This window comes from Cornus florida, unplaced genomic scaffold (genome assembly GCF_030987335.1).
Source record: "Cornus florida cultivar Cherokee Brave unplaced genomic scaffold, ASM3098733v1 CherokeeBrave_3.0.0_Hap2_Chr10, whole genome shotgun sequence".
Classification (NCBI taxonomy): Eukaryota; Viridiplantae; Streptophyta; class Magnoliopsida; order Cornales; family Cornaceae; genus Cornus; species Cornus florida.
The window spans coordinates 86,202,541-86,271,426 of record NW_026775580.1 but is presented as its reverse complement, the minus strand read 5'-3'; the positions used below and the strand labels follow the sequence as shown (position 1 = coordinate 86,271,426).

At 34.6% G+C, this 68,886-nt stretch overlaps 5 protein-coding genes across 6 annotated transcripts; 4 read left to right on the top strand and 1 right to left on the bottom strand.

Moving 5' to 3' along the window:
* The first annotated feature begins 8,314 nt into the window (after nucleotides 1-8,314).
* On the top strand, nucleotides 8,315-16,251 carry LOC132279693 (eukaryotic translation initiation factor-like). Its single transcript, XM_059781721.1, has 9 exons — nucleotides 8,315-8,756; nucleotides 10,244-10,315; nucleotides 10,986-11,081; nucleotides 11,394-11,585; nucleotides 12,904-13,001; nucleotides 13,762-13,849; nucleotides 13,953-14,303; nucleotides 14,439-14,681; nucleotides 14,770-16,251. Exons 1-9 carry the CDS (start codon nucleotides 8,604-8,606, stop codon nucleotides 15,820-15,822), a joined length of 2,346 nt encoding a protein of 781 aa, XP_059637704.1. The 5' UTR covers nucleotides 8,315-8,603; the 3' UTR covers nucleotides 15,823-16,251.
* Nucleotides 16,252-16,970: 719 nt separating this feature from the next.
* LOC132279690 (heat shock 70 kDa protein) lies at nucleotides 16,971-19,499 on the bottom strand. Its single transcript, XM_059781716.1, has one exon. The coding sequence runs from the start codon at nucleotides 19,227-19,229 to the stop codon at nucleotides 17,274-17,276; it is 1,956 nt and encodes a 651-aa protein (XP_059637699.1). The 5' UTR covers nucleotides 19,230-19,499; the 3' UTR covers nucleotides 16,971-17,273.
* A 2,119-nt stretch (nucleotides 19,500-21,618) lies between these two features.
* LOC132279691 (translation initiation factor IF3-4, chloroplastic-like) lies at nucleotides 21,619-29,749 on the top strand. 2 transcript variants are annotated; one of them, XM_059781719.1, is made up of 10 exons: nucleotides 21,619-22,046; nucleotides 22,184-22,223; nucleotides 22,330-22,389; nucleotides 25,450-25,502; nucleotides 26,233-26,288; nucleotides 26,392-26,425; nucleotides 27,986-28,058; nucleotides 28,166-28,258; nucleotides 29,350-29,524; nucleotides 29,712-29,749. In XM_059781719.1, exons 1-9 carry the CDS (start codon nucleotides 21,745-21,747, stop codon nucleotides 29,491-29,493), a joined length of 855 nt encoding a protein of 284 aa, XP_059637702.1. In that variant the 5' UTR covers nucleotides 21,619-21,744; the 3' UTR covers nucleotides 29,494-29,524; nucleotides 29,712-29,749. The 2 variants fall into 2 exon arrangements, with proteins under 2 accessions (XP_059637702.1, XP_059637700.1); XM_059781717.1 differs by having other exon boundaries at nucleotides 29,350-29,749.
* Nucleotides 29,750-31,869: 2,120 nt separating this feature from the next.
* Nucleotides 31,870-37,511, top strand: LOC132279689 (cellulose synthase A catalytic subunit 7 [UDP-forming]). The gene is made up of 13 exons (XM_059781715.1): nucleotides 31,870-32,058; nucleotides 32,182-32,377; nucleotides 32,633-32,832; nucleotides 32,990-33,089; nucleotides 33,178-33,298; nucleotides 33,588-33,854; nucleotides 33,974-34,319; nucleotides 34,413-34,676; nucleotides 34,909-35,121; nucleotides 35,274-35,487; nucleotides 35,594-35,790; nucleotides 36,089-36,442; nucleotides 36,776-37,511. The coding sequence occupies exons 1-13, from the start codon at nucleotides 31,984-31,986 to the stop codon at nucleotides 37,355-37,357; spliced, it is 3,129 nt and encodes a 1,042-aa protein (XP_059637698.1). The 5' UTR covers nucleotides 31,870-31,983; the 3' UTR covers nucleotides 37,358-37,511.
* Nucleotides 37,512-48,145: 10,634 nt separating this feature from the next.
* On the top strand, nucleotides 48,146-49,734 carry LOC132278814 (spermidine hydroxycinnamoyl transferase-like). Its single transcript, XM_059780713.1, has one exon. The coding sequence runs from the start codon at nucleotides 48,205-48,207 to the stop codon at nucleotides 49,546-49,548; it is 1,344 nt and encodes a 447-aa protein (XP_059636696.1). The 5' UTR covers nucleotides 48,146-48,204; the 3' UTR covers nucleotides 49,549-49,734.
* The last annotated feature ends 19,152 nt before the right edge of the window (nucleotides 49,735-68,886 follow it).

Here is a 68,886-nt window from a genome sequence, read left to right as displayed (position 1 = left end):
TGCAGGAGTTGCATGGAGATGAGGCTGCAAAAATGCAGCTCAAGTAAGGTGTATATGCAGTGTGTGCTGATTTGTTCCTTGTTTTTTTGAAGCAGTTTTGACTTCTTTTTTTTGTTACGCTGTGGTGTTGCTACTATGCAGATATCTATCTTATGCTTCTTTGCTGTTTTGAACTAAAATGAATCATGTTCTGTGTTTGGACCAGGTAAGCCCGTCTCCTGCTTTGATCAAGGCTGAGGTGCCATGGTCAGCTCGAAGAGGAAATCTCTCTGAGAATGAACACATCTTGAAGACAGTAAAAGGGTAATATCTTTTGAGCTGCATCATTCAATATTGGATGTGTGGTAATTCATTTCTTGAATTTGGTGATTTTACTTGCTGGAACCATCTTTCTCCCTGTACAATATTAGTCCTACCACCACACACAGACACACAAAATAAGAATATATAGACATATATATTATATAAAGAACTGATATAGTTGAATCTCTGCTTATGAATGTTTGATGGGGTTCAAACAAATTCTTGGAAAAGTTGATTGATGTTAAAAATGGAAGTGCCACAAGTTTTAAGGAATGATGCTAGCAATTCATTTCATGGTATGGAGTTCAAGCATTGCTGTGTTCACTTTTGGTTGTGGATATGCACTTTGGGGCAGACAAAAATCAAAAGAAAGATATCAATTTTGGGATGGAGGACCAGATTATATTTAAATTTATATATGCTGGAGGATGTTATTTATCACTTCCGCCCTAGAAATTCATTTATTTTGTCTATCGATGTCAAACACTGTGGATATTTGACGGAGAACAATATTTTTTTTAGCTGGATTCTCTCGACCCTCAGCTGGTGAGATCCTCTGGAACGGTCATGATATAACTGAATCAGGGGTTTTCCACCAGTACAAGCTTCAACTCAACTGGCTCTCCCTCAAGGATGTGATCAATGACCAAAGACAAGTTCACGGTCCTCGACAATGTTCAGTAGTTTGAAGTTCTTGAAGGCAAGCAAGGGAGGTCTCTGCCTGCACTAGAGCTTATGGGGCTTGGAATATTGGCGAAAGATAAAGCAAGAATGCTCTCAATGGGCCAACGGAAAAGGGTGCAACTTGCAAGGTTGCTGGCAATTAATCGGCTAATTTGGTTGTTAGACGAGCCTTCAGTTGCATTGGATACTGAAGGGGTTTAGTTGCTGGAGTATATTATTGCAGAGCACCAAAAGAAAGGAGGGGTTGTGATTGTGGCCACACGCACACATCTGCCAATTGAGATTGAGGATGAAATGTATTTGAGATTGCCACCAAGGTTTCCACGAAGGATGACTTTCGTAGACATGCTTGATCGAGCTGGTTAGAGAATTGAATTGGTAATTTTATTAATCCTGTAAGAATTGGGACTAAACGCTTTCTGGAAGGTGGAAAAGTTTGGCAAAAAACAAAAGCTTTGAAAGAACTGCAATCTTCAACATGGTGGCAGTTGCTTTGCTTGAGAGTTGAAAGAAATTGTAGTTTCATTGTCCATTGTATTTCAGAACAGCATATATGTATTATTTGTTGGTGATTTCATGTAATGTTTTGCTGGATTCTAAAATCCTGACAATTTTGGATTTGAACTACCGAAATTCCCTTTGTTTAGGGTAAAGTATGACAAAAACTAGATTTGATTAGAAAAATATCAGTTTTGGAATGTTCACTTTTCTTAAGTAAGTGGGAATGTTGACATTTTTTTAAAGTTCCATTCCAGGTTGTAGAAATTCATTTAGGTTCACATCAATTTTTTCAACAATGATTTTAGAGTTGGATAAGGGCCAGAACATAATTTGATTGCATTTTGAAACTGCAGCAAAATCAATTGTGTCCTAGTAATTAAAACATTGTTCAGTATAGCTGTATTGGTGAATGGCATTGTGGTATTGGAATGAAAAAAGCGATACTTATTAGCTTTAGCTACTAGTGTAGAGTTAGTGTTGGCTAATTGCCTCTGTCTCATATTTAGTGTCTCATTTTTTCTTTTAATCAGGTTTTTGTTTACATCTGTGTTTGGAAGTTGAATGGCTTTGATGGTGAATGAACTTTGAGAATTTCCAAACCCAAAATTGGTTGGGAATAGGGGATTAAATGACTCAAATATCCTCAATCTTTTCCCAATATGACAAGTCATGCCCGTTCTTTTGTTAACCTAAATGACCATAATACCCTTTACACTAGGCTACCCAAACCAACCAATCTGTAGAAGTAAAAAGGGCAGACAAGGAAAAGAAAAGAAAAGAAAAGCAGGGCATATAAATAGATTGGAGCACTTGGTAACCATTGTATCAAGTCCGGCACTGTTGTAGGAGATGCAATGCTATGGTGTTATGCAAGAAAAGATTGTGATCGAAAGAATGGAACATGTTGTAGGAAACTTGGGACTGTCCACGAGAATTGAAAATTAGGTTATCAACTTTGACTAAATAGTCCAGTTGAAAATTTTTTATTTCAGCAAAGTCAAGCTGAGTAGGGGGCTTCAAGTAGTTGATTCCAACAGGACTTCGCTGAAACATTGGACCGGTCTTGAATGCTTGCTGGTCTTTGTTCCACCCTTTGGTCCATCTGGTTTGGGTTGCTCCACTTGGACGATGGCTTGGATCCCACCCATTATTTCTTCTGGTCCACGTGGGACTTCCTCATTGATGGTACTTTTGCTGACTTGTCTTGTTCCTCATTTATATATGGGTGTTTAATTACAAACAGCTAACAGTCTGTGAGTGGATTCTTTCTTTTATTTTATTTTAATTTTTTTTATTTTTAACTTGGTGGCAATGGTTAATGGGGTTAGGAAGTTAGAGGTTAAAGGGGGAGGCAATATACGTTTACCGTTGGACTAATATCTGAATATATTGACATATAAAACAAACAAAGAGAGGAAAAAAAGAAAAAACAAGAAAAGGAAAGTAATGCTTTATATATATATACACACACACTATATATATGTAAACATCATCAAGTGAGAACTGAAAAAATTGATGAAACCCTGAAAAGAGCTGTTTTGTCCATAAAAAAATAATTTTAACATTTCATTAAAAAGTAGGAAACTGGTAATTAATGAATTCATTAATTATAACTCTTAAAATCAATACCAACAAGTAGACATTTCGCTACTTGGCATTCCTCTTGCAAGATTGGCCTGATTTTCTATCATGATGATTTGTTCTCTCACACTCTAATTCTTACTCTCACTTTGACTTAAATTTTTTTTTGGCTGTGTGACTTAAGAGGCTCTAGTGTTCATTCTGTGGTACTGGTTTGGGGCTTTGTCGTCCGCTATTTCTCTTATGGGTTGTTGTCAGCCTTGTCTTCTGATGGGTTTGAGTTTAAGTTGCTTGGTGGGTTCTATGGGCTGTTGTAATACTGGGTTTGGTTATTTTTTAGCTCCTTTTTATGCCCTAATTGGCCCTTTGTTTTTGTTGGCCTTGGGTCTTAGCTTTTGGGTTATCTTCTAGGGCCTTTTCTGTTTCCCAATGTTCTATTTACGCAAAAAACCAAAGAAAAGAAAAGTACTGTGACTAATACAACTATGGGGCACACCTGTGTGGGAATTTTATCATGTTGGTTTTTCTAAAAATAAAAAATAAAAAATAAAAAATTAGTAAATTGGATTAGATTGAACTTCAATGTTAGGCAACTTAAATTGATTAATCCAAACTAAAATTAATCAAAGCGGTTTGGGACAGGGACGGACCCAGGAAATTATGTCAGGGCGTCCTTTTAATAACAACTTTTTTTTTTTTTTTAATAATTAAGCAACAAAATAAATACATTCAAAAATTGCATATTATAACAGATTGTGCGCCTGTGTTGTTGTGCATTGTAATAAATAAATAAAAATTAAATATTCAGAAATTGCATCTGCATTGCTATTGTAAAAAATAAATCAAAGCGAGTACTTGTACAAAAGAACTTAATCTTGCAAGTTGAAACACTGAACACTCCCAAACTCCCAGTATCAGTTGCATTTTTCAGGTGATTAAATGAGCATAAGTTAAACATCCCAGCAACCAAAGTGTTCAATTCTTTAGATCAATTTGAATCAAAGATATTTGAAAAGAAAATAAACCGACCTTATCAAATCCCTAATCCAAAAAAAAAAAAAAAAAAAAAAACAATAATAAATAAATAATATCTAAGAGGAAAATGAAACCACATAGAACACAACAGATATTCGATTCTTCATTGTATATATTTCTTTGTTGTTGTATTAACAATTAAAACACAGAGGGGTGCATGGTATATATTTTGGGAACATATAGTGGGGACTGGGGGGATATTTGTGAAACTTCAGGGGAGGGCATGGCATATATTTTTTAAAAAGTTTAAGATATAAATAAATAAAACACAGAGGGGGCGTCCCGCAAGTCCGTTTGGGATGATAGAATTATGAATTTGTTAGACTATCTTCTTGGTATGATCGAGTCGAATTGGAAGAGGGTTTTAATTTCTCATCTTGGACAAAACTAAATTTTGATATGTGATAGGACCTTGTGCTAAGGACTCAATGAGCTCATTCTCTCTCTCTCTCTCTCTCTCTCTCTGTTAAGAACTTGAGAGATGCTAAAAGCTTAAACAAAACTGTATTTTATTTTATTTTTTTTTTCATGTCAGATGAGTGTATTATATTGGACTGCGTCGGACCTCACACATCTTATGACACCATTGGTGGCAAAGATTTCTTGAGCTAAATTTTAGACACTAAGGCTTCGTTTGGATACGGAGGAGAGAAAAGAAAAGAAAGGATTAGAAGAGAAAAGAAAAAAAAGAAAGAATAGTTATAATGTTTGGATAGATAGGAGATAAAAGAAAGGAAAATATAATATTTTTGTTTGGATAAAAATGAGGAGAAAAAAGAAAAGAAAGAATAATAATGAAATTACTATATTACCCTTTTATATATTTTGATAAATAATCATTCATAACTTGATAGCATATTAGTATTTTTTTCTCTCCCAGTTTTATTGGAAACTAAAATTAATAATAACAAGATAACTTGATAGCATATTGTTTTTTTTTTTTTAAGTAACTTAATAATATACATATAACTTGATAGCATACTTCGAAAATAGATACGTATGTAAGATTTTTATACCACATTTTCTCATCTCTTCATAAACTTTAGGGTTTTTTTTTTATTTTTTTTGATAATTAAAATAATACTAAATAATTAATACCAACTAAAAGTAAATCAATGTCTACACGTAAGATATGCAATACATTGATGTACCTTACCATCCCCTAAGTGCTATAGTCAGATTTTTTTGATGCTATAACATGATCTTTATCTAGCAACGTCATCAACAAAACTATTACTTAGTCTTGTTAGAGCACTCAAGATTTTAGATACTGAACAAAAAATGATTTGATCTTAGATGCATAGATAGATATGAAAGATTGGGTTTTATTTTTCTATCCAATTCTATAATTTTCTGGCAACAAGATGAAGCATAAGAAAAATCACCAGACACCAATTCTATGAAATTCACTGGTTGAATAAAAAAGCAGAGCAAATACACTGAATTGAAAGCATCGAAATCATTGATATGTTTGCATAGCATATATATATATATATATATATATATATATATATATATATGGAGAGAGAGAGAGGGAGGTAGTACAGAGATTGGAGAGTGGATAGGAGCCTGAAGAGGAGAGAGAAAATTGGAATTTCTTCTTGACTTGAGCAAAGTGCAGTAAACGAAATAGGGCAGCTGAAGGGACTTGGAGGGTTAATTCCGTCTTTGTCATCCTTTCCCCCTCAAATCTTCTCAACTTTGAGAGGATTTGTTTTTATTTGGAGGGATAGCCTATCCCTCCAAATTCTTCCCAATCATTTCTTTTCTTCTCAACTCCTTCCACCCAAACACACTAAAATCTATTCTTACTTCTCTCCAATTCTCCCAATCTAAACGAGGCCTAAATTCTTTGAGGCTTGTTGCATATTGGCATTGTAACTTGTTACACATGTTTTATATTGCATCCTCAATATAACGTTGACAAAAGGTAGATAAATTTAGTAACCGAGAACCACAAATTACAAATAAAACCCTATAGTATTATTAATGTTTAAAACCTATTAGGGTGCACCTTTTTATAATAGTGAGGATTCTTAAAAAAAACTCAAATTAACACTATTTCTAAAAATCACATAAGATAAGATCAAGAGTCAACCATGAATCTTCAAGAATTAATCATAAAAAATTGTGTAAATCTCCACATTTGACTTTCTTTCCCTCCAAACAAGATCCTTTTCCATGTTACGTTGATTGATTTTTTGTTTGTCTCTGTTGCAGTGATTCCAGAATCCAGGGTATAAAGCAATGAGTTATTGCATCCAATGAATTACTCTATCCGGTCGAAAGGTGTTAAAAGTGAATCACACCACATAACTGACACGTGTGCGTCACTTAAGATGGTATAGTACTATAGTACAAGAGCACAGAAGTTACATTGGAGCCCGTGTGGGGTCCAGTTCCGGCAACCGGTAAAGTAGGGCAAACAGAAAAAGAAAGAAAAAGGCCCATTGTTATGCTCGGAAACGTTGTTGTTTTTGGAAAGAAGAGCTTTATAAGGAAAATAACAAATATTATAGAGAAATATATCTGCTTGTCGAATGTCAATCTTGTCCCTAGATGCTTGTGACCTTGGTGGCAATAATTCATTTAATTAATACATTGTCGCTTTTATAAATAAATCTTTCTATATATTTCCTTTTAAGTTTTTAAAAAAATTCAACTTGATAACGTATATTCAAAATTTAAATGATTATTTAATTATTTTTAAACGATGTATTAATTATATGACAATACTCTTATTTTTAAAAGATGTATTAATTATATGACAATACTCACCGGTGAGTAAGTTAGTCTTACCCCAATCACAAATGCACAAATAATTTTTTATTAAAATATTAAGAAAGTAATAAATAAGGAAATCAGATAGAGAGAGTGGCTGAATTTATTCCCAAAAAAAAAGTTATTATCTTTATTTATTATTTTCTTGATCTTATAGTTATAGATTATTTGTATATTTGTGATTGGACCATGTCAGTACCAAAAAAGTGATAAATAAGGATATTAAGGAGGAAATTAATTTCTCCACACAATTAAAATTTTGAACCACAAACCCAACAATTAGTGAGTAATGTCAAGATCTTGTCATCCTATTCTCAAAAGTTAAATTATTTGGTATAATGTTGCCTCCTATTCAAATAGGCTTAAGATCAACCCACATGTATCTTATGTAGGACAAGACCTTTGCGACATTTTGAAGTCGGGACGGACTCATCCATATCTGATGTGAGAAAAAAACTCTTTGTGACATTTTGTGATTGAGTCACCTTACCTATTCGTCCATCATAACAATGAGATGACTTGGTCACGATGCGAACCCCAACACTTCTCATTTGTATTTGGTGTGAGATAAAAGTATTATGACATTCTCTTTCACTCAAATTTGTAACAGGCTTGTTATTGTCTGACCACTCTAATGGCAAGAGGACTTAATGAATTAGGTTGGCTATGATACTACTACTTGTAACATGCTAATCACTTGTCCTTAACTTAAAATCTTAATTTATTTTTTTATTATTTATTTTTTTATGGTGTTGCCTGCTCACTCTCATTTCTCTATCGATAAGAAGACCCCTGTGACACCTTAGGCATTAATTCATTAGCTATTTTTTTTGTTCTTATTTTTAAATAGTAGTTAATTTTCAAAATTATATAGGGATATACAGAATGGAAAAGCTATTTTCCGAATGGAGTATTATTACTTTTACATGAATACCCATTCTTTATTTTTACAAATCCCATGAAAAAGACTAAAATCCACTCTCTAAACCTAATTTTTTTTATGTCTAAATCCTACCCCTAAAACCTAGGTTTTGGGTATACCTTTGGGGAAAATTATTGAAAAGGACGATGTGTTTTTAGTCAAGGAGCAAGGAGCAAACATGCAAACTTTCCAACTTCATTACCAAAAAAAAACCTCTTTTTAAAAAAAATAAAATTTCATTACCAAAAAATTTCACCAAGAGTAAAAAATTGGAGGGTCAAAAAAGAAAAGAAAAGAAAGTAAGGGCACCCCAAAAATATATATATATATATATATATAAGATGAAAAGAAGAAACTAATGTTTGGGGCAACCCAAACCAAAATAAATACGGAGTAAATAATTACGCAACTGATATTTTAAGGATTTGGCTTCAACATCGACCAACTTATGACAGTGATGTAGTTTAAAAGCAGTGCTAAAACTGAAATAGTACTCCTATTAACAGTGAAAAATCTACGCTCACCACCAAAAAGGGTTTTTCTCTTCTTTAGCCACGCAAACTCTCTCTTCCCTACTTTGTTTGCTCTTCGGAAAGAGAGAGAGCTCCAAAAACTCTTCTTTCTGCTCCACCTCCTATCTTTGGCCCCCTCCCCATTACTCTCTCTCTCCGAATACTTTCTCTCTCCCTATACGCCGAATCCATCAGATTCAGCGTGTTGGAATCGCTATTTTTCTTCTGCATCTTCTTTTGATTTTACTGCGGCGATTGACTCTCGAGACCGAAGAGATTGCGGTATGCAGGCTGATCAGACGGTGTTGAGCTTGAGACCTGGTGGTGGCAATCGAGGAAGCAGACCACTTGCCTCTCGCTTCGACTCTTCTTCCCCATCCTCTGATCTTCCGGTTCTTCGTCCTCATGGCGGTGCTCCTCTTTCTCTCTCTATCAAGGTCTGTGCTTTCTCTCTCAACCCATGGATCTAGGGTTTTCAATACTTCTTGCAAAGTTTTCGGATTTTTTTTTAAAGCTTTTAATCGGTTCTTGATTTTAAGTGTGTGTGTGTGTTTTTTTTTTTTTTTTTTTCTGAATTTAGTTTCATCTAATTCTCGTATATCCTTTTATGGTTACACCAGGCGTTGTGTGTACATATAAGTAAATATATGTATGTATGTAATTTTTATTTTTATTTTTTTATTTTTATTTATTATTTTTTTTGCTTAGCTAATTTTGTTGATATGCTTTAGATTTTAGTATAACTGTTGGATTTTTAGTTATGTTCTAAATTTTAAGTTAAAATTATTTTGCTGAGAGGTTTTGTTTCGCTCTTTGAATATAATTGAGCACAAGCATGGTCAAATAATCTATGGATTGATATTACATGTTTTTGTCCTATCAATGGATCTTATCTTATGTTGATGGGCTTTATCTAGGTTAAATGTCAAGTTGAGGTGTTCTTTCTTCTATAGTTTTAGAATTTTCCCCCCTATCATATATGAGTTGGAGGATGGATAAAGAACGCAACTTCTTTGTGGAACAACTATTTTTGTCCTAATAAATCACAGTATTAAGTGTCCAATATTTTTCTCTAAAATAGTTAGGAGCAGATTGAGAGTTTCTGAAATTAATGTCCTAATTCCTGGCTGGGCACTTAAGATGTGGACACAAAGTAATTTGTAGGGTTTTAGGTGGGCATGAGTGAGTTTCAATTGCTCATAAAAAAATCTACCACACACGGAAACTCCATCAGATTTTCTTATGAAAGAATGGGATTTCATGCATGTGATAGGACGTAAGGAAATTGAGTTCCAACTTCCTCAGGGAACTCTTCAGATACTGGGACATGGGGATCAAGTCACCAATCTGTATAACCAATAGTTGTGCTTTTCCTTTATTGGTAGCATGTGATTGGGTGCATGACCTCTTGGACTTCGGATGTAAATTTGATCGGGGAGAGTGTGATAATTTCACTTTTCCATTGTCAGATTTCCTGGGGTTTTCAAACTCAGCAAGGGTCAATTGGCATTCTTGTCGTGTTTATTATCCTTAAAATTTCTGACAGGCAAGAAGATTAGTCTGCATAAATATTCGCAATATCTTATTTCTCCTGTTTCAGTTAAAGTCTTCGGTTGGACGCTTGTTAATTGGTTAGGGATACCAGTCCACCAAGTTTTTGAGGCTTATCTGTTGACTCTGGCATGGCATCTGAAGTAGTACGAAGTCGTGTTTTTGCTTACATGTAGGAGTTGTGGAACAATTATATGTAACCTCTTGCATGCTGTGCAACTTCACGTTGCGGTACCATACCGCTTATAATTTATAGCAATTTTATTCGCTATTAATTTTCCTAATTGAAAATCTATGTCAGTAATGAATCGTTTATATGATAGACCAATGAGTTGTCAGAGTTCTCTGAATCTTTCTTGTTTTGTTGTTGCAGACTGGAGATTCCCGATTTGAGGGCCGTGAACGTGTTCGGTACGCCCGAGATTTGCTGTTACAACTTCGGGAGGTAACTTTTTCAGTATATGTACTAGTTTGGTGATATTGTTGCCTTGGTGGATACATCATAATTAGCTCTTAAATGCTTTTGTCGCTATAGTTTTTTGTTTTTTTTTGGTTTTTGTTTTTTTAATAGTTTTTACTAGGTCACCGCATGCAAATTTATATTCTATACTTCGAGAGTGGACCATGTTTTTGTTTGTCAATTAATCTATTTCCCTTGTATTACTACAATCTGTCATGTCCCTGCGATTTCTTATATATTACTCTTGTTGGGGAATGCATATCATTCCTCTTCTTCTTCCTTTTTTTTATTTTTTCTCCTCCTCTATCTCCTCTCTTCCTTTTTCTGGATATTCTTTTTTCTTGTCATTCTTAATAACACATGTTCAGCCTTCTCTTGATCCCTTTTTCTCAGTTTTTGAGGGCAAGAATAAGCAGGTTTGTTTAGTTTTATATTTTTCATATCGAGTAATTACTTCCTTTCATGAAATTTTATTTCTCATAGATTTATTACACGAATTGTGTATATGTCATTACTTTAGTGGATAATATCATTTATATCTTTTTTATTACTATGATTGTTCTTATGGGTCATATGTGGCAAATAACTTATCCTTTATCTGCATTGTTATTCACACCTTACCTAGTGTCTGATAATGCTGCTTATTATTTTTTAGGCTGTTAACATCCCTGAAGATATTCTGAAAATCAAACAAGAAGTTGAAGTTGAATTTTTTGGTGAGGATCAAAATTGGGGACGTGGAGAAAGCAATGTGAGTTCTTGCTGTACTCTTATACTGCTCAAGTTTTTTATTTTATCTACATGATAAATTTGGTGCAAGCTTGGTATTTGATTTATTTACATCTCTTGTGCTAGCGTTAATTCTTTCTTAGTGGTTAATCGAAGTTTGTGAACAGCTGTAGTGGCTGAAAGTATTTTTTGATGCATCATTTTAATAATTAGCTTTCCATTTTCAGCGAGTTGCTCATATCCATTACTCAATAGAGCAGTTCTTTAATTAATGGTGACTAACACCTGTATTAGTTTACTGGCTCACTTTGGGTGACAATATTCCTTTATGTAGCTGCAAAATCAATCTCCAAATCGTTATTCTGAGCCAAACAATCGTGACTGGCGTGGTCGATCTGCACAATTTCCTAGCTCTGGAGGGGAGAGGTCCTGGTTTGAGTCTAAGCAGCAGGACGCAAATCAATATATTCGCCAAGACCAACTCAATTCGCAGTTTGCAAGGGCACATATCTCTCCTAATCAAGGGGTACACTTTATAATTCTCAAGTTAATTTAGGGGAGTTCTATTCCCCCCCCCCCCCCTCCCCCCAAAAAAAAAAAACAATATTTTCTCCTTAAGAAGTATTAATTTTCCTGCTTCCTGAAATTGCAATTAGCATTGAGGTTGTATTAGTGAGTGGATTTCATTGATTTTCAAGGCCCAAAAATTGATGAAGTTTGGTTTCATGTTCTCATTTGATGTTTTGTTTACTCAATAATTGCTAACATACCTTATTATCCTTTTTTAATGGTTGCTGCTTTAATTAAATGACTTGACCAATATGCTCTATAGGAAATGGTTAAATGCTTTATGAGGCTCAGCTGGATCTCATTTGGGCTTATTTAATTGAGGATCTTTTCTCTCTGAATTTTAATCTAAGCATGTTTGGGATCTAAATCTTGCTTCTTCCTAGAAGTCTGATGAATATTACATTTATATTTTCTTGTTAGATTTGCATTTCAGTTTTGTGATAAATCCTAATTTGGACATAAATAAAGTCATTTTATTTTAGGGCACTAAAGCCAGAATGGTATCGTTTTTTTTTTTTTTTTTTTTCTCTCTCCCTTGAGTTGTCTACCTCTTGGGTTTTAGTAAGATACAGAAATCATGTTCGCCAAATGAGCTGAACCATGTTTTTTAAGGTCTGATTAGTTGTACCAAATGATTGTCAAATCGTGTAATACATATTTTTTATTTGTAGATATAAGATATATTCAGAGAAATAGATGCACAACAGCCACTGTCCACAACAAACTGAAATATTAAAAAAATGTTGTTCTTTTTTGACAGTTCACTCTTAGTTGTCCCGTGACAAAATGTTTTCAAAATATATGCATGACCATTCAAAGTGTGTGCAAGTGCGACAGAGGATCCATATAATTTAATTTTTACTTGTACATCAAGGATACTTTGCTTGCTTCCCATTGCTTAATAGAGTACAGAAATGGTTACGTGTTTTGTGGAAAGAGAACGGAAATAACCTTAATATAATTGTTGACATTTAGAAGGGGTTGTAGATGAGGTAAAATGAGAGGAAGGAATGAATTCCACCAGATGTCCAAGGGGAAAGAGTGGGAGAGAGATGAATACCTGTATCCGTTGAATTCTCATGCAGGAGTTGCATGGAGATGTGACTGCAAAAATGCAGCTTTAGTAAGGTGTATATGCAGTGTGTGCTGATTTGTTCCTTGTTTTTTTGAAGCAGTTTTGACTTTTTTTGTTACGCTGTGGTGTTGCTACTATGCAGATATATGCTTCTTTGCTGTTTTGAACTAAAATGAATCATGTTCTGTGTTTGGACCAGGTAAGCCCGTCTCCTGCTTTAATCAAGGCTGAGGTGCCATGGTCAGCTCGAAGAGGAAATCTCTCTGAGAATGAACGCGTCTTGAAGACAGTAAAAGGGTAATTTCTTTTGAGCTGCACCATTCAATATTGGATGTCTGGTAATTCATTTCTTATATGATGGGTAGTTAACAATATTGTCGATCTTCAATATTAAGCCTAGGCATTACTCTAATGCCAAAATAGTTAGAAGATATTCTTGAATTAGGTGATTTTACTTGCTGGAACCATCTTTCTTCCTGTACAATATTAGTCCTACCACCACACAGACACACAAAATAAGAATATATATACATATATATTATATAAAGAACTGATATAGTTGAAATATCTGCTTATGAATGTTTGATGGGGTTCAAACAAAGTCTTGGAAAAGATGATTGATGTTAAAAATGGAAGTGCCACAAGTTTTAAGGAATGATGCTAACAATTCATTTCATAGTATGGAGTTAAAGCATTCTGTGTTTACTTTTGGTTGTGGATATGCACTTTGGGGCAGACAAAAATCGAAAGAAATCTATCAATTTTGGGATGGAGTACCAGATTATATTTAAATTTATATATGCTGTAGGATGTTATTTATCGCTTTGCCCTAGAAATTCGTTTATTTTGTTTGGATATTTGACGGAGAACAATATTTATTTTAGCTCATGAAACTTATAGTAGCGTGCACAGTTGTAAATAATGATGTCAGTTGATAACAGTTTGTGGTTGTATCTTAAAGCATAGAACAACCCCAACCTGTGGCACACATTCTACCGTGTTGTAGATAATGTGTAGTTGTGCGTTGAAACATGCTAACTGTTATTGCGCTGTGTAGGATACTGAACAAGCTGACTCCAGAGAAGTTCGATCTTCTCAAGGGTAAATTGATTGACTCAGGGATCACAACAGCTGACATTTTAAAGGTCTCTCTCTCTTTCTCTCTCTCATGCTTCTTCTTGGATTTTTTCGCAATTTATTGTAACTTTAAAAGCTGATGTAGTTTCTAACTTTCTGCTTGCGGTGCAGGGAGTTATCTCCTTAATATTTGATAAGGCTGTGCTAGAACCCACATTTTGTCCCATGTATGCTCTCTTGTGTTATGATCTCAATGTGAAGCTTCCGCCATTCCCATCTGATGAACCGGGTGGAAAAGAAATCACGTTTAAGCGAATCCTCCTGGATAATTGCCAGGAGGCTTTTGAGGGTGCTGACAACCTGAAGGCAGAACTAAGGGAGATGACTGCCCCTGAGCAAGTGTTGGAACGTAGAGATAAAGAAAGAATGGTCAAGCTTCGCACTCTTGGAAACATCCGTCTAATTGGAGAGCTTTTGAAGCAGAAGATGGTGCCCGAAAAGATTGTTCATCACATTGTTCAGGTTCTTGATTGATTTCCCTCTCTGGTCCGTTTCTCTTAAATTGGTTGAATCTCTCTCGGCTTGGATTACAGATATAGTGAAGTGTTGTGGATTTTGTCATGGAATTTGTCTTACCATGATGTGTTCTGCAAACAGGTGCTTTTGGGGCATGACAGTAAGACTTGTCCTGAGGAGGAAAATGTTGAGGCAATTTGTCAGTTCTTCAATACTATTGGCAAGCAGCTTGATGAGAACCAAAAGTCACGGCGTATGAATGATATGTATTTCAACCGATTGAAGGAATTGTCAACGAACCCCCAGCTAGCTCCACGATTAAGGTTCATGATTCGTGATGTTCTCGATCGACGTGTTAATAAGTGGGTTCCCAGGCGTGAAGAGGTAATTTTTTATGCCTCGTTGATTGCCATTATTAGATTGCGTGTTTGATTAAAATTTATGATGTCTTGTTCCTCCCATGACTTTACAGGTGAAAGCCAAAACCATTACTGAAATCCATTCAGAGGCGGAAAAGAATCTGGGATTGCGTCCAGGTGCTACTGCAAGCATTAGAAATAGTCGTGGCAGTGTTTCTGGGGCTCAAGGGAATATCAGTCCTGGTGGCTTCCCCATCAACCGGCCTGGCTCTGGGGGCATGATGCCTGGAATGCCGGGAACCAGGAGGATGCCTGGGATGCCTGGAATCAATAATGACAATTGGGAGGTTCCGAGCTCACGGTCAATGCCAAGGGGGGATGGATTAAGTATGCAGCCTACTGGACATGTTCAGCCCCCATTGATTGGCAAGCCACCATCATTGCACTCTAGAATTCTACCTCAGGGTAGTGGTGGTCTGGTAAGTGGCACAACTAGTGCCCTATTGCAAGGGAGTGGTGCCCCTCCTGCACGCCAGCCCAACTTTGGTTTTGGTATGGATCATGCACCTGAAAACCGTACTCCTGCTAGAGCTGTTCCCAATGCAGCTGTGCTCTCAGTTGCTGAGAAACCACAGGCTCCTGCTGCTAGTTTGAGTCTGGATGAACTCAAGAGAAAAACAATCTCTCTACTTGAGGAATATTTTGGTGTCAGAATATTGGATGAAGCATTAGTGTGTATTGAGGAGTTGAAGTCCCCACTTTATCACGCTGAGGTTGTAAAGGAAGCCATTTCCCTTGCATTGGAGAAAAGCCCGCCGTGTGTTGAACCAGTTGCAAAACTTCTGGAGTATTTGTTTGCCAAGAAGGTTTTTACTGATAAGGACCTAGGTACTGGATGTCAGCTGTATGGCTCAATTTTGGATGATATTGGCATAGATATACCAAAAGCACCAAGTAATTTTGGCGAGGTTATTGGGAATCTAGTTTTGATTAGAGGATTGGACTTCAAGGTGGTGAAAGAAGTACTGAAGAAGGTGGAGGATGACAGGTTTCAGAAAGCTATATTCGATGCTGCAATCAGTACTGTTAGTTCCGGGCCATCGGGACAAAGGGTGTTGGAGTTGCAAGCACATGATATTGGGGCCTGCCAGAGCTTATTACTCTAGCAAGCCTACTCTGTCCTTGTATGAGTATTTTCAATGTCTGTAGCCTCATAATAGAACATTTTCTACTCATTTTCTCCTTCCATCGTTATGTCACTTCAATTCACAACTGTTGGAGCCGAGCAACTGTATTACAAATATGTGATAAAGTTGAAGCTGCGAAGAACAGGTAAATTTTAGAGAGCCGTATACTTACTGAAGTCATAGGAAGGTGTTTATTTCAGGGAAAAACATAAAAATGACGCCATGAATTTTGTCTTGAGTGTGGCTAATCATGTGCCAAAGTTACTCTAGATGAACTATCCTTTTATGGGATTCAGTTGTTTGTATTTTGATTAGTTATTTTTTTATTTTTTATTTTTGTGACTTGAGTAATTTAAAATTTTTCAAAATGGACGAGTATAAATGCATCTCCCTGTATTGCCTTGGTTAGAGAGGGTGAACTTGTGTGTGTGTGTATGCGTGCGCTTTTTTTTTTTTTTTTTTTTTATTCCTTTTCGTTTATTGCATGTTGATGATTTTCAGTTTGTGTTGCATGATGTTCTAATGGTGCCCTAGTTTGGAAAATGGCCTAGATTCTCTTGGTGGAAGTTTTTAATGCTTGAAAATCTTTTCCAGATTCAGTTGATTAAAATAAATAAATCTTTGGTAGATTTCTCACTTGTTGACTGAGTGAAGCAAATGCGGTAACTATATGTGTTGCTAGGTGCTTTTGATCATTCGTAGCTGTTGGTTATAATACCATGAAGACGGCTTGCAGTACTACTGGTTGATTAATTGAATTGTTGAAAAGGTAAATAGTGAAGTCCTGCACAATAAGAATTTGCAATTAAGAATAAAAACACTATTTATCAAATATTTTTCTTCATATATAATAAACTAGAATCTTCTCATGAAATAGTTTTTCCATCCCTACAAGTGATGGAAATAGTTTTTCCATCTCCTACTTTATTACTATCAATTTTGAATACCTATGTAAAGCCAAAGCGTCCTTTTTACGTTTTGGTTGCTTTTACCTCAAATTTTTATATGTCCGTGTACTTCTTATATTACTCTCCAATATTATCATCACATGTCGAGGGAGAAGGGAAAAATAAAATAAAATAAAATAAAAAAGAACAAGAAACAAGTCTGAATTTGATGTTTGCATAGATCAAGAAGAAAGGTGGAACCATCTCACCTCAAATCACCTTATTGGAATTTAGAGTGATAATTGATAAATTACCCGAACATCACATACAACTGCAAATAAATTTGTATCTAAAAACAACTTTATTCAGAACACCCTTTAACTTGATTACATTGTTCAGATACATTACTTAGAAACTGACTCCACAACTTGACTTAAAACCCAACAGACCCCTCGCCCTATAAACAAAACCTACCCAACAAACAGCCAAAACAGAGACCCTTACTACTTTACTTCTAAAACCCTTCTTCATTCTTCAACTCATTTAATCAACCTCTTCAATCTTTGGCCCAGCACCACTGCCAGACCCACCAAAACCACCACCGGGCATCTCAGCGCCACCCATCGGCACCTCGCCGCCACCGCCCTGATACATCTTAGCAATAATTGGATTGCACAACCCCTCCAACTCCTTCTGCTTGTCCTCCAACTCATCAACCTCAGCCAGCTGATTCTTCTCCAGCCACTCTATGGCCTCCTCCACCGCCTTCTCGATCTTCTGCTTCTCACTCGCATCCAATTTGGAAGCGAACTTCTCATCTTTCACAGTATTCCTCATGTTATATGCATAATTCTCTAGCGAGTTCTTTGCGTCCACCTTCTTCTTCACCTCCTCATCCTCTGCTTTGTACCTCTCAGCATCATTCACCATCTTCTCAATTTCTTCTTTGCTCAACCTTCCCTTATCATTGGTGATAGTAATTTTGTTCTTCACACCAGCAGTCTTGTCCTCTGCTGATACATTCAATATGCCATTGGCATCGATGTCAAAGCACACATTGATTTGTGGAACACCTCTCGGCGCAGGAGGAATTCCTGCGAGCTCGAATTTCCCGAGAAGATTGTTATCTTTGGTTCGAGCTCTTTCTCCTTCATAGACCTGAATGAGCACACCAGGCTGATTATCAGAGTAGGTAGAAAAGATCTGCTCTTTCTTGGTTGGAATTGTTGTGTTCCTCGGAATCAATGTAGTCATGACACCACCAGCTGTTTCGAGCCCGAGACTGAGAGGCGTGACATCGAGCAGCAACAGGTCCTGCACCTTCTGGTCCCCTTCACCAGTCAGAATCGCCGCCTGAACCGCCGCACCGTAAGCAACAGCCTCGTCGGGGTTAATACTCTTGCAGAGCTCCTTCCCGTTGAAGAAGTCCTGCAATAGTTGCTGAACTTTGGGAATTCTAGTCGACCCACCAACAAGAACCACTTCATGAACCTGACTCTTGTCAATCTTGGAATCACGAAGACACTTCTCCACAGGCTCCATACATTTCCTGAACAAATCCATATTCAATTCCTCAAACCTCGCCCTTGTAATGGTGGCATAGAAATCGATTCCTTCATACAAAGAATCAATTTCTATGGTTGTTTGAGTGGTCGATGACAGAGTCCTCTTCGCCCTCTCGCAAGCCGTCCTCAGCCTCCTCAAAGCCCTGGCATTGCCACTAATGTCCTTCTTGTGCTTCCTCCTGAACTCTGAAACAAAGTGATTCACGAGCCGATTGTCGAAATCTTCACCGCCCAAATGCGTATCACCAGCAGTGGCCTTAACTTCAAAAATCCCTTCTTCAATAGTCAAAAGGGACACATCAAATGTGCCACCTCCAAGGTCGAAAATGAGCACGTTTTGCTCACCCTTTCGCGCCGCCTTCTTGTCCAACCCGTACGCGATCGCCGCCGCGGTGGGTTCGTTGATGATCCTCATCACATTCAGCCCCGCAATCGCTCCGGCGTCCTTCGTCGCCTGCCTCTGCGAATCATTGAAATACGCCGGCACAGTGACCACCGCATTCTTCACCGTATGACCCAAAAACGCTTCAGCAATTTCCTTCATTTTGATCAACACCATGGACGAGATCTCTTCGGCCGAGAACTTTTTCTCTTCGCCTTTGTAGTTCACCACAATCATTGGCTTGTCTCCGGGACCCGGTATGACCTTGAATGGCCAGAGCTTCATGTCGCTCTGGACAGTGGGATCGGAGAAGCGACGACCGATGAGTCGCTTGGCGTCGAACACTGTGTTTGAAGGGTTCATAGCTACTTGGTTCTTGGCTGCGTCGCCGATGAGCCGCTCTGTGTCAGTGAAGGCAACGTAGGACGGAGTGGTCCGGTTGCCCTGGTCGTTGGCGATAATCTCCACACGGTCGTTTTGCCATACGCCGACGCAGCTGTAAGTTGTGCCCAAATCAATTCCGATGGCCTTGCCTTCCGTTTTAGCAGCCATTGATGAAGCTTGAAATCACAGACAAAAACCAACTGGGTTCTCAAAATCTAATTGAAGTATAGAGAAAGAATGGATTCAAAGAGAGCTTTTGATTGAGTGCTTATGCTTTGAATGCTTATGATATGCAAATCTGAGATGGGTTTGAATTGGATTGTGGTGGTATAAATAGGTTATTTGGGGATGAATTGAGAAGGTTCGAGAGTGGCATAGGAATATGTAGAAGAGGCGTGTTATGTAAGAGCATGCTAGAGAGTTCTGGAGATCTTTGCTGGGGATTTTAGTTAGTTACGAAAGAACCCCTCCATTGTGTGAAGTGGAATTTGAGGGTATTTTAGGGATACGGGTTATGTTTTTGTAGTGTCACAGGCCACCGTGTCTTGTTATTATTAGTCGGTGTCGACGAATAAAGATCGGAGGGTAGAGAGGGTGCCGAGTTGTCAAGTCTAGTGACGAATGTTGATTACACGTGGTGACGCTTTATGGTCAAAGACATTTCTACATTGTTCATTCAGTTTATAGATCCAATCAATCAATTTAAAAAGTGGAGCCTATAAAAATTGAATAAATATTTAAAAAAAAATCTGAACACGCCCCCAAATAAATGTATAATCCAGAACCATCTCAAGAATGTCTTCTTTTTATAATTAGGACATTTCTACATGAGTTCATACTATCTATATGTATTTGCTACAATAATAATCTCTTGAGTTATTAGTCAGATTATCTTTTCTGAGTTAATAATCTCATACCCTCTCTAATCTTTTATACTTGAGTACTTTACATTTCATTTCACCTACTATTTTTTTATAAAAAATTTTAAAGTCATTTATTTTTTATCACCCTTTTTCCACCACTTACTTCTTATTATGATTAATCGTTCCATCATGTCGTTTACTTTCTCTAATTTTTCTCATCTATTAATATGTGTCACTCCTGATTTCTATCTGACATTTTCATTAATGATCATATAACGTTTTCATTTTCGTTTATCACATCATATCCCACTATTTTGTTTCCATTTTGTTCAACCTGTTCCAATTTTGCTGGTTATATTACTATTGATCACTTTATCATCTTGTATTATTGATATTATATTATCAATGTTTGGGTATTTATTAAATTTACATTTCATATACTAAATTTTAGTTCGCTAACTCTCAATTCTTATATTCTAGAATATTTCTTCACATTTCTAATTTTATTGTTAACTTCTCTTTGGAGGTATCTAAGATCACTAACAAATATCGTGCACAATTTATTTTGTTATTTAATTTATGATTATTGCAAATAAGCATGGATTTAACACATATTCTTGGTGCAATACTATATTTATGAAAAAATTGTTAGTGTAACTACGTATTTTATGAAATTTTAAATTTTGTATTAATGTACATATTTAAATAATTTTTATGATTTGGAAGAAAATTTATTTTCTTTGTATGGCCTTGCAAATTATATCGTGGATCCTATCATAAAGTATTGGAGGATTTGGTAAACTATATTGTGAAAAAATATGGTTATTTAAAAGTTTAATTGATTTTAATGTTTGATAATTTATTCATAATTTTTTACCTTCAAAGAATGTAAAAAAATGGTTTAGAGAAATCGTGTGATAAGGTGATCTCTTAACAAAAATTTAATTCTTAATATAAGATTAAGATATATATATATATATATATATATATATATATATATATATATTTTAGTTTTTTCTATGCATTTATAAAATATCAACAAGTTCCTCAATCTAGTGATTAATAAGAAGAGTCTACGAGTGTGAGTTGCAAGGATAAATAATAATAAAAAAAAGGACAAGGTTTGTCCTCTACTCTACTGTTGTCTAATTATAAATACATACATAGTCAGTAATTACAAAATTAAGAAAATAATAAATAAGAAAATTGGAAAGAGTGATTGAATTTTATTCCAAACAAAGTTATTATTCTTATTTATCATTTTCTTAATTTTGTAATTATAAGTTATTTGTACATTTGTGATTGAATTAGTAAATAGAAATGACCTCTTCACTTGTGAGTAGATAAGTCTTGTCTTAATAAAAATGCTACTCCTTTGTTTTAAAAGAGTTGAATACATTGAAACTATGACTCACAAAATTTTTAAAGTATCTAATTATTTTAGGATGGTGAGTAATATTTAATAGAAAAACAATGACAAATATAGTGAGATTGTCCCGTAATGGGCTTACTCAGAAGGCAAAAAAGAGAAAGGACAACAAAAAAAGAGCTTCGAACCCACTTTTCAGATTAGCTCGGCCCATTTTTGAGCACACTTCGTTTGAGAGAGAGAAGCCGAGGAAGTGACTAGTGAGGATCGAGGAATCTATAGAGTATAGACTATAGTATATAGTTAGTTTGGTATACACAACACAGTATACAGTATATACCACAACGTATAGATATAGATTATAGATATAGAGGGAGAAGAAAGTAGATTGAGAGGAGAGAATGGATAAGGTACAGTGTCTCTGCTAACCTGCCACTGTTGAAGAGACGCCATGGCTAGTCTAGCTCGCACCTTACCCTTCAATCCCCTCTTTCCCTCCAGACCTAGAGCACAGCCACTTTCTCTCTCCTCATTTGATTCAAATCTCTTCGGCCTCCACCTATACAACCCTAATCTCGTCAATTCCAACTCCCTCATCCATGCGGCCTACTCCTCCTCCGCCCATCACGGCTCCATCTCCGCCCGCTACGGCGGAGGCTCTTCACGGTTCGGCGGCGGCGACTATAGGCGGTCTAGAGACGCTCGGCAGAGCAGCAACGAAGATGATCAAGCTCTCGATATATCCACCATCAAGTACTGTTAAAATTCAATACGAACTCAAGAATTTGAACCTGTTGTTTGAACTTGCTTTGAATTCGTCCTAAACTCAATTTTAGCACATAATTGACTTGGAATTCTGATGTATTTGTTTATGTGATCGTTTGGAATAGGTCAGCTACTGTGAGACTCATCGATGAACGTCAGAATATGGTTAGTATTTTGGAAATTTATTTAAAGTTGAATTTCTAATTTTAGGTATTCATTGAAATTGAATCTTTTGATCCACTAAATTTTATGCTGGACTTCGTAATTGTAGGTTGGAGTGGTTTCTAAAAGCGAGGCTGTTAAAATGGCTGAAGATGCTGAACTTGACCTGGTATGTTCTCATCACTGAAATTTGGACTCTTTGTTTTCCATGCCTCATACAATATTTGATATTCTAACTTTGTCTTGAGAGTTTCCTCTTATTCTCTTATAAAACGAATTTAAGTATTATTTGCATAATGTAAGATTCACATTTTGTACAATATGGAAAACCTATTTGTGTGGTTGAAAGGAGGGCAAAGAATGCATTTTTGTTTGCTGGTTTCTGCAACTGTGTCTTTTTATCGAGTTCTGGGTAATTTTTTAAAATCTGGATGTGGAATTGCACGTGGGAGCCAACTGTAGAACACCTAAAGATGCTACAGAACCAGGAGGATAAAAAACTTTGAAGGCAAATCAAGAAAATAACCAAAAAAAAAAATCTGTAAAACATTAATCTCAGTATTAGCAGCGTTATTCACTGAAACACACCAGCCCATGACATGCTGTTATTGGCCTAGCTATAATCAGGAGGTTTTATTCTCTAGATATTTCTTTAGTCAATTCTTCTTCATATCCTACCAATTCATATGGTCTTGAAAAAATTTTTAATTTAAAGAATTTCAATTAAATGTTAAGTTAATTGATTTTTCCACTTGGTTAATCATCTTTGGCCCTCAGGTTTGATCTTTGAGATAAATGAACCTAATCCTTCACATCAAAGATCTTCTCCTAAATGAAAAAGAAGCCTGGTTGAAGCACGCAGGGCATATACTCTCTTGCTAGATAGTCTTTGTCTAGCTAAGAAGCACGGACACGGATACGGGACACGGATACGACACGACACAGACACGGCGACACGGCAAATCCAAAAAAATTAGGACACGGACACGGCGAATAGTGTATATATATATATATATATATATATCAGCATTAATAATTTTTAAAAAAAAACACTGATATGTTTAGGTTGGAATATATATATATATCACTGATATGTTAGTATATATATATATCAGCATCTTTAGGACACGGACACGGCGAATTGTGGCATCTTTAGGTTAGTATATATATATATATCAACATCTTTAGGGTAGTACAAAACAAAAAATAGAACATATCAGCATTAAAAATTAAAAAAAAAAAAAAAAAAAAAAAATTAACATATCAGAATTAAAAATTTAAAAAAAAAAAAAAAATTCCAGAAAAGTGTGTCCGAGCCGTGTCCGAGCTGTCTGAGCCGTGTCCGAGCTGTCTGAGCCGTGTCCGTGGCGTGTCCGAGCCGTGTCCGAAAATAAAAAAAAAATAAAAAAATTCCAGACACGTTTTTTGGCGTGTCCGACACGTGTCGGGGCGTGTCCGATGCGTGTCCGTGTCCGACACGTGTCGGACACGGATTCTTCGCCCATTTTAGAGTGTCCGTGCTTCCTAGTTGTCTAGATAAGGATATATTATTTCATCTTCCTCATCATGTTTATATTCGTTTGAAACTTCGCATGTGTAGTATGGCACACACTCCCTTCATCGAAAAATCATAGTTTTCTCTTCCTCAAGCACATCTCCTGTGCTACTAATACGTACATTTCCATGGCGGGCAGTAGCACCGGAGGATGTACCTGTGAATCTCAGCATTTATTATCCTTGACATTAATGTTTATTGGCTAATCATTTTTATGCAGTACCTTACCAAAACCTCAATTTGTTTCCTTTTACCACATATTTTTCTTCGTTCAAAGTTCCAAAATTTTTTTCAGTGGCTGTGTCTGTGCAAACTTTAACTCTTTTAACCAGAAGAAGAATTGAGCTTTGTTATGATGCCTTTCCTAATCACGTGTTTCAGACTAGGAAGTTTTATTAGACTGGATTGTATGCAAAAGTGTTGTACCATCTTTTAACGAATTGGCTGTTTCAATTTTGGTTTTATATGCAATTCATCGGAATTAATAAATTATTCAGGTGTTTTAGTGGGAAAAGTTATGAAACTGGTCCTTCATTGAAACTGCTCGACTCCGTCCCATAAAATTATATGATATCTTAAAATAGCCAAAGTCCAACACTCCAAGTCTCCAGACCATATCCGTTCTAATAAGATATGATGTATAGAGATAAATGAAACCCTACCACCATTAAACAACGAATCATATTTACAGAAGTTAAAGGGGAAAAAATCATTTGATTATCTATATGTTTGTATAAAGATATAGATGTGTAATAGATTGCAGATACCCCAACCCAGCCTCAATCTAACAGAGTTCGATTGCTTTTTTTTTTTACCTGCTAAAGCCTGCCCGAGCTTTAGAAGATGCTACATTGTTACCCAAGCCTGGCTAAGTTCAGGTTTAACCTGTCCGAGTTTGGCCCTGTTTACTTTAATCATTTTATATATATTTGTAAATTCTAAATGCTCCATGGCTAAACTGGCATCCCTCTGCTTCCTATCATAGTATCATGTGATCTCGTATTCTTTTTGCTATTGCCTACTGTCATCCTATGGAACTCTGAAGTTTTTGGTTGCATACTTCTTTGGCACAAATTTAAATTTTGGTTTTCCTTTTTTTTTTTTGCCCTTTTCCTTTTACTGTCTGGTTAGAAAATTACGTGGAAAAAAACATTAATGGGAACACTGAAAGTGCCCATTGATTTGAAATTGCATACCTCTATCTAAGTTAGGATATAATCATTGACTATGACAGAATATTGCTTGCATAAAGGATTTACATCTCATTTTTCTCGCATATGCATCTGGTCATGCTTCTATCTGTTTCCTAAATAAGATTGCGACTGTTTTGTCCTTTCAGTTTTAAGTGTAAGTGGAATGTATAATATTGTTAATTGGCTAGACTGAAAGCAAGTGTTATTTGGTATAAAACCATGAACTTAATAATTGAGTTTAGGGTTCCTGAACTACTGAGCCTAATGTTGTCTTGTATGGGTTTATGGCTTTTCAGTTTATCTGGACCCATTTATTTTTAAATATCTTCTAGGTGATAGTTCTGGGAAATTTGCAGCTATGATTGGGTGCTTCAATTCTGTAGAATTGATTAATTGTTTAGTTGTAGAACAATTAAGGATTTCCTATTGAGCTTCTTATACGACATAAGGATAATGCTAGCATTTATTTTACTGCTTGCAGGTAATATTATCACCAGATGCAGATCCTCCAGTTGTCAGACTAATGGATTACAAGTACGATGTATTCACATCATTATCTTTCTTTTTCTTTTTCTATTTTATTATTTATTTTTTGACTGGGTGAATGCTTTTCATGCTGCTATAAAAATCTGTAACCAATGTGAGTTTGAGTTTAAGTTGACGGGGCTTGTGTGAAGAAGTGTAAGCAGGTCCCCTTATTTGGTATATTTCATGTGTAAATAAATAATCATAGTTAATAGGACATTGAGTTATTTGTTAAAAAACAAGTGAAAATTTTGAAGCTCTGCAAGTTGACATGTATAGTGAGTTGGTTTCTGAGGTAAACATTCCATGATTGCAACTCTCTCTCTCTCTCTCTTTCTCTCTCTCTATCTTTTGAGTCTACCGTGAATCATGGTATCTCAAATTTTATAAACTCTGAATTCTTTTTCACTCTTGTTATGACCTTTCCTGTATGTTACCAGTATTGCTAATGGCATACATACTATATTATCATGAGTGTTGTGTTTAGAGAATTCATGGAGCACATATTTTTTTAATATGTTTATGTTGTCTGTATATTATTGTTATCATTAACATCTAGTTTTAGATTACATTTTAAAAACCTACACATTAACTAGCATTGAGAGAAAAAAAGAAAAAAGAAAAAGTGTTCATTGCATGGACAGACCAAAGTTAAAGGTATTGAAGTGAATGCCCTACGTCTTGTCAATTGTTGAATGTGAAAGCATATTAATTTTACTTATCTCATCTCATCTCACAGCAAATATAAATATGAACTGCAAAAGAAGAAAAGAGAACAGCAGAAGAAAAGCTCTGGTGAATGTCTTTTCTGTTTAGAGTTTGCTGTTTTTCTCTGATTCATATATAAATATTCAATTACAAGAAAAGATACTGATGAACGTGTACGCCTGAATGTCAGCAAATCGGATGGATTTGAAGGAGCTTAAGATGGGGTAAAATATTTAGTCTTACAATCACAATTTATCTTCTTTTTGTATATTTATTTATTTTTTGTTTGATTCTCTGGTTCTCGATACAAGTTACTGCTTGCTGCTTTTACATATTTCTTTTATCCTGCCGCCTTTAATTTTTAGCAAAGTTCATTATCTTTGTAATTCGTGAATATGAGTGTCTTTAGTGTTTGACATGAGCAAAAAAGAGCACGGGAGGTGTGATTCCAATAAAGTACCATATCTGGTTTATAACCGACCCCACAACCCAAAAAAAAAAAAAAAGGGAAAAAGAAAAAAATATATTATATGCCGATCAGGAATCCAAATCATAAATTTGGGAAATTTGGTTAATCTCCTTACCTGAAAAACTTATAAAGTAATGCCCTTTTGTTTATCAAGGGAAGTGTAGTGGTTTATGAATAATCCTGTAGTGGTTGATAAGAAAATTTGAGGGTGGGCTTTGAAGCAACGGTAAGGCTGCTTCATTGTGAACTAGAGGTCAAGGGTTCAAGCACTGTGCTAGCCCTGGTTAATTAGAAAATTTATGTGGTATAGAAACTAAATTGTGGTCATCCCTTTTGAGTAATTGATATAAGACCAGGCTTGCCTTACTGCATTCTGGAGGAGGTGTGTACCACCTTTCCCTTGTTTGCGCATCACATCTATTTATGATTTAGGTAGCAGCGTACTGTATATATTGAACTTCTGAGTTGGCGAATTATTATTTTGATTGAGGTGGCATTACGGTGTATCTTCATTACCTTACATTTTCAACCAATTCCATTACTTAATTGCTTTTACATTTCAGAATGAATGAAAGGTTGAGGGTTCAAGTCTCCCCAAGAGCATTGTGGGAGTTCTTTTCCTGGGGACACGCACACAAAAAAAAGAAGCTCCTCTTAGATTTTATTTTGTTGCCAAATTTATGTTATGGTATGTGGGCTTTTGGAATTTGGGGTACTGAAAGTTTCCCTGATAAATTGTTGAGATGGGTCTAGGAATATGCTATTCTGACATGAACTTGCGCCGAAATTGAATGTTCAACTCTGCATGAGTTACCAACAATAGATATAAAATTCAATAAAATTTGAGAGAACTATATTAAAATTTTTTTTCCCCCAACTATTGTTGGTCTCAATTGACTTTTCTATGTTCCTTCTATTTCATTTTGTAACTTAAATGTTTTTGTAATCTAACAATATCTTGGACTATATTGCATTTATTCAATGTCAAATCCTTCCAAAAAAAGTCAGAATTTGAAACGAAGAATATTTAAAAGTTATTTTACTCAGTTAAATTAATAAACTATTTAAGATTTAATAAAAAAAAATAAGTCATAAAAGAAATCATACATCTGCTCAATGATTAAATAACTCAGAAGTACTGTTGGACACTCTCTCTCTCTCTCCCCATTTTTATGTTTCAAATTACATCATTTTTTAAATAACCTATTCCAAATGCAATTTAAGTTCTTTATTAAAATGCTGATTCATACATTCTTTTTGCTGCTTATTATATTTATGTTGTGTTTTAATTTCTATCTTTGGGTTTCACTGACAGTTACAATATTGATGTGCACGATTATACTGTGCGTCTGAAAGCTGCAAAGAAGTTTTTGAAAGATGGCGACAAGGTTGCTTGAGTTTTATTGTGATGTCAGCATTTATCTGCACACATATGCAGAAGTATAATATGCTGTCAAAATTTAAGATATTGAGCTATTCTGTTTAATTCCTGCAGGTTAAGGTTATAGTGAACTTGAAGGGCCGTGAAAATGAGTTCAGGAATAATGCAATAGAGCTTCTCATGCGTTTCCGGACTGATGTTGGGGAGGTAGACTTTATATTTTATCTTTATGTTGGCAGGACGACGGTGCACATTATTTTTAAATGTCAAGTATTACTTATTTCCATATCACGTTATAACATTGAGTACGATGCATCAATAATAAATTGTAAGATATTGAACAAAGAAGTGTGGAAATTGAACTAAGATATGGATCTAGGCTCATCACTGGTTGTAGGCTTAAAATTTTAAACCAGTGCTTAATAATAATTCGTGAAAGCCTCATCCGAATTGTTTAGGATTACAGCTGTGGGATCATTTTTATACTGAATTGTGGTTCATATCAAGGGTAATATAGGAGAGGGGAAGACCAGAAGTACTATGGGTCGAGTCAGCAAGTAAAGATGTGGCAGAATATGGTTTGATGGAGGCTATGACTTCAGATGGAGCGAAATGGAGAAACAAGATCCATGTAGCTGACACCAAGGAGTAGGAAAAAGGCTTTGTTGAGTTGAATCCAGCTATATAAACAATTTTCATTTAATTCCAGGATGTATTGCTCATTTTAGTCAGTCACATTTGAATATCACATAGAATTAGAATTCTTAAATTTTTTAAGCTTCTCTTTTATAAATTTAAGGGAAAAATGGAGCCATTACAAAAGTTATTCGTTTCCCACCATGAGTATATTATCTCATAGGAAAAATAAAAAACTAGTGCTTTCAGCAATACAATGTGCTTTAATGTGCCTACTATTTGCTTTGTGGAGTTTATGAACTGTTTCTCTGGGATGCTCAGGCACTTGAGCGCACTCAGCCATTACTCATCCGATGGCTTTGAGCTATAAGTTTGGTATCAAAGATCGTTTCAGCTGTATTGTTTCTAAACTTTTGTATGATATTTGTCAACTAAAATGTGAATCTATGAATGGCTAGTTATTTGGAGTGAAATATCTTCTTTGGCCGGGACACCCATGGTTAACTTCTAACCGAAACTCATCTAGATTCGTGCATTATTAAGCCATTTGGTGTCTTTACATGTTCTTCATACCTCTTGGTTTTGCTTGTTTTGGCTTTACTTTCTGTGGAAACTTTAATGCATATAGTTATACATAATGGGTTCGGTGCTGCATTTTGCAGCTTGCAACCGAGGAGGCCAAGAACTTAAGAGACAGGAACATGTTTATAGTTTTGATTCCAAATAAGGTGGTTGCACAGAAAGCTCAAGAATCACTAAAGAAAAAGGAAAAGTCAGCAGTGAATGAAGTCTCAGCTGGTGTTTGAGTGTGCCGAAAACTTTATGATGGTTTTCAAGGTAGAACATTCCGCAGACGATCTTTGCTTGAAAATTTTCTCCTAGACCAGAGATCTCGCAATCTTGTATAGCATTAGTTAATATAACCTGGACAAGTAATTTGTTTTTGCTCTTGTTAAAACAAGTAGGTTTCTGGTTAATTGTAATAGTGTCTGATAGGAGCATATGGTGCTTCTTCTGACTGCAGATATGATCAATTCACATGTTTGTTAATTAGTTTCTCAACTGTCGATCAGAAACCGTAGCTAATAGATGATGCATCAACTTGCGAACTAAAGACTCTTGTGGAGAATGACATTTGTGAAGAACTGATTCGAAGTACAGGCTCTGAGGGTCCATTTCTTATAGCATCTGAAATCAGTTTTTTCATTCAGGTAATAGTACAAATTCAAGATGGTAGTGAATGTTGCCCTAGTTTCTAGATATCATTTGTGTAAATGGCTTGAAATGAAGTTGATAGAACTGCTAATCCTCATTGTCCGTGTCATACATACAGACATTTCACAGGAATACAGGCGAAGTTTTATGCATGATGATTAGACTGCATTTGTACCATTGCATGGCACTATGCTTAGGTTGACGTGTGTAAAGATGTGGATTTGTGTTTGAGAACATCCATTTTGTAAAATCAGTGGCAATGGTTATCGTTTAGTATTGAGTAATGACCTTTTAGACGAATTGTTTTTACTACAACAACAATCAAGCCTTTTTCCAATTATTTGGATCCGCTACACGGATTCATGTTTCCATTCCTTTTAGACCGAATTATTTTTATGTGGTTAAAATGTGAGGATGCCTCAACATGGACCCGAACTGACTACCTTATTTATGAAAAAGGGTGTGGCGGTTGGGGCTACGCTGTCTGGTTGACACAGAGGGGCCAACTTACCAACCTAATAAGGTGTGTATATGACTTGGTTTGGAAGTTCTTGTATTTCAAGGGTTCTTTTCCTTCGAAAATTTCTCTTCACATGATGGAGTAATGTTATATGAAGTAATTATTATTATTATTCTTATTATTTTTTGAAAAAACAGAAAGAAAGAAAGAAAAGAAAAACAAAAAGAATGTTAAATAAAGTATCAGGTTGGTGGACAGTTGAATGGGACCAACATAAAGGGGAGGTTATGGGTCTTTGAATCTCAACTTGTTTGGTAAATGTGTTGAAATTTGAAAATATCTAAACCCAACTCTAGATTTCCTTGGCATAAGTTGGGATTGCACATCACCATTTTATGTATGTAATGTATATAAAAAATCCAATGGGAGGGGCCGGATGGGAATGATGTTTCATTATTTTTCAGCTAGATTTGGAAGTTAAGAACTACCTATGGTTTAAGACTAACCAGTTTATCTAATTACTTTGATTTTTCAAAGGCAAAAGTTAGCATTGAAGCAACAATGACAACAAGAAAAGGACAACAAAGGGAAATTGTGCAAATTGCAAAAGCAAGCAATTATGCCTCTTATTTTTTCAACTGGTACTGTCATGCACAATTGTAAGTCATCATAGGTGATGTTAACCAAGGAAGAAACTATATAATCTCTCTCTTTTAACCTAATTGATTACATGATCTTTAAAATGGTATTATTCAATTGGTTTTCTCATAGGCTAAGAAAATTAAAGATAAATTTTTAATCGAATATTTACTAAACAAGAAAAGATATTTGCAACTATCTAAGTCAAGGTTTTGATTTTTTTTTTTTTTTCTTTTTCTTAGAAAACGTGTATTGGCCTCACAATACATGCACAATTCAAATCAGGATTGCGGTTCGAAAGTAAGACCTCAAGAACTTACCTCCCGAATCCCTAATAACGCCGCTATACCCCCAGAGACTAAGTCAAAGTTCTGATTAGTAACTTAAAATTCTCGCATTTTAAGTAAAATTTGTTCCTTTATGTCATACCCCAACTAGTTATAGTTTAATTAGGGTCAAAATAAAGGTTGCCCTTAAACTTGTGACGAATGTGCCATGGTACTACCACCTCAGATAGGTTGCTACAATTAATGCAAAGGAAAAGTTACTGTGTGATGAGCCATGGTTGAGTTGTCCAGATAAATAAAAATTTAATCACGAGATATCATTAAATTCTAAGTTGTTAACTGCTGTGGTCTTTAAGGAAATCTGAGGAATATCAAAGAGATGATTTGGACGAAATAACCAACAATAAAACGTGAAAGGTGGTCGTTGGATAAAGCAGCTGCGTCACTGTGTGTGTGAGAGAGAGAGGATGCATGGTAGTTGAGATGGACGAAGCTTAACTTCAAGGCAATGGAGACTCTGCAACCAACACCCAACACCCATATGTGGACACATTAGGTATGAGAGAGATATAACTACTAATACTATCTCTCAAGACTCTCATACCTTCATTGATTCATTAAAAAGAACCCCCTACTCACCACCACTCTCCTCAGCCTCAGATCGATCATTCTCACCACCACCATCTCCATCCATCATGGAAGCCAGTGCCGGACTCGTCGCTGGTTCTCATAACCGTAACGAGCTTGTTGTCATTCATGGCCATGAAGAGGTGACAAAACATATATATATATATATATATATATATATATATATATATATATATTTTAAATATATATTTTTAATATACTGGGACACTGGACTAATAAGATGTTTGGTATTGTTGTTGTTGCAGCCCAAGCCTTTGAAGGATTTGAATGGTCAAGTTTGTGAGATATGTGGTGATGAGATTGGTCTCACTGTTGACGGAGATCTGTTTGTGGCCTGCAATGAGTGTGGTTTTCCGGTGTGCCGGCCATGCTATGAGTATGAAAGGAGAGAAGGGAGCCAACTATGCCCCCAATGCAAGACCAGATACAAACGCCTAAAAGGTAGGTATTTACATATATATATATATATATATAGGTGTAACAAGCTAGTCCTTAATTTTTTGCACCACTACATATGAGTCGAACAATTTACACAAAAGTACTGCATCGACTTGTATAAACCACAGTCTTGTATGAAATACTACTGAATCAAACTTCTTGAACAAGTGAAGATAGTGTTCATCAAATGGAAACAAGTTAGCTGCTGATTTTATTTATTTATTTATTTTTTTAATTTTAAATTAAAAAAAAACTAAGGGAGTCCAAGGGTGGCGGGAGATGAGGATGAAGAAGATGTGGACGATATCGAGCATGAATTCAAAATCGACGACGAACAAAACAAGAACAAACATATTGCAGAAGCCATGCTTCATGGCAAGATGAGCTATGGAAGAGGTCCTGAAGACGATGATAATGCCCAATACCCACCTGTTATTGCCGGTGTACGGTCTCGCCAGGTGAGCAAAATCAACACACACACACACACACACACACACACACACATATATATCATATGAAAAAATATATATATTATCTATCTGAGACCTCCTTTGCATTGATTTTGATCCAAGAATTACACGAATTAAGAGACTATCCAATTATGCATGCATGCAGGTGAGTGGGGAGTTTCCAATATCAAATCATGCTCATGTAGAGCAGATGATGCCTTCTTCACTAAATAAACGTGTGCATCCGTATCCCGTATCCGAGCCCGGTATGCTTCCATATATATCAATTACAAACTCTTCTCAGAAACATTACATTAATTTTCACACACATTTATTGATGTACAAATCAAACAGGGAGTGCAAGATGGGATGAAAAGAAAGAGGGAGGTTGGAGAGAGAGAATGGATGATTGGAAAATGCAGCAAGGCAATCTGGGGCCAGAACCTGATGACTTGAATGATCCCGACATGGCCATGTATGTAACAAATTAGTTATATCAGTATCGTCATATATATATATATATACATGACTCAAATAAACTATTTGTCCACAGAATTCATATAAGAACCAATTTCAAAACAATCACTAGCATTTCATTACTTCAAAAACTGTTGTATTCAATATAGTTTGTATGAACTGTCAGCATGAGAGACAACAAATTAATTTCTTTCATATAAATTCGTAAATGAAACTAACTGAAAATTGATGAATTCGGCCTCCAACTTCAGTTCTGAACTTAAAATTTGTAAATTAAACTGATGCAGGGTGGATGAAGCTAGACAGCCACTCTCAAGGAAAGTGCCAATTGCATCCAGCAAGATCAACCCTTACCGAATGATCATTGTGACTCGGCTTTTTGTTTTAGCCATCTTCCTCCGGTACAGACTCTTGAACCCAGTGCATGATGCAATCGGGCTCTGGCTAACCTCTGTTGCCTGTGAGATTTGGTTTGCCATTTCATGGATCCTAGATCAGTTCCCAAAATGGTATCCCATTGATCGCGAGACTTACCTTGATCGTCTCTCTCTCAGGTATAACACTTAAACACACTTTCGCAGCACGTACTTCAAATCATCATCATCATCGCCGCCTTTATCACAAGTATAGATTGCTCTGCAAATTAATGTATTAATACAAATTTGTAATGCAGGTACGAGAGGGAAGGCGAACCAAACATGCTTGCTCAAGTAGATATCTTTGTCAGTACTGTGGATCCGATGAAGGAACCCCCTCTAGTTACAGCTAACACAGTTCTGTCAATCTTAGCAATGGACTATCCTGTTGATAAAACCTCATGCTACATTTCTGATGATGGTGCTTCAATGCTTTCCTTCGAATCACTCTCTGAAACTGCAGAATTCGCTCGAAAATGGGTTCCCTTCTGTAAGAAATTTGCCATAGAGCCTCGGGCACCAGAGATGTACTTTTCTTCTAAAATTGATTATCTGAAGGACAAGGTCCAGCCTACATTTGTCAAAGAGCGGCGAGCTATGAAGGTTTTGATCTAATTACCTTGATTTCCTCATCCCTGGTTATAAAATGAAGCTATTTGAACTAAAATACCATTTCTTGGTGTGTGTGTGTGACAGAGAGAGTATGAAGAATTTAAGGTTCGCATTAATGCACTTGTTGCAAAAGCCACGAAGGTTCCTCCAGAAGGGTGGATCATGCAAGATGGGACACCATGGCCAGGAAATAATACTAAGGATCACCCTGGTATGATTCAAGTCTTTCTTGGTCACAGTGGGGGCCTTGATACAGAAGGAAATGAGCTTCCTCGCCTTGTCTATGTCTCTCGTGAGAAGAGGCCTGGCTTTCAACATCACAAGAAAGCTGGTGCCATGAATGCCCTGGTAATGATCAAAGCAACTTTCTGTTATTCACTTCATTCATTGCCTCAACCAACAAAAATTATAGCAAATCTTTATGTTACTCCTCTTTTCTGTCTTAACACCGTTGTGTGTGGTGCAGGGTTTATAATTTTGGTTTGTAAACCGTTACTGGTCCTGTTGTGGAAACAAAAGCACCAAATTTTATCAAAATCATATAAGTGAGATATTTCATTCATGTATACCTTAATTGCAGGTTCGCGTCTCGGGAGTTCTTACTAATGCTCCATTCATGCTGAACTTGGATTGTGACCATTACTTAAATAACAGCAAGGCAGTTAGAGAGGCAATGTGTTTCTTGATGGACCCGCAAATTGGAAAGAAGGTTTGCTATGTCCAATTCCCTCAAAGATTTGATGGCATTGACAGGAATGATAGATATGCCAACAGAAACACAGTCTTCTTTGATGTAAGTCCCTGCAAGAAATTTCACCATTAAATTGTCAGATTGTAGTCATTTTTCATCAGATTATGTGTACATACTGTTTCCATTTAATTTGTTTCACCATATGTATGATTTTATGTCCAATTATGTATATAACTATTTCTCTGATTTGGCAGATCAACATGAAAGGTCTAGATGGAATCCAGGGTCCTGTATATGTGGGCACGGGATGTGTCTTCAGAAGGCAAGCTTTATATGGCTATGAGCCACCAAAGGGTCCTAAGCGTCCGAAGATGGTGAGCTGCGACTGCTGCCCATGTTTTGGACGTCGCAAAAAGCTCCCTAAATATTCCAAACATGGTGCAAATGGAGATGCTGCGAATGTCCAAGGTTGCTACCATTCTTCACCTTGCAAATAATTACTGAATGCTGATTTAATTCTCTCCCCCCCTTTTTTTTCTTCAAATATCAATATTCCTTTTGTTCTTGTTGTCAGGATTCGATGATGACAAGGAGCTACTGATGTCCCATATGAATTTTGAAAAGAAGTTTGGGCAGTCAGCAATTTTTGTGACTTCAACTTTAATGATTGAAGGTGGTGTCCCTCCTTCCTCAAGCCCTGCAGCCTTGTTGAAAGAAGCCATTCATGTAATCAGCTGTGGATATGAAGACAAGACTGAATGGGGTATTGAGGTAATAAACAGCTAAACAACGGGCTAGTGGCCTAGCGGTATCAACCTCTTACTTTCCAAAGGGAGGTCAGGGGTTCAAGTCTCAGAAGAGAAGAGACAAGTGTGTGTGAGTACCAACTAGGAAAAAAAATAAATAAACAGCTAGAATATCAAGCACTTCTACATAGGGAAATGACATTAGTGAAAATTTTCCAAAGCTTCTAAGAAACACTAGTTATAACAACAATTCCATTCAATGTGGATTGCTTTTACCACATATTATTTCTTCATCTCTCTTAACTCAAATCTTGGCTGTGCAGTTGGGGTGGATTTATGGCTCAATTACAGAGGATATTCTAACAGGTTTCAAGATGCATTGCCGTGGATGGAGGTCCATATACTGTATGCCAAAAAGACCTGCATTTAAAGGGTCTGCTCCTATCAACCTGTCAGATCGTCTAAATCAGGTTCTTCGATGGGCTCTTGGTTCGGTTGAGATCTTTTTCAGTCGTCACAGCCCTCTTTTGTATGGCTACAAAGGAGGAAATCTCAAATGGTTGGAGCGTTTTGCGTATGTCAACACTACGGTCTATCCCTTCACATCCTTACCCCTTCTTGCCTATTGTACCCTCCCTGCCATCTGCTTGCTCACTGATAAATTCATCATGCCAGAGGTAACAATATAAAGCTTGTTCCTTCAATTTCACATAACTAACTGGGGTATGCCAGACAAAACACATGGAAACAACATTTCCCATTTCTTTGCCATGGAATTTAACACACTAAGCCATTGCTGTAAATGGTATCATGACAAAGATTGGATTATTCATCTAATATATAGGGCAATTGATTTTCACTTTCACCCTATACATGCAATGGAATTATATGATTTTAGATCCTATTACTTGAAAAGATAATGAATGCTTACATTTTCTTCTGATTTCTGACTACCTTTCCAAGTGGCTTTAGTCTTGCTAGTGAACTTATTTCATTCATTCTTGATCCAGATAAGCACCTTTGCAAGTCTCTTCTTCATATCTCTATTCATTTCCATATTCGCCACGGGCATTCTTGAGCTCAGATGGAGTGGAGTAAGCATCGAGGAATGGTGGAGAAACGAGCAATTTTGGGTCATTGGTGGTGTGTCAGCTCACCTCTTTGCCGTCATACAGGGTCTTCTCAAAGTTTTGGCTGGAATCGACACCAACTTTACCGTCACATCCAAGGCATCAGATGACGAGGACTTTGGAGAGCTATATGCTTTCAAATGGACCACTCTCCTCATCCCTCCAACCACTATCTTAATCATTAACCTTGTTGGGGTTGTGGCTGGAGTCTCTGATGCCATAAACAATGGGTACCAGTCATGGGGTCCCTTATTTGGAAAGCTCTTCTTTGCCTTTTGGGTGATTGTCCATCTATACCCATTCCTCAAAGGTCTCATGGGGAGGCAGAACAGGACACCTACTATTGTGGTTATATGGTCAGTGCTTTTGGCTTCAATCTTCTCCTTGCTTTGGGTTAGAATTGACCCATTTGTGTTGAAAACAAAGGGTCCTGATGTCAAGCAATGTGGGCTCAATTGCTGAAACATTTTTCTTTCCTATTCTTTCTGAGATCTAAACTTCTCCAGAGAATTACTTGTAAATTTTGGTGTGTTACGTGTATGGTGTATGGACCAAAAAGATGGCATTGCAGAAAAAGAAATAAATCCAGAGTGAAAGTTTTGTATATTATCATCAATTGTTCTCAGTTTTGTATCTGGATCAATGGAAAGAATTGCTTAAGATACTTTTGACAACTAATTGCCCGAGGTTTTCAATAAACTTAGTGTCTTGTGCATAAAAAAGAAAAAGAAAAAAAAAAAGTAACTTTATTTAATTGTTGTACCATTTGACAATTTAATTTGGCTCATAAACCAAAATGCAAGGAAAGGGAAGCAGTGAAACCATGGTTGTTAAAATATTCAGCATAAGAGAGAAAAATTGAAATCATGAACAACATAACCCGAACAGGAAACTAGAATGGGAATTCCTCTTCTGGAATTTATCTAAAACAGTACATTGCCAAATTGAAAGCAGATGCAGGTCAGAGCGTCCATACCTCATGAGGTTGTTTTGCTGAGTACAATGCATCTTTCAGCTGTACCAATGACTCCATTCTTTGGCTCCCTTCACCAAACAAAACCTTTTCCCTCAAGAATACCGTCAAGTCCATATCTCTTCCAGTTCCTAATGCTCATTGTCAGAAATTGGTTTGGTTCAGCCACTCAATTCTGTTTGTGGTTGTCCATTCAAAACAAACTCCTCACAAAGGATAAGCCAGCTCTCAATTACTTAATGCAACCAAATTTGTGTATTCTTTGCCTAATACAGCAGAAGATCATAATCACCTTTTCCATCGGTGCTCTTGCTCCACATTCATATGGAATTTGTTACGAGCCAAGTGTGGCTTCTACACAAGCCCTAACTAGGGGTGACCACGAATCAGATCAGATCAGTTTAGGCTAACCTAATCCAATCCGATCCCTACTTATTGGTGGAAATTGAATTCAATTCTATCCGTGAGAAGGCTTAATCTGATGTAAAGTACTGGATTGTTACTGTAACTCCTAACATTATTGCTAATCATAACCGTATTTAGTTTCTGCACAATGGCATCCAGTTGAACTCCTAACAAATGATCCAAGTGCTTCACTTGGGAACTTTTCACCTAATAATATTCCGTATTGTTAATCATAACAGTAGAACAAATCATTCAACAAATGCAAAATAGTGAAGAGCCACTGTTTGTTAGTGTGCGAAGAGTAAAGGGGGTTGTTTAGGTTTAGGGTTAAAACTTATTATTATTATTATGATACGATCCAATCCTACAGATTCTTAATTTATAAATCCGCAGTGGGGTTGAAAATCTGATCCCATCCACATGGATCGGATTGAATCGGATCTGATTCACATATTCACAGATCAAATGAACATCCCTAAACAGCTGGGATGATTTCCTCAATTGGGCATCATCAAATTAGATAAAAAAAAAAAAATAGAAATTCAGTAGAGTTCTAACACGAAACTCACCCTACCCTTGCAAGCTTTGCATACCTCATTTGGAAGGAAAGGAACCATAGAATCTTCCGCAATATCTCCTCCTCCCCTTTGAAAACCCACAATTCCATCATTGATACAGTTCGGATTCGCCCATTTTCCGAAACCATCGCAAATGATTGGAACCTACCTAGGTCATTTTTTGATCCTTCGGAGAAGAACATCTTCTTCTCCTTCGACTGAATGCACTGTAGAGCTGTTGCCCTTGTTTCTGTTAAGTTCCCGCCTTCATCTAGCAGGTAGTTAATTTGTTTTGGTTGGGCTGGGCTTATTGTATTATGGACGGGCCCGTTTTGGATTGCGGTCTACTTTGTTGGACTTGGACACCTTAGTTCTTATGCTCCTTTGGGGGCCTCCTTCCCAGGGTCCGAGTCATCATTGAGATATCACTTTGAAAGGGTTATAGGTTAAGTTACACAATTCTTCTTAATAGGTATCGCTTTTACGCTATAAGCGTGCTCCTGCTTTCACACTCCACGTGCGCTCTTATTCAAATTCTCACTACTTACGACTTGATTCTGCCATTCTTACGCTCCCGCTTTCGAATTTGCTCTTACTCTCGCTCCCGCTTTATGTGACTTACTTATAGGGACATTTTCGAAACGAAATTTAATACCACATCAAATTCGGTTGCAAAATAATAATAACAACATAATATGTCCAAAAATTATGTTCCATAACTGCACAGTTATTCCCTAGTGTCAAAAACGTTACAATCGCGGAATGACTATGCTAGAATGAAAATTATCCCAAGACGATGCATTTTTAATTCGTGTTTCATGTATAGGATGGGATGTGTGTGTGTATATATGTGTGTGTTCAATTTAGGAAAATCGCATCTTTTATCTTATGTTGTTTCCCAAAAAAAAAACTTATGTTGTTTGGTGCTATATATATACAGAATTGAATTTTACATTACGCATATTATTGGAATTATTAGATGGTATAGTTGTATCATAGGCAAGCTACAAAATAAGTGTACATTAAAATAAAAACCACCAGCTTAATTATATGGAAATAGGGGTGTAACTTGGCTGGGCAATCTGAACTCAACTCAAGTCTAGTTTGATTCTTCTAGGATACTTATTTTTATAATTAAGGTTGAGTTTTGATTAAAAAATTTCAAACCAAATTAATTAGGATTGTGCTTGATTGAGGTGCTAAGAACATGAGTCAAAATCAAGCCCAAATTCTAATATCATTTTCATATATGTTATTTAATTTAGATACATTATATATAATTTTTAAATTATGATAACTTTTTTTCTTTTCAACTTCTTTTATTTTAAAGCTTAATTTATTATATGTTAATACTTTGAAAATTTAATTTTTAAAATAATTTATTTGTAATTTATTAAAAATTTGCAATAAGTTTTAGAAAAATTGTGTTTACAATCACGAAAAAAAATATTTGTATTTAGGATAATTAAATTTTAAAAAAATTTAAGATCAAATTAAAATTTTAAAGTGGTTATTGATCATATAAGTAATTCGAATTAATATTACTTTCTAACTCAAAATTTCTCCCGAGTTATAAACCAAAGTTTAAAAATAAAATGATGAATTAAACTCGAGTTAGAGTTGAATTAGGGATAGAACATTTTTTATATCGGGTTGAACTTGAAGTCTCTAATTTGTCCAATCCGCCGGAGTTGAAAAGGATTACCTAGGTTACTGGTAAGTGGTATATTCTTTGTAAGGTGTGTAGTTTTTTGTTTTTGAATATATAGTTTTGCTAAAAAAACACAATTATAGGTGGGCTGGGCTACCTTAATAATCTGTCAATATTTCCCTTACGGGTCAGGCTTGTCGGCCAAACTGGACTTCAACACCAACACTCAAGCCCAGTTCATCAACTAGGTGGGCTGGGCTAAACTGGCTAGCCAATGAGTTTGGGCTGAGCTAAAGATCGATGGACCAAAAGCTTCTGGCCGAAATTGATTATTTAGTTGGTCCATAGAAAGATTTTATAGAATATATATATATATATGAAAGCACTTTCGAATTTTTGAAAAAGATGAAAACCGACTCTAGCTATATGAGTGAGTTGCATGATTGCATGTGTTTCTTCCTTGTAAAGATTACACGACCTGAATACACATGACTAAAAATTTCACAAATATTGAATATATATATATATATATGAATACACATGACTAAAAATTTCACAAATATTGAATATATATATATATATATATATATATATATATATATATATAGTACAACATAACTATTATTTGTAAGTTGTAACATTTCAAAGTTACAAGCACACAACTCAATTTTCATTTTCAACCAAATATGTATAGTAATGACTGGAAAATTTTCAACACTCCAATACAATTCACCACTACTAAGCGATAAAAGTCAACCAAATTTAATTTCTTTGCTCCATTTATTTGGGTGTAAAATATTTTTATTTTTATTTTTATTTTTTGGCGTTTGATTATCGTAAAATATTTACGAAAAAAAAATTAAAATCTAACAAATATAACTTACTCATCAATTTTCAGTAAGTTATTTTACACATCCGGTCTAATAAACTTGACCTCCACCTCGACTTAGACCTCTGTCAAATACCGAATAAGTAAAAATAAAAAATATTTTACCTATAAAATGAAAATATTTTCTGAATAAAATATTTTACGTCGAAACAAACGTAGCCTTAATGTGTATATGAAGTTGGATCCCTCTTCATGTAACATTATTTGATAAATTCGTGTGTAATTCTTTAACTCAATATTCAATGACTGATTTTCTATTAGTTTTTAATTTTTATTTATACTTCCTAAAATAATGATTTGTTGACTCAAACACTGATTGATTAGTGAATAACAATATCCTCATTCTCATCGTCATCTGAATCAGACAGGTTTCTCAACTCATCACTAGGACAATATTTAGACCCCACTTCAGTAAAATCTATGTTTCATCATGTGAAAACAATGTTAACGCGGGGTACGAAAGTTATTAGTTGATTTTAATTGTGATTAACTCCTTTAATGACTTAGATCTGATTATTAGGTCAACTTACTCAATTTATGATTGATTAATTATTTAATCAATTAACCATCTACAATCATAAATATAAATACTGTAAAATAAAGCAAGTAAGATTAGAGAGATTGCATCAAGATTTTTAGTGAGGAAACCGTAGTTGAAACAAAGTACACTGAACTTTGACTTTGACTCACACCCTATTGTTCTATCAAACAGTAATTGCTGACAATTCTCTGACTTTGTGACGTCCTGTGCAACAATAACTTGACCTCAGACTTATACTTGATCTTTGTAGAAGAGTAGCAGGTAGATCAGACAATAGTATTCCTCCAATTCTCTAACCCTTTCAAAGTGTGATCGCTTTTACTTCTGTTCTTTAAGATCTGAACTCGATGTAGAAGAATTAAATCTTGTCTTTTCTTTGGAAACTCTGAATCTTCAATGTAGTTTCAGTTCCGATGAGATAGTAAACAACACTACTAAATCACTCATGAATATATGTATATGCTCACAAAAATTCATTCAGAATAATCAGATTTGATTTTCAAATTTTCTCTCTCTAAATGCCTTCTCAAAATATAGAATTGATGTTCCTTAAAGTCATGAATAAACCTAAATAACTAACAAGGTTTATATAGAGTTTAGAATTTCCTAATCCTTTCGAAAATATGAAATTTTTTGTGTATAGGACATGAAAAGAAGTCGGGATCAAAAAGGAAACAATCAGAAGAAGGAAACTGGAATTCTGATGCTGCAATGACTTCTTGAACCGGTTCAAGATAACCAGAAAATAATTCGAAGGCTTCCTTTGATTCTTAAACCGGTTCAAGGGTGCTGAACCGGTTCAAGATGGCCAATTTTGAAGGTTTCACAATTTTGCTGATGTTGAACCAGTTCAATATGGACAGAATGTTTTTCTTCCCAGAAAAACTTCCAAACTCTTCCAAAATGTTCTCACTACCTCTCAAAACTTTCTAAAGTATCGTTCTCATCATTTCGGAGTGTAGTATATCATGAACACTTGAACCTCTTTAAATCCGCATTCGATCTTCAAACTTGAAATTGTGAATCGAAAAATTACAACTCGATCAGATTTGTTTTAACAACGAAATTAGCCAATTACAATATATATATCTCACAATCTACCCCTTTGACAATTTCCTGACAAAACCCAAAAAATAATTTAGTAATCTACCTAAGTAGGAAAGTAAATTACAATGATTGTTAAAGGAAATAAACCACGAAAATTTTTTAGAACGTTATGAAGCTTCAACACATGTAGTAACCTGTAATCTGCACATTAACCCAAACGCAACTACCCATGAAGCTTAACCAAAAAAATAAATATAAAATAGCAAAATTAATAATGCCTAAATATCAAAGCAATTTAAACTACAATGATCAATGGTTCTCTCTCTCAATACAAAAAGTATCTCTCCCCCTGAATAAAATGATAAGACTCTAAATTCTCTCCCCACTTTTGTCACAAATTAACAAGAGTCTCAAGAAAGAAATATCATAGAAATATGAATCAACCAACCATATAAATCTTGTAAATTGAATCTAATGAGAATGTAGACCCCACAAAATTATACGCATCAACACAAGACTATATCTCTCACATCAAGCTCATCACCAGACTCCGCCACTTTAACAAATTCCACGTATGCTTCATCAATCTGGTCATAATCATTTGTTTCTTCAAGGTTTTGTAACCTCTTTATATCAACCGTAGTGAAACAATGTAGATATGAATTTCCTTGATTTCCTGGTATAACTCTAGAACAGAGAAAACATGTAGGCCAGATCAACTTCAGTTCTTTGAATCCTTCACCATTGGCATTTTGTAATAAGCCTTGGTAATAGTCTCATAATCAATCTGTTTTGCCATATGTTGCACGACATTTTGTCTGAATCCAAATTGTCATAATAGGTTACCTTTCCTCCTAAGTATGCCACATGGGGTGTTTTCATAAGCACACCCCATGGTACAACCCAACAGTGTAGATGTATCCATCTACAGTAATACATGGTTCCATTAGTGTTAAGTCAAATATGGTGGTAATATCAAGCAATAGGAGCAATGAATAGACATAAATAAGAGGGACAATGCACCGTTTTCATGCTAAAATATAAAATAAGAGACATAAAATTATACAATGTTTAGTATTCATCTTTATTTTTTTTTTTATTATTTTTTTTCATAATTGCCTATCAAACACAAAAATAAAAACTTTTCTAGAATATAATAAATCAGAAAGGACCAGTCAACAAACAGTTTCAAAAGAATTAAAAGACTAAACAGTATAGTTGCAAACAAAATTACAAGCAAATAATATATGAAAAGATTGAAAAGACTAAACAGTACAGCTGTAAACAAACTACAAGCAAATAATATAGGAAGGGACCACAAACAAACAAAGTCAATGGAATCTAACAAAACTGACAACTATTACTTTATACAGAGTTTCAAACAAAACTACCAAAAAAATAACATAATTTACACCACTATGAACCACATGTTTTCATTTTTTACCAAAAAGAAACACGAATACCATAAATGCATTAGACACAGAGAGATATTTTACTGCAGACCAAAACCACGAACACAACTGAAATAAAAATAAAAATAAAAATCTAATCACATTTATTTTCACACATTAAATCATTTGATTTTAGCAAACTTCTCTGAACCACATATTCAAGTTTCTAAACCATCAATATGTTTGTTCTACCATAATAAAATATCAAGCCATTTTATAGAAACATAGTGCTTTAATTAAAACCAAAAAAAAAAAATCAAACCATTTATAGGGAAATAATGTTTTGATTACAGATCAAAATCAAAAAATAAAACTATTTATATAGAAACAATACTTTAATTACAAACCAAAATAACAACCAATATTATAATTATTTAATTGATTAGAGTTTACCCTCAAGTGACACAGCTCAAGGAGTGATTGTCAGATGTAGGAGCTATGATAATTACACGTTGTGTTTCTTATTAAGAGAGTAGGTCTAGTTGGTTTTGGCACTAAGATGTGTACCGAAGAATTTATTTGGTTCTAAAAAGATAAGAGGTAAGTAAATTTTGTTGAAGGTGATGAGTTGTCGTGTGTTATCATTGACTTTTAAGATTTTATTTGACAAGTCAGAATTGGATAGGCATTCAAATGATGTCTTTTTAACTAAGGCAAATATAATAATTTAACATTTTTTATATTTTTGTGCAGGTGACTTCTGATTTTGTCCTTAAATTAAATAACTTGAATAGTTCAGATCAGCTACTTAGTTCAGGGTTTCTTTGGAGAGAGTAAATTTTTTTTAAAAAAGACAAAATTTACCCTAAAATATAAAGTTACGACAGCTGTGTTCAGTATTGCTGGTACCAGTACCACACACTTTTATTGTCCTTTTTCTGTGCATGCTACATTTTCCTAGGCTTGTCTTTTTTTTCTAAAAAAAAAAAAAAACCCTAAAATGTAAAGTTATGACAGCTGTGTTCAGTATTGCTGGTACCAGTACCACTCACTTTTATTGTCCTTTTTCTGTGCATGGAAAATCAAATCATATACAATAAATTTCCATTGGGGCTGCCCTTTTTTTATTTTTTATTTTTTTATTTTTAACTTAAGCCTGTCTTTTCACACTTGTAATATTTACCCGCCGCATGATAGAACTCCTTCACCACACATTGCTTAGGCTATCTGCGTCAATCTCTCTATGAATTTTTACTCTCAAAAAAACATCACATTAATTTTTTTTAAAGTTACGTTAGCAAATGTCACGTTGGTAACTCCATCAAGTTTTTTGAATTTTTATTCTTTAAAAAATAATAATAATAATAAATTAAAATTAACTTTTTAAAACTTTTTCTAAACGGTTACATTCGTAACGGCTATATTTTTAAAAATTATTTAATTTTTTTTTTTTACAAAAAGTTTTTTTTTTTTTTTAAAAAGCTTTTTATTTATTTATTTTTGGCCCAAATAAATAAGGATTACAAAATAACGAATTGAAATAAGAAAATACGGATTATAAAATTCTATGGGAATAAGTAAATAAATTTGTAATTTTAATTATTTTTTTTACAAAAGTTAAAAAAAAAATTATATATATATATTTTAAAAATTTATAGCCGTTAAGATACTATTGGTGTAGGCCAAACATTGCTTTAACGGCCGAATGCATTGTTTGTTGTACACATTTAAAATTTAAAGCAAAAAAAATAATAATAAAAAAAATAAAAAATAAACAAATTTTAAGGGAAAAAGCAAAAAAAAAAAAGATTTTTGAATTTATTTTTGGCCCAAATAAAATTTTTTTTGATAAACAATGCCTAAACAATATATTTTTTATTTAATGAATTTTATTTTAAATTTTATTATTATTATTATTTTCTAAAAGGAGCTCAAAATAACCTATTTTTAGTTTTTTTTTTTTTAAAAAAATAAGTCTGTCAAACAATGCCTTTTGTTCCAGCAGCCATGGGATAAGATAAAACAGGTAGTCCAAAATGGCGCCGTTTTGCAGCAAAAAAAAAAAAGAGAGCAGCGATCACAAATTGACCCGCGGGCAAAAATGGAGCCCCTGAAGTTTAGCTAGAGCGCTGTGCACCCAAACGGCCCTTGGCTCTCGGAAATTGGGCTACCTCGAGGCAGCTGCATATGGCCTTACCCATTAAATTAATTTATGTACAGCTCTTTATATATATATATATATATATATTTTCGCTCATATTTTATCTTTTATGCACTATATTCACACCTGTATATTACACGAGCAAGCATGACGTATGTACCTTGTATCCGGTTCTTTTTTCTTTTTATTATCATCTTTTATGGGTTAGAATGGCATTGTGGTACTTACAAAAAAAAAAAAATAAATAAAAAAGGATCTATTTTTTATATTGCTTAATTTCTCTTTTTTCTTTCTCCTTCTTCCTCGTTGAGTATCACAATCTGAACATGGTATCAAAGTTTCTATTCAATGGCATTGTTGATGTCATCTTGCTGGGGCTTCAATTTTGTGTGAGAAACTTAGTTTTAGAGTAAGCAGTGTGAGAAAATTAAGTTAGAATAACGAAGCAATAAGAGAGATTATATCTGATAATTCTCTCTTTTTCTTTCTTTTTCATCCCTCCAAATTGGTAGATCCGTGCATTCAAATTGTACATACGATCCAACAACCACACCCCACCAAATAAGTGCTGACACAGTGAAGAAAATAATATTGGCCCCAACCAAATGCCCATTTAATTCAATGCATTCAATAAATGGGTTTGTTTATTGTCGTTTCGTATGGATTTGTTTTCACCTTCTTAGGGATAAATCGTTAGTTTTTCTTAAAAAAGTTCATCTGCTTCAATTATTTAAATTAATTATGTCTTCAAATAAGAAAGGAAATTAAGATAATACAAAATGTTAATTTTCGGAATACAGTTTGTTAAATTTAGAGGACATTTGATTAAATGAAAACAGATAATAGTGTTAAGGACCGTTGCCTTATATTAATAGTAATAATAATAATAATAATAATAATAATAATAATGGTAAAATAATGAATATAAATTGCTTAGTTGTAAGATATACGAATCATTTTTAAACTTGCCAGTTAACAATAAGAATAACAATATTTTCATGTCTCAAAAAAGATGTCTTGTTTGGAGAACCGTGAGTCACGATTTTCCAAACTAGACATCTAATTTGAAATGGTAGTACTAGTAGCTATAGTAGTAGTAATAATAATAAAATTTTAAACTAATAACAAAAATAAATTACTTGATATTGCTTTTGATGAATCCATGTATATATAAACAATTTTTACAAGTTTATAGATTATAAAAAATTAATAATAGTAGTAGTAGTAGAATTAGTTAGCGTTAAAAGTGTTTAATGTAATTTTTTACACATGGATGAAAACAAAACTTGCTTATCTATCAATGAGTAGGTTATCTTTACGGACTGCTACTCTAATCCAATATAAATGGACAAATAATCAGTAATTATAAAATTTAAAAAATGATAAATAAGGAAAATAATTTTTTTACAAAAGAAAAAAAAATTTCAGTTAATCATTGTAATTTTATTTATTACTTTTCAGATTTTGTAAAAACCCGGAGGTAAAATACTTTTGAATTTCTCGAGATCATCCCTGGGGAGGTGGGGTCCAAGCGGGGTGGAGGTGCATCATCTCCAATCTCTATTGCAATCTGAACCATCCACAGCACAATAGATGATCTAGCTCATAGAGTCCATTCTTTTTGTGTGTGTATATATATATGGGCTGTTCCACCGTGAAACCGCCAAGCAAATACCTCTCCCTCCTCTACAAAAATGGTGAGCTTGAAGGATTCTTACATAGTGAAGCCAGCGGAGCAGACACCAAATGATCTCATGTGTTTATCAGATTGTGACCAGACTAAAGCCATAACTCATGCACCAACAGTCTATTTCTATCGACCTACCTCAAAGTTCGATGATACTCCCAGCCCAATAGACATCCTAAGAGACTCTCTCAGCAAAGCACTTGTTGTCTTCTACCCTCTTGCTGGCCGCTTGCACTTGATTGGCGGCCGAGGCCGCCTCGAGCTCCACTGCAACTCCATGGGAGCTCTGCTCCTCGAAGCCGAGTCCGAAACCAAAATTGAGGACTATGGTGACTTCGCTCCAACTCCACAGATCAGAGCCCTCATACCATCCGTAGACTACAACTTGCCTATTCATGAACTGCCTTTAGTTTTAGTGCAACTCACCAAGTTCAGCTGCGGTGGCATTAGTATCGGCTTGGGGATATCCCATGTCTTGGTTGATGGCTGGAGTGCGCTCCACTTCGTCGCCGAGTGGTCCAAAATAGCTCTTTGCGAGCCATCAGACAGCCCTCCATTTCATGATCGCTCCTTATTATTACTAGCCAATGGTTCACCACGTTTTGATCACATAGAATACAATCCTCCACCACTCTTGATTGGTCACTCGGATAACTTGGAGGAACGAAAGAAGGAAACGGTGGTGAACATGTTGAAACTAAGCAAAGACCAAATCGACAAGTTGAAGAAGAGAGCAAATGAGGGTAAGAGTAGCGACGAGAAGAATGGCCGCGGCTATAGTCGGTATGAGGCTGTTGCTGGACATATGTGGAAGTGCGCATGCAGGGCTCGAAAACTCAAAAGCGAACAGCAAACAAATTTATATGTTGCCATAGATCTCCGGAACCGTTTGAAACCAGCGTTGCCAAAGTGCTACTTCGGAAATGCAGCCACTCGGACAGCAGCAATAGGCGTCTCCGGCTTGATTGTGTCGGAGCCGTTGTGTTATGCTTCGAGTAAGATTAGAGAAGCAATAGACAGGATGACAGATGAGTACCTGAGATCATCTCTTGCTTTTTTGAGATGCCAAGAGGATGTGTCTCGGTACCGTAATTTTCACACAGTTGGGTGCACCCAGGGGGCATTTTATGGGAACCCAAATCTTGAGATCACGACTTGGGCAGGTCTTCCTGTTTATGGTGCTGATTTCGGGTGGGGAAAGGAGATTCATATGGGACCTGGATCAATAGGTTTTGATGGCAAGTCTTTTATTCTCCCCGATCACGATGAAGATGGATCCTTTATCATTGCATTGCGGTTGCAGGTGCCACATATGGATGCCTTTAGGAAATTCTTTTATGAAGATATCTAATTAATACTCATGTTTTGTAGGAGCACTCTCATATCCTACCATTTCCTTAACTAGAATTAGGTGGGTTATTCTACCATGTGTGAGATTAATAATTGGTTTTTGGGTCAGAAGCCAAATGAATGTAATAAGTCCAACTTCGCCTTGGATCTCTTGTATTAGTATGCTTCTTTTTCAACCTGATAACAACTTAACAAAAATGTTTGTCCAGCTGCTTTTTGTAATTCAGAAGCAACAAGGCAATTTAAAGGAACAGAGACAAAAAAAAGTGGGACAGTAGGCTCAATGGTGTCTGTACAACATTATATTAGGGATAATTATCTATATAGTGGCGGAGGGTGTGTGATCTATATGTCTAGATGGAATGTCACCGGACACGTAGGATATCAAAGTTTTTTTTTTTTTTTTTGGGTTAAAATAGGATATCAAAGTTGAGACTTATTGCTTGTATTAATTAATTTATTTTTTAACAAATTGCTTGTATTTAGCAAGTGCGCGCTGCATTTTCGCTGTTTTTCCAAATTTAATTCTTACCTTTCAGATTTCATAATTACTTTCTGATCTCTACTCGAGAAAGAATTTAGTGTATAGGATGATTATTTATTTAAAATTTTAATTTTCTTAAGATATTCGAAATTCAAAACTTGTGCAGAGCATAAACTAATTTGTATATGGTTATTGAATGGTCAAGCTAGTATTCATAAAATTTTAATAATTAAATATTTTATTTTATTTTATTATTTATGAGTTATGAAGCACCAATACAATTTTATGTGTCATGTATTTTTCTAATATATCATATGCCACTGCACGCTGATCGGATACAGACACGCACGGCAACTTTTCGTTTTAAATAAAAAGAAAGAAGTTGGAGAGATAGCCAACGTTGGTATCATATATATATATATATATACACACACACACACATCTACAATCTTTTTTTTTTTTTTTTTTTTTTTTTTTTTTTTTTTTTTTTCGGAATTTCTGATATAAATTAAAAATAATTACATAAGGTGGGCCATTTGGCCCAATACAACCAAAACAATGGGAAAACAAAGCTCAAGATGCGGCCCAACACAGGATAGGCCTAGTCCTCCAATTCAAAACTAATAACTGTAGTCAACGGCTAATTAGCCGTTAAATGAGGTTGTCAGTGCTCGATCCGGTAAGAAGCCCTAACAGAAGATGATGATTGATCATCATTGGTGTCTAAATCAGTCCGGCGATAGTGAGCCGTGGACAAGCTGGATCCACGAGAATTTGCCTTAAAGAGTGACCGCCTCTCAAGAAACCAATTTTAGTAAAGCAATGATGGTGGAGGTGATCCTTGCAAGCACCATTCTGTGTTGATTTGGCATTATATATTATTTGGTATATATATATATATATAAGAAACAGAGTAAAAGTTTATTTTTTATATCTAAAATTAAAATATATTATTATTTAGGGTGACTACATTAAACTCCTTTTTTCTATCTGTGTTTTTCACTAAACCCCCATTTTCTATTTTTTTGTCAAAAAATCCCCCTTAACTATTAGAGAGGGGTGATTTAACTAACTTCCGTTAACTAATTATTAGAGGGAGGTGATTTAATTCTCAAATATATATACACATATATATAGCAAATAAATTTCAAGAAAAAAAAACTTAGATTTATATTGGAAAAAAAAAAAATAGGCATTATTTCTAGTAGTGTCCCTTTAATAAATTTATATAAAATGAAAATTAATAAAAACCAAATAAATGAATGCACAATATAATTCTCAAATATATATATAGCAAATAAATTTCAGGGAAAAAAAAAAAAAAAAAAAAAAAAAAAAAAAAAAAAAAACCTAGATTTTTTTCCTCAAAAAAAAACTAAATTTATATTGGTCTAAAGGCTAGATGAAAATGAAAATATATTTAAATAATATTTAATGATACATATTATATATATCATTATATTATGATACAAATTATATATAATATTATAATGATGGGTAAATAAAAGAAGTTGAACAAGAAGAAGAGTACATGTTGCAATGGTTTTTTTTTCAATATAAATCTAGGTTTTTTTTATTGAAATTTATTTGCTATATATATATATAGTTGAAAATTATATTGTGCATTCATTTATTTGGTTTTTATTGATCTTCATTTTATATAGATTTATTAAAGGGACATTACCAGAAATAACGCCTAATTTTTTTTTTTTCCGATATAAATCTGGGGTTTTTTTTTTTTCTTGAAATTTATTTGCTATATATATATATATATATATATATATATATATATTTGAGAATTAAATCACCCTCCCTCAAATAGTTAGTTAAATCACTCCCCTCTAATAGTTGAAGGGGTTTTTTTGACAAAAAAATAGAAAAGGGGGGTTTAATGTAGTTCATCCTATCACCGTATTCGTGTCGTACTTCATAATTTTTGAGTTAGGGTCTTTATGTACTAGACATAGGAGAAATTTACTGCATCGATCTTAGACTAATTATTTATCATAAGAGTTTTTATTTTCACTTTTTCTTTATTTATTTTTATGATCCTTTAAATTCCTATGTATAGAAGTTAAAATAAATTAACACACTTAATTGCACCTAAATATTTTACTTGAGATCGACGGCTCCATACGCCTACAAACAATTTATTTAATGTATTGACCTTAAATTTTTGTTGTGAAATTTTGTTGGAGACTTGGTACTATTGGAGAGAAAGAGAGATCATGTTACACAATACAGGTGGAAGAAGAAATGGGTCTGCTAAAATGATCAAATGGGAAATACTTCTTATAGGCAAAAGACTATAATAGTCGTATTGAAGGGCAATTTTAGTATTATAAAAAAAGGACAAGTCATGTACGTGCTGCAATTGTTGGTCGGAAAGATGCCGAAAGTGACTTGCAAGGGGTAATATGCACGATTTTGATACTTGTGGTACTGAGTTACTCGATTTTGTAGTTTAGGAGAGTAAAATGCCAATTTTTGATAGTTGGAGGAGGAGGGATTTTATTAGGGGTGGTCACGAATTGAATCGGATAAGGTATCAATCTTAAACCAATCCGCTCGCAATGGATTAGACAAATCTTAATCTGCCACCGATCCGTTATCTCACGGATCAGACCGGACCAGATCAGTGTAATAATAGATCGGATTGGATCCGCAGATTGGATTTTAGCTAAATTATTCATTATTATTTTTATAATTAATATTATTTATTTATCTTTTAACCATAACCCAATAGATAAAATTTAAATTTATAAATATTAATTAATATATTTAAATAATTATTAACTAATACATCCTTAGAGTCCATTAAATTATCATTAACTAATTAAATTAATTAATATAGTCTTTGAAAATATATATATATATTTTACGGATCGGATCGAATTTTTAAAGCCTCAATTTGTAAACTGATCCGTGAGCTACGGATTCAATTTTTTTGAATCCGTCATCGAACCGTGGGTGTACCAATTCGATCCGATTCATAAGGAATCGGACCGAATCGAATCGGATTGGCGAATTCACGAATTATTTGTCCACCCTTAGATTTTATGTTTTTTTTGCCAAAAGAAAGTGAAGAAACTTAACCGGAAAACAATACATTATTGCTACAAGGAAATGGCAAAAAATCAACCAAAAAAAAAAAAAAACAAACGTGAGAAGTTTTTCTTAAAATTAATAACAAGTCAAGTGAAATCGTATTTATAAAAAATAAAAAATAAGAAAAATAATCACCTAAAATATGAAACTTCTAAAAATTAGAATTTTTAACTATTAAAAGCTCTACTAAGTTAGAATTAGTTAGTATTAAAAGTCTTTAATGTAATTTTTTAAAATAAAAGTAATTTTAAAGCCTATCTTAAAAAGGGTAACATTACTTGTATGTTATATAGACGGATCATAAGAAGAGAGGGTAGTTTTGTCTATAAATATTAAGTTTTTATTGTTGCATTAAAGTAAGAAATAATGTAATTAATGAGTTAAACTATAACCAATAGAACAACAGTCACTGAAGATCCACAGTTGCCTTAGTCACTATCCTTGGCATTCTTCAAATAGTAATTTTCATTTCCCTTATTTCCTACAAAATCCATTTTTAGCAAATAGAATGCAGGGAGAAGGAAGAGAAAAAAGAATGGAGGGAGAAAGACTTTTATTATCTTCGTCAAATCACCACTTAACGGATGCACACCAATACACATACACACAAGGTCACTACCTCAACTAGACACTTTAGTCGGCTCCCATCCGCTTTTAAATCCAGCGGTCAAGAAGGGAGAGAGAATGAGAAGTGGGTAAGAGCAAGTTCAATGGTCCAAAACCCAGTAATTTTGAGTCGATAAGAGCAAGTCCAATAGTCCAAAATTCAGTAATTTTGAGTCAAATTTCACAATTGGACTCTTCCAATGGACTCGCCAGAAATTAGACCCCACCCATTGGGTCGGGGAATAGATTGCTAAAACCAGCGACCCCTTCGGCGATGCGCGGTTCTGCCATACGGGCCCGCATCAATTTTCTTTTATTTTTTTTTTAATTCTAGTCCAAATAGTGTTTTAACTCAAAACACTGTTCCTAAGGGCATGTTTGCTTGAAAAAAAAAAAAAAAAAAAAAAAAATGGGGGGAAAAAAATAGATTTTTGGCTTCTTTTTGTCCCTTTTTTTTTTTCTTCAAAATAATTGAACCAAATAGTTGCTAAGCCAAACAGTGCCTTAAAGGTTTTTTTGGGCAAAAAAAGTTTTTAAAAAATAGAGAAAAGTGTTTTTTTTTTTTTTTTTTAAATATTCCTACTGACATATAGCCGTTTTGGGCACTGTTTGGTTGACCCAAACAGTGCCTTAACGGCTACATTGGCACAAAAGCCTATTTTTTGAATTTTTTTTATAGAAAATAATTATATATATATTTATTTATTTTTAAAAAAACCTCTCATTATTTATTTCAAATGATATTATAAACATTTAATTGTTTATTTCAAATATAATTTTTTTATTAAAAAAAACATGTCTTTGTTTTCACTATAAATTAATAAATCAAATGATATTAATCAAGATTTCATACATATTATCTAAATAATTTAATTATTTATTTCAAAATAAAATATTACACAATAAATATTCTATTACATAAACTTCATAATAATTTAAGAATAAAATAATACAACATAAATTAAACACGTATTTCCCCAAAATGATTTCACAAATTTTCAATTAAAAATATAGCCATTTTAAATAATTTTACTTTTCAAATTTTGTAATTACTGGCTGTTTGTGTATTACTCACCCTGATACTGAATAGACAAGCCATGTCATTATTCCATTCGTAATGGACTCCACACTATTATATATTCATAACAGTTGTTACTGTTGGGAAACGCGCTAGTTTTAAAAACTTTTCGAGGGATTTTGATTCATAGATCTTGATTCATCACGTAGAGACAAGTTTTATGAAAAAATAAAATATGATGTATCATTCAACTAAAAGATTGAATACTTACATCAAGGTTTGAGTAAACCTCAGATCTCTCATCTAAAGTGAATGTTCTCACTTATTGTAGATCCCTTTTGCTAGACATCTTTTCCATGGATCTCCATCTTTTTGGTAATGGTCTTGCCTTTAGGAATCACTCATAAGCCTCCATGAATGACCTTGGAAAACTAGGCTTGTGGGAGCCTCTATTAGATGAGACCATAAACCCTAATTTTCTAGAGAGAGAAGATTTATTCCTTTTTCCTTATCATAAAAATCACCCCTAAAATATACATAGACCATGTATATTTATAGGCAACATAAAGATAAAGAAAAGGAAACAAATAATCCTTCTCAATCTCTAATTCACATGCCTCAAATCTAATATGATTCCAATATCAAGTTGGGCTATGAGTGAGAATCCATTGGGCCTATTATTTTATTGGCTACAATGAATTAATGATTGGCCCGGTCCATGGACCCAATTAAATTAATTCATAAATTAATTTCTACTCCACTAAAAGAAATTAATTGAACTCCAATTAAATAATAAATAACCTCTAAGTCAATGTTGCACTTTGACCCCTCTATGCATAATTAGTTATCGGATAAATAATGCCATCAATCCGACTACTTAATTAATATATTTATTTTGGTACCTTTGATTATTTCTGGCTCGATCACAATAAAACATTTGTTCGACAAAAATAATAATTTAATAAATAAATATATAATAAATCATTTTGTCTAAAATCATACGAAGGCCTTCGAATTTACTTTGTGATCAACCATAATCAATACAAAATAAATACAAGTAGCAATGATGCAAATATTGAAAATATAACCCTCTAACTATTAATTACATAAATACCCAAAGTGTCGGTCTAAGGATCCCGAAGAATCCGCCGAACAAATCAAAGTAATTATTAATTAATAAAAGAGTCTATACTTTTCTCATGCTTAAGAGTCAAATGCCATGACGGTGATAGGGAGTAATTGCATACGACGGCTCTCGCAATATATCTCAACCTAACGCGGATCCAGTTCAAGTCTTAATTAATTATGAGTCCATCCATAATTACCGACTATGAACAATTTATAATTACTATTTATATATCATGCATTGATTGCCATCACATACATATACATAAATATTTCTTGTAATTACATGGACACTATCAATTTCATAGTGAATCGAAATATAATACATTGAATTCACCAATTGTATAAAACATAAATATTTCAGAAACGTCAGGAACATATGTCAATTAATCCAAAGAGGAATTTGCTATGCCAGGGCATATAAATCCCAACAGCTCCCACTTGCCCTCATAGCCAATTCAAATTGCACCTAACTCCAATGTTATCCAGATGATGATCAAAATTATTGATCAATGACACCTTTGATAATGGATCAACAAAGTTGTGTTCCAATGCAATGTTCTAGCTACAAGTACATTTTCTTGCCGGATAATATCATGTAGAACATGATACTTCCTATCAGTGTATTTTGTTCATCTATGGAACCTTGGGTCATTGGTTTGGACTACTTCTGCACTATTGTCGCAATATAGCTCGATAGGCAGGCTAGTATGCTCCACAACCTCTAAATCATTGAGATCAAACCAATAGGCTTATATTGCCACCTTTAAGGCTGCAATATATTCCACCTGCAGGTTTGAGTCAACAGTTGAAATCTGCTTGACAATCTACCAACTGATTTCCCTTCCATTAAGTGAACATACACTAAGTCATGAACCTCATAGTATCTAATTCTGATTGAAAATCAGAACTAGCATACCTGACTAGGACCATATCATCACATCCATAAATGAGTATGATATCATTGATTCTCCTTAGGTACTTAATGATATTTTTCACAATAGACCAGTTGTCAAGTCCAGTATTGGACTGATCTCTACTGACTATCCCTACTATGTAGCGGATGTCCTGTTTGGTATAGACCATGGCATATATGAGACTCTCATATGCCGAAACATATTGTTCCAGTCTCATTTGCTCAATCTCCTCTGCTAGTCTTGAAAAACTACTTACTAGAGAGAGCGATCCATATCAATAAAGCAAGAACTCATTCTTTGAGTTATGCATACCAAACCTGGTCAAAACTTTATCAACGTAGGATTATTAAGATAAGCCTATTTTCCTTTTAACCCGATCTTGCAAAAACTTGATCCTAGGAATATAGCTTACATCTTGAAAATCCTTCATTTAAAAGTAATTGAACAACTACCTTTTAATTGATGACAAAACTTCCACGTCATTATAAATGAGTAGGATGTCATCAATATATAGAATTAAGAAAAATAATGACATTCCTTTGTACACTCATGATTTATTCACTAAGAAATCTTCTGGTATTTTTTTGTAGATTAACTTGCCTTCCATAGGAATCACCCTACTAGAAAGTTCTACAAGATCCCAGAATTTATTAGAATACATAGATTCCAACTCTGATTTCATAGTAACTCACCAAAACGATCTATATCCATATCGGTTCACGCTTCCGTGTAGCTTACTAGGTCCAACTCATGTTTAACAGGGATGTCCATAATGGTCTCACCTAAAAACATGATTCTGTCGAATTGGATGATAATCCTCCCACTACATCAATGTACCGATGCAAGAATCTGTGTAGTAGATGATGCTAACGCATCAATAGGGAATTCATATATTATTCTCAATCTCTATAATAAGTGTGTTCACATGTGGTACATCTGGTACTCACACCAAATTCTCTAACATTATGCTACTAGGTATGTGATTCATAATATGATTCTCCTATAGATAAACAGTGAGTGAAAACAATCAACTTTTATCTTTGAGATCATAAAATAATCCATCCTAGTGACATTTAGAGTAGCTATCAAATCTAGCATGCCTATGATCTGATTCCAACTTACTTGTCCATATCAAACGCACATGTGCAAGACTACCCCATATGTGCATATGATTCAAACTAATATTTAGTCAAAAACACAGCTCAACGGTATCCTTGAGACAGACTAAGATGGAATGCAGTTCATAATGCGTATCGATGTCATTAACGCTAAACTCTTAAATGAAAGAGATAATGTGGCATTACTGATCATAGATCTAACCATGTTAAGTGGAATTCCGTTATTCCTATTTGACACCTAAATTAATTTAGCGTCAATTGTGGAAAACTGGTACACAACACCCTCATTGACCATATAGTCTTTGCAGGCGTCAATTGCGGAAAACTGGTACACAACACCCTCATTGACCATATAGTCTTTGCGCTATCCCAAGAAATACTCAAATACTCGACCAGATCGAAGTGTCTTGATAAGTTTACCTAATCTGTGCTCCACATCAGTCTTGACCCTCTCGGAATATACTAAAAGTATAAGACTTGTGTCGCAACAGGTAAATTTATCCAAAACGTGAGTAATCTTGATTGGATGTTCATAAGACTACACGTGTATGTGTGTACCGACTCCAATTGTTCTTTATGTCTATTTCATTTGGCTGATTAAGCCCTTAGAGTTATCTATCCTTCAAAACAAGATTCACAAGTTTGGTTTAGGCTCCTCTGCCTCACCAGGTAATAAACCTTCTTTAACCAATCTTTAAATCTCATTTTGATTGATTATAACCCAAAAATAGACACCAAAAATACAATGAGTCAGGAATAACAAATTTTCTCTTAACATTCAATCTAGAAGATGCAACATTAGTTTCTACGTCCTGCAAATCTTAAGAGCTTATGATTATAGTATATTAACCATCTTTTAATGCACCAGAAGCAATCGCATATCTATTCAATTTTATAAAACCAGTTTTACAAAATAACGATCTAGTTTTTATAAGCCAAAAGTGAAATAAGAATGAGATTGCGTTTCACTTCTGTGCATAAAGATAGTTCTCTAATACTAATATCCTCATACTCTCTAATTTCAGATATAATACTCCCACTGACTTAACTACAACCTTGGCATCAGGTCAAAAGATAAATATATATCTATATCATCAAGGCTTCTGGATTCCTGAAATCCTTACAATAAATTGCAAACATGTTTAGTGGCTCCAGAATCTATCCATCAGGAATCAATAGATACAACCACATAACATGGCTCAATGATTAAATATATATTTTCCTATGCCACGTCATTGCTTAGACAGTTGGTCCTTTAGTGTCTTAGTTAACGGCAAAAGAAACAGTTTCATTCGCCCTCAACATACACTGCCTTATTCCCTTTAACCTTTTAGATACCTATGTTTTGTGCTAGCCTAGTCCTATTATCATCCTTCTTCTTTGCTTTGCCCGTCCACTTGGGCTTAGAAGAAGATGGTATAGACTAGGTTAGATTGATAGGAACGCCCATACTCTTGATTATCCCTTCATCTGTTACCAATTCTATAAGAATATCAGTGAGTGTGAACTCAAACTGATTCCTTATTTAGTTCACTATAACAAAATCGAACGAGTTTGGTAACAAGACAATAATCATGTCAACTTGAAACTTACCACCCAAGTCAGCCCTATTGATCTCCAGCTAATTTTAAATAATAAACAATCATTTTCCAAAATTTGATTTCAAACTGGAGTTCATGAGGCTATCTTGATGGTATTTAAATTTGACACAGTACTTAGGCATATGCTCTATCTAATCTCACCAAAATATCTCATTGACATTTAATATGATGCTTGAAGAAAATAAAATAATACAAATGTTAGCTTTGGAGTATATTCGAGCTAAACTCTAGAATATTGCACCAAGTCATATCATTTGCCTTATCTAATTTACTAAAAGCATTAATGTCAAATTTGGTATCTCAAAGTAAAAGAGATAGGTATAGGAGTAATAAACACATTTTGTACCCTTACGTTGTGAATAAAATATCTAAGTTCATTTTCCAGTCATTATAAATAAGGTCCAATATTATAGAATATGTAAGCAAGCAGATAAACTGGATTAGACATAATTAATCTGAATATAAATGCATTCATACAATATGCAAGGTGAATTATTAATACTGTCATGCATATTTAAAATTAAAATGAGTTTGTTAACCACATAATATAATAAATCTCAATTGAATAAGAGATTATTATCATTATTGGTGAACAATCCCTTTTAATTAATGCGGGTCCCTCAACTCTGCAGCAAAATAAATCAACCAATCAATATGTCAATAACTTATCCTGTTGGAGGAGTTCATTATTACTATTGTTGAGATTCATCTACTATTAGGTGAGCACTTCCATTAAAATAGTATGTGGGTCCCTTAACCACTGCATGAAAAATCGGATAACCAATACACCAATAACTTATTCGGTAGGCGAAGTTTATTATTGCTATTGGCGGACAAATCCCATCATCTCCATATCTCTGAAGACAATGCCTTGTCTATCTATATGAAATGATTCCCGATTATGTTTAGCCTTTCTAAAATCACCTAGTGTAGACCACTCCGTTGGGGAGCTAACACTATTGATTTTAGATTGAGTGTATAACATTATTAATGCTCTAATGAAAAATAAAATATTAAATATCTTGTCACTATAATCTAGACTCTTTAAATCATGCGTAGGGCCTTATTTTTAAAGATCTAATTACAATGAACATTTAATATTATTATTTTTATGAGATAACCATTCTTGTAATATTAAGACTCTTCAAATCATGCGTGGGGCCTTATTTTTGAAGATCTAATTACAATGGTATTAATAACGAAGGCCATGGGGCAATGTATAAAAATCCCCACTCCCACTCAATTTTTAATCATTCATAATTAGGGTTTTGAATTTATTTATTCACATGATATAATGCATGCAAAACGTTTTGATTTTAATCAAATTAAATTTAGAAAATATTTGGACTTTAAACGATTCACTAATATTTAATTTGAAGCACACTTTAAAAATAATTTACAAAAATAATTTTGCGTTTCCAAATAGGTGCCCTTAAATTAATTAGTAATCTAATCCAATTAATTTTCATAATTTAATTAATATAAATCAAGCCATTTAAATAAATATCATGGATCCAATGCATGAATAATAATTAATTAACAATTATATATTCCATGCATTTCATACATCGCATAAATAAATAAATGACAGATAAAGCAAATAAAATGGCCAATGGAATCAGCTTTTAACATTTAACCACTCTAAGTATTGCGCGAGGATCATCCATTGGCTTGCAAACACTCACATAAGGCTGGTACGCACCGGGAGAAGCAAAACACCGCTTGGAACGCGCCTGGAGGGCCCCACACGCGCTTACACGCGACTGGGGCATGCTGCAGGTGAAGGCACGCGCCCCCACGCGCTGGCACGCGCCCGGGGCGCGTGGGACGCGCCCCCACGCGCTGGCACGCGCGTGGGGCGCGTGGGACGCGCCTCCACGCGTCTGCACGTGCGTGGAGGCCATACCACCTTGGCTGGCGCGTGCAATGCACGCGCCAGCATATGTCTCCTCCTGGCGCGTGTTCCTCACGCGCCAGGCTTACCCCACCTGCACCACATCTGATCCCAGCCTTCTCCGACGCCTCTTCTAGCCGCCGGCGATGCTCCGGCCACTGGAAAATTAAATTAAGCCTCAAAAAATTCCAGAAAATTAAATTAAGCCTCAAAAAATTCCAGAAAAATTCCAAAAAATTTGAAAAAATTCCAGAAAATTACTGAAGCATAATTTAACCCTTTTGGACCTTCTTGAAGCTTCATAGCATCCTTTGACGAAGATTACATGGCTTTAAAAATATTTACAATTTGAAATACAATGGAAAAAAATTAAATTACATCATTGAACTTTCAAACGGCTAAATCAAAGCCTTAATTACATTCATCCAAAGATAAAATTACATTAATAACCTATAAGTTTCATCCATGGCCCAACCATACATCATCATTCATTCACAATCATTCACACATCATTATGTATCAATATATATCAACATATTAAATCATACATCAACATACATCAATAAAAATATATATGAATATAATTTTGGATCCATGAATGATGATTTTCATAAAATCATGATCTCTAGTAATGAATCAAACCATGCTCTGATACCACTGTTGGGAAACGCGCTAGTTTTAAAAACTTTTCGAGGGATTTTGATTCATAGATCTTGATTCATCACGTAGAGACAAGTTTTATGGAAAAATAAAATATGATGTATCATTCAACTAAAAGATTGAATACTTACATCAAGGTTTGAGTAAATCTCAGATCTCTCCTCTAAAGTGAATGTTCTCACTTATTGTAGATCCCTTTTGCTAGACATCTTTTCCATGGATCTCCATCTTCTTGGTAATGGTCTTGCCTTTAGGAATCACTCATAAGCCTCCATGAATGACCTTGGAAAACTAGGCTTGTGGGAGCCTCTATTAGATGAGACCATAAACCCTAATTTTCTAGAGAGAGAAAATTTATTCCTTTTTCCTTCTCATAAAAATCACCCCTAAAATATACATAGACCATGTATATTTATAGGCAACATAAAGGTAAAGAAAAGGAAACAAATAATCCTTCTCAATCTCTAATTCACATGTCTCAAATCTAATATGCTTCCAATATCAAGTTGGGCTATGAGTGAGAATCCATTGGGCCTATTATTTTATTGGCTACAATGAATTAATGATTGGCTCGGTCCATGGACCCAATTAAACTAATTCATAAATTAATTTCTACTCCACTAAAAGAAATTAATTGAACTCCAATTAAATAATAAATAACCTCTAAGTCAATGTTGCACTTTGACCCCTCTATGCATAATTAGTTATCGGATAAATAATGCCATCAATCCGACTACTTAATTAATATATTTATTTTGGTACCTTTGATTATTTCTGGCTCGATCACAATAAAACATTTGTTCGACAAAAATAATAATTTAATAAATAAATATATAATAAATCATTTTGTCTAAAATCATACGAAGGCCTTCGAATTTACTTTGTGATCAACCATAATCAATACAAAATAAATACAAGTAGCAATGATGCAAATATTGAAAATACAACCCTCTAACTATTAATTACATAACTACCCGAAGTGTCGGTCTAAGGATCCCGAAGAATCCACCGAACAAATCAAAGTAATTATTAATTAATAAAAGAGTCTATACTTTTCTCATGCTTAAGAGTCAAATGCCATGACGGTGATAGGGAGTAATTGCATACGACGGCTCTCGCAATATATCTCAACCTAACGCGGATCCAGTTCAAGTCTTAATTAATTATGAGTCCATCCATAATTACCGACTATGAACAATTTATAATTACTATTTATATATCATGCATTGATTGCCATCACATACATATACATAAATATTTCTTATAATTACATGGACACTATCAATTTCATAGTGAATCGAAATATAATACATTGAATTCACCAATTGTATAAAACATAAATATTTCAGAAACGTCAGGAACATATGTCAATTAATCCAAACAGGAATTTGCTATGCCAGGGCATATAAATCCCAACAGTTACTACAAAAGTGTAAACCGGAGGTACAATAATTTCGAATTTCTCGAGATCACCACTATGGAGGTGGGGTCCAAGCGGTGTGGAGGTGCATCATCTCCAATCTCTATTGCACTATGAACACAATAGAGGATCGAGCTCATATAATCCATTATTTTTGTGTGTGTATATATATGAGCTGTTGCTCCGTGAACCCGCCGAGCAAGACCTCTCCTTCCTCTACAAAAATGGTGAGCTTGAAGGGTTCATAGTGAAGCCAGCGGAGCAGACACCAAATGATCTCATGTGTTTATCAGATTGTGACCAGACTAAAGCCATAACTCATGCACGAACAGTCTATTTCTATCGACCCACCTCAAAGTTCGATGATACTCCCACCCAATAGACATCCTAAGAGACTCTCTCAGCAAAGCACTTGTTGTCTTCTACCCTCTTGCTGGCCGCTTGCACTTGATTGACGGCCGAGACCACCTCGAGCTCCACTGCAATTCCATGGGAGCTCTGCTCCTCGAAGTCGAGTCCGAAACCAAAATTGAGGACTAAGGTGACTTCGCTCCAACTCCACAGATCAGAGCCCTCATACCATCCGTAGACTATAACTTCCCTATTCATGAACTGCCTATAGTTTAGTGCAACTCACCAAGTTCCGCTGCGGGGGCATTAGTATCGCATGTCTTGGTTGATGGCTGGAGTGCGCTCCACTTTGTCGCCGAGTGGTCCAAAATCGCTCTTTGCGAGCCATCAGACAGCCCTCCATTTTATGATCGCTCTTTATTATTACTAGCCAAGGGTTCACCAAGTTATGATCACATAGAATACAATCCTCCACCACTCTTAATTGGTCACTCGGATAACTTGGAGGAACGAAAGAAGGAAACTTTGGTGACCATGTTGAAACTAACCAAAGACCAAATCGACAAGTTGAAGAAGAGAGCAAATGAGGGTAAGAGTAGGGACGACAAGAATGGCCACGGCTATAGTCGGTATGAGGTTGTTGCTGGGCATACGTGGAAGTGCGCATGCAGGGCTCGAAAAATAAAAAACGAACAGCAAACAAGGTTATTTGTTGGCATAGATTTCCGGAGCCGTTTGAAACCACGTTGCGAAAGTGGTACTCTGGAAATGCAACCATTCGCGCAACAGCCATAGGCATCTCGCGCGATTGTTTGTATTATTGTTGGTAAATATATGCTTTATGTGACATTTAAGATATAACAAATATTATACTAGTATGCCATGAGATAATTAACAATATATTAAGAAATCATTAATTAAATATGCAACTCTATATTTAATTAAATATGTAAAATAAAGTAATAAAATAATAATAATAAATAAAGAATTGGGACCGAGGTTAGTATTAGATACTATGTCCTTAAGACAGATTCGCCCCGCTATGGTGCTAACGGACTCAGTGACGTCTATCTCCTATGATACAACGGTCTACATCCACCAGTAGCAACACTACAAACTCGTGGATACAGCGAACCTTTTCCGTGTAATACTTTTTCTGACTAAAAAATGCATCTATACTATATAAATACTAAATTGAATGCAATCCGAACCAAATGGTTCGGACCAATCTTAATATGGTTCGATGAAATTGGATTAGAGTTTAAGTGGTTCAGACCACTTGACCTATGGTTTAAACCCACTTGGGTTGGGTTCAAGTCTAGAGAGGGAGATAATGAAAATGAAAATGATTTTTTTTTTTTTTTTTTTTTTTTTTTTTTTGAATTGGTGTGTTAGCAAATGACCCCAAAGGGGGCTATTTATAGGAAACAAAGTGCCTTTTCAGGTATGGGTGCAACCATGGGTCATGTTGGTTCAGCACCAGTTGCAACCCTTTAGAAACAGATGCAACTCTTTGGAAAATAGATGCAACCCTTTGGAAATAGATGCAACCCTTTGAAAAAAAACTAAAAAGTAGTTTTTATGTAAGGTGCCTATTCGAATTGGGTGTATCTCTTCATCATCGGACACAATCATTTATATGTGTCTCTTCATCATTAGACACAACCATTTATATGTGTCTCTTCATCATTGGACACAACTATTTATATGCGTCTATTCATCACTGAACACAGCCATTCATATTTGTTGCAATGGTTCACATGATGTCTGTTCACCAATAGACACATCCACTCCAATAGGTTGTAATGGTTCATATGAATAGTTATGTTTGTTGGTTTTGAGTTGCATCTTTTCATCCCATAACTAATCAGTAATCACACCTGTTCAGTCAAAGGTATCTATTGAAGACTAATTAAACAATTTTCATTCACAATTTCTAATAATCCCCCACATGAATGGAAATTGGCTGCTTAAATGCAAAAGATGATCATGCAGACACTAGAGTAAGTATAGTCAGAAAGTTACTTCACCAGGATAGGTGGCTTTTGGCGTTGAACCTTCCCTAGTGTATTGCTATCAAATTTACTGGCTAACTAGTGAATGTGATGTCTTGATCTGTTCAGTCGTTTGTATAAACCAATACAATAACAAACACACAGTACCTTTTCTCACAAAGTTGGTTCTCATTGTTGTGTTCATTTTGACCTTGAACAAGTCCTGGTATTCAATGAGTGCTCTAGAAAACTTAGCCTTTATAGTTCTCATAGAAGCGGCCCCACTTCACACTCATATAGGTGACTTCTTATTTAGAGTACTTGAATTTTCAAGGTATAAGAGTCATTAAAAGCATAACTCATCTTAACCCTCGCTGTAGGTAGCACTGTCTTATCATAGAAATGGACAGAAGATTTATATCTTCCCAGTGCTTCTGATGAGTTACTCAGAATTTCTATTGTCCTTTTGAACCTAGATCTTAGGATCTCCAGTCAACTAGGTTAGGTTTCCATTAAGGTAACTCGTTAGCTTTCGGCTTTTAATCCCATTTCCCTCGATGAATTGTACAATTGCTCTCTAGTACAACCCTCAATTTTATATGTGGCCACAAGGTTGTGTTTAAAAATATTACATTCTGTAGAGATTTCTTTAGGTGAGAGTAACTGTATACTTTGTGCCCTAAAATTGGTTATTATTGGCACAGGTGTAGACTTATTTTGAAATGTCCTTTAAGTTAAATCTTTTAACTTTTCTGTTTGATTTATTCAAAGTTTCTAACTTTGATTCTTCAAAAGAACATACAACTACACCTTTAATATTAAAGACATATTCACTTTTGGATTTAGAGTCTTTAATATCCATCATCCAGATTGCATTACTGTTCTACCTCCAATTTAGTTAGATACCTCGATCTAAGCAATATTGAACTTAGGGTATATCTCAACTACCCAATTTATTGCTTTTCAGTGATCCTATCTTGGATTGAAAATGTGTAATTTAAACATAGTTTTAAGATGCCTTGCTATCTCAAGCAATGATATACTTTGACTAGTATTTATATTTGAGATTTACATCTACAAAAGTTAGCTAGGCTTTTGTTATCATAACTAGTATTATCTCAATCTCACTCTATTGAGAATATACTATGCTATCAGATGTTAAACCTTTCATATCAAATATACTAATTAGTATATCATTAATTTAATTTAATTTTTTATTTAATTTTATTTATTTATTATTATTTTTTTAAGACATACAATGACTTATGCATCACATTTATATCATTGTCTAGGTACCAACTTTAATCCACTTAAGGACTTATAAGCTTGCATACGAAAACAAATTACTCAGCTCTTCTGCTGGAAAAAGAATTCTAGTTGTTCCATAATATTTTTCTTATAGGAAACAACATGCACTATTGTTATAATACTATAAATGATTTTTGGTTCTATCTAAAATCTCTTAGGATTAAGAACCCCCACATTTATAAGTATTTCTTATCTGATTAAGTAACTTGTAGCAAATTTCATTTATGGATAATATCCCCCACAACTTTAGGATAATCCTGAAATTATATATATGATATATTTCTTATGGATTTTCAACTCTTGAAATACCATATATTAAATATTTTACCTCATCTACCTTTCCAATGTTCTATATTCACTTCTCAACAAGCATGTATAACAGTCTCTAGTGCATATGTATTCACTTTATCTATTATATGTCACAAACATTACTATGAATTAATGTTAGAGATATTAATTAATTACAATGGGCTCTAATTAATATTTGTTTCTACATCTCTTGTTTTTATAAATCGAGTTATTCAAGTTTAAGTTCATGTTAAGTCAGTCATATTAAGTACACTCTTCTCATATCTCACTAATAGGTTATGATGAGCACCCACTTCTCAGCTATTACCGCTAACTTGAAGTTAAATTTGTTTAGCTATCAATTCTAGTAGCTCATAGTTTTAGTACACGTTTATCTAAGTAGTCTATCTTGGTAGTAGAGTAATTTATTTTGAAGAATATTCTTTAAAAACTACTACTTTACAAGTAGTATTATTCCCTCCTACATGAGCAGATATGATGTATAACTCAAATAGCTTATGGCTAAAATGGTTACTCATCACCATCATATTTTTTACATCAAGTTGAGTGCTAGTTACAAATAACAGTTTTTCATCTTCTTCTTAGGTTCTGTGCATCTCATTAATCATTTTAGTTTATAGCTAAGCTAACTAGTTTGCAACTCAATAACATTTTAGCTTTTAGATAAATTGTACCTTGATTTAGCTTGTCTCGGTGCACTTGCTTAGTGTATCTATAATATTTTCCATTAAACTTTTTCGACTTATTGAAAAATCTTCTCTTATTCAGCCCATTTACAGCTATACGTATCTTAAACACTAGTATAAATCTTTTTTCCTTTGACTATTGAGAGAATTGACATAGTTGGACTAGTCAATTTTTATTTGTTGTACTACATACACAAACCAGTCATGAATTCATACAAATTCAATAATATCACATATTAAATAAATTATATTGTAAATTTAAATTACAATGCACATTAAGTAATTCAATTACATAGTTCAATATTATAGTATCAAATAAAAGTTAACACTTATAAAAATAATATTGAACTTGCATAACAATATAGTTTCATACTATATCACATGATTAATTTAAGGAAAAAAAAAAAGAAGAAAGATTTGTAGCTCATTCTCCAATAAACATGCTAGAAAACCAGGACTAAAAGATTTAGACGTTCTAGCCCTCTTGCTACGTCTAAGCTCATCCTGGCAAAAGAAAATGATATGCAATACTATTCTGAGCATAACCTATCAAATGTTTCGTGTAACGATTTACTCAACAACATGGTATGATATTAATAGCTTTTGGCTTGGGCCCGCATAATTTTGCTCTTGGGTTTTATCCCAGAAGACCCTCATACCAATTGGAGATAACGCCACCACATAAAAACACTTCACATTTTCTTTCCCTAAGCGATGTGAGATTATGCACCTATAACTCG

Bases quoted from the DNA above. Each gene is read 5' to 3' on its own strand.
- LOC132279693 (XM_059781721.1), top strand. From the start codon at position 8,604: ATGCAGGCTGATCAGACGGTGTTGAGCTTGAGACCTGGTGGTGGCAAT. The intron at 10,316-10,985 runs GTAACTTTTTCA...ATTATTTTTTAG, and splicing joins TGCTGTTACAACTTCGGGAG to GCTGTTAACATCCCTGAAGA. The intron at 14,682-14,769 runs GTAATTTTTTAT...ATGACTTTACAG, and splicing joins GGGTTCCCAGGCGTGAAGAG to GTGAAAGCCAAAACCATTAC.
- LOC132279690 (XM_059781716.1), bottom strand. From the start codon at position 19,229: ATGGCTGCTAAAACGGAAGGCAAGGCCATCGGAATTGATTTGGGCACA.
- LOC132279691 (XM_059781719.1), top strand. From the start codon at position 21,745: ATGGCTAGTCTAGCTCGCACCTTACCCTTCAATCCCCTCTTTCCCTCC. The intron at 25,503-26,232 runs GTACGATGTATT...CTCATCTCACAG, and splicing joins GTCAGACTAATGGATTACAA to CAAATATAAATATGAACTGC. The intron at 26,289-26,391 runs GTGAATGTCTTT...CCTGAATGTCAG, and splicing joins ACAGCAGAAGAAAAGCTCTG to CAAATCGGATGGATTTGAAG.
- LOC132279689 (XM_059781715.1), top strand. From the start codon at position 31,984: ATGGAAGCCAGTGCCGGACTCGTCGCTGGTTCTCATAACCGTAACGAG. The intron at 33,090-33,177 runs GTATGCTTCCAT...CAAATCAAACAG, and splicing joins GTATCCCGTATCCGAGCCCG to GGAGTGCAAGATGGGATGAA. The intron at 33,855-33,973 runs GTATAACACTTA...TTTGTAATGCAG, and splicing joins CTTGATCGTCTCTCTCTCAG to GTACGAGAGGGAAGGCGAAC.
- LOC132278814 (XM_059780713.1), top strand. From the start codon at position 48,205: ATGGTGAGCTTGAAGGATTCTTACATAGTGAAGCCAGCGGAGCAGACA.